Below are 56,083 nucleotides of genomic sequence, written 5' to 3'. Positions count from 1 at the left end.
AATAAATAAACAAAATAAATAAATAAACAAAATAAATAAATAAATAAACAAAACAAATAAATAAACAAAATAAATAAATAAACAAAAAAAATAAATAAATAAACAAAATAAATAAATAAACAAAATAAATAAATAAACAAAAAAAATAAATAAATAAACAAAATAAATAAATAAACAAAATAAATAAATAAATAAACAAAACAAATAAATAAATAAACAAAATAAATAAATAAACAAAAAAAATAAATAAATAAACAAAATAAATAAATAAACAAAATAAATAAATTACTCATCTTAAAGGATTCCAATAATAAAAAAAATATTCAAGTTTTTTGAAAGATTAATACAATTTTAACACAAATAAAAAAATAAAAGAAACATGAATTTTCAAATTTTCAATAAGATTAATCAAGCAAATATTGATCCCTCTTCAAAGATTGTGGGTGCAATATTTTCACCGGCATTTCCAGGGGGTGGTAATATTCTAAATAGAAATAAAAGATTTATTTTAATCAAAATCCTGAAAATAAATTGTGTACGTAAAATATAAAGCGATTATTTGATGACAAATTAAATTAATTTTTAAATTTTATGACAATTAAAATATAAAACGATTATTTTATGACAAATTAAATTAATTTTAAATTTTATGACAATTAAAATATAAAACGATTATTTTTTGACAAATTAAATTAATTTTAAATTTTATGACAATTAAAATATAAAACGATTATTTTTTGACAAATTAAATTAATTTTAAATTTTATGACAATTAAAATATAAAACGATTATTTTTTGACAAATTAAATTAATTTTAAATTTTATGACAATTAAAATATAAAACGATTATTTTATGACAAATTAAATTAATTTTAAATTTTATGACAATTAAAATATAAAACGATTATTTTTTGACAAATTAAATTAATTTTAAATTTTATGACAATTAAAATATAAAACGATTATTTTATGACAAATTAAATTAATTTTAAATTTTATGACAATTAAAATATAAAACGATTATTTTTTGACAAATTAAATTAATTTTAAATTTTATGACAATTAAAATATAAAACGATTATTTTATGACAAATTAAATTAATTTTAAATTTTATGACAATTAAAATATAAAACGATTATTTTATGACAAATTAAATTAATTTTAAATTTTATGACAATTAAAATATAAAACGATTATTTTTTGACAAATTAAATTAATTTTAAATTTTATGACAATTAAAATATAAAACGATTATTTTATGACAAATTAAATTAATTTTAAATTTTATGACAATTAAAATATAAAACGATTATTTTTTGACAAATTAAATTAATTTTAAATTTTATGACAATTAAAATATAAAACGATTATTTTATGACAAATTAAATTAATTTTAAATTTTATGACAATTAAAATATAAAACGATTATTTTATGACAAATTAAATTAATTTTAAATTTTATGACAATTAAAATATAAAACGATTATTTTTTGACAAATTAAATTAATTTTAAATTTTATGACAATTAAAATATAAAACGATTATTTTTTGACAAATTAAATTAATTTTAAATTTTATGACAATTAAAATATAAAACGATTATTTTATGACAAATTAAATTAATTTTAAATTTTATGACAATTAAAATATAAAACGATTATTTTTTGACAAATTAAATTAATTTTAAATTTTATGACAATTAAAATATAAAACGATTATTTTATGACAAATTAAATTAATTTTAAATTTTATGACAATTAAAATATAAAACGATTATTTTTTGACAAATTAAATTAATTTTAAATTTTATGACAATTAAAATATAAAACGATTATTTTATGACAAATTAAATTAATTTTAAATTTTATGACAATTAAAATATAAAACGATTATTTTATGACAAATTAAATTAATTTTAAATTTTATGACAATTAAAATATAAAACGATTATTTTATGACAAATTAAATTAATTTTAAATTTTATGACAATTAAAATATAAAACGATTATTTTATGACAAATTAAATTAATTTTAAATTTTATGACAATTAAAATATAAAACGATTATTTTTTGACAAATTAAATTAATTTTAAATTTTATGACAATTAAAATATAAAACGATTATTTTATGACAAATTAAATTAATTTTAAATTTTATGACAATTAAAATATAAAACGATTATTTTATGACAAATTAAATTAATTTTAAATTTTATGACAATTAAAATATAAAACGATTATTTTTTGACAAATTAAATTAATTTTAAATTTTATGACAATTAAAATATAAAACGATTATTTTATGACAAATTAAATTAATTTTAAATTTTATGACAATTAAAATATAAAACGATTATTTTTTGACAAATTAAATTAATTTTAAATTTTATGACAATTAAAATATAAAACGATTATTTTATGACAAATTAAATTAATTTTAAATTTTATGACAATTAAAATATAAAACGATTATTTTATGACAAATTAAATTAATTTTAAATTTTATGACAATTAAAATATAAAACGATTATTTTTTGACAAATTAAATTAATTTTAAATTTTATGACAATTAAAATATAAAACGATTATTTTATGACAAATTAAATTAATTTTAAATTTTATGACAATTAAAATATAAAACGATTATTTTTTGACAAATTAAATTAATTTTAAATTTTATGACAATTAAAATATAAAACGATTATTTTATGACAAATTAAATTAATTTTAAATTTTATGACAATTAAAATATAAAACGATTATTTTATGACAAATTAAATTAATTTTAAATTTTATGACAATTAAAATATAAAACGATTATTTTTTGACAAATTAAATTAATTTTAAATTTTATGACAATTAAAATATAAAACGATTATTTTATGACAAATTAAATTAATTTTAAATTTTATGACAATTAAAATATAAAACGATTATTTTTTGACAAATTAAATTAATTTTAAATTTTATGACAATTAAAATATAAAACGATTATTTTATGACAAATTAAATTAATTTTAAATTTTATGACAATTAAAATATAAAACGATTATTTTATGACAAATTAAATTAATTTTAAATTTTATGACAATTAAAATATAAAACGATTATTTTTTGACAAATTAAATTAATTTTAAATTTTATGACAATTAAAATATAAAACGATTATTTTTTGACAAATTAAATTAATTTTAAATTTTATGACAATTAAAATATAAAACGATTATTTTATGACAAATTAAATTAATTTTAAATTTTATGACAATTAAAATATAAAACGATTATTTTTTGACAAATTAAATTAATTTTAAATTTTATGACAATTAAAATATAAAACGATTATTTTATGACAAATTAAATTAATTTTAAATTTTATGACAATTAAAATATAAAACGATTATTTTTTGACAAATTAAATTAATTTTAAATTTTATGACAATTAAAATATAAAACGATTATTTTATGACAAATTAAATTAATTTTAAATTTTATGACAATTAAAATATAAAACGATTATTTTATGACAAATTAAATTAATTTTAAATTTTATGACAATTAAAATATAAAACGATTATTTTTTGACAAATTAAATTAATTTTAAATTTTATGACAATTAAAATATAAAACGATTATTTTATGACAAATTAAATTAATTTTAAATTTTATGACAATTAAAATATAAAACGATTATTTTTTGACAAATTAAATTAATTTTAAATTTTATGACAATTAAAATATAAAACGATTATTTTATGACAAATTAAATTAATTTTAAATTTTATGACAATTAAAATATAAAACGATTATTTTATGACAAATTAAATTAATTTTAAATTTTATGACAATTAAAATATAAAACGATTATTTTTTGACAAATTAAATTAATTTTAAATTTTATGACAATTAAAATATAAAACGATTATTTTATGACAAATTAAATTAATTTTAAATTTTATGACAATTAAAATATAAAACGATTATTTTATGACAAATTAAATTAATTTTAAATTTTATGACAATTAAAATATAAAACGATTATTTTTTGACAAATTAAATTAATTTTAAATTTTATGACAATTAAAATATAAAACGATTATTTTATGACAAATTAAATTAATTTTAAATTTTATGACAATTAAAATATAAAACGATTATTTTATGACAAATTAAATTAATTTTAAATTTTATGACAATTAAAATATAAAACGATTATTTTTTGACAAATTAAATTAATTTTAAATTTTATGACAATTAAAATATAAAACGATTATTTTTTGACAAATTAAATTAATTTTAAATTTTATGACAATTAAAATATAAAACGATTATTTTTTGACAAATTAAATTAATTTTAAATTTTATGACAATTAAAATATAAAACGATTATTTTATGACAAATTAAATTAATTTTAAATTTTATGACAATTAAAATATAAAACGATTATTTTATGACAAATTAAATTAATTTTAAATTTTATGACAATTAAAATATAAAACGATTATTTTTTGACAAATTAAATTAATTTTAAATTTTATGACAATTAAAATATAAAACGATTATTTTTTGACAAATTAAATTAATTTTAAATTTTATGACAATTAAAATATAAAACGATTATTTTATGACAAATTAAATTAATTTTAAATTTTATGACAATTAAAATATAAAACGATTATTTTTTGACAAATTAAATTAATTTTAAATTTTATGACAATTAAAATATAAAACGATTATTTTTTGACAAATTAAATTAATTTTAAATTTTATGACAATTAAAATATAAAACGATTATTTTTTGACAAATTAAATTAATTTTAAATTTTATGACAATTAAAATATAAAACGATTATTTTATGACAAATTTAATTAATTTTAAATTTTATGACAATTAAAATATAAAACGATTATTTTTTGACAAATTAAATTAATTTTAAATTTTATGACAATTAAAATATAAAACGATTATTTTATGACAAATTAAATTAATTTTAAATTTTATGACAATTAAAATATAAAACGATTATTTTCTGACAAATCACAAAAGTAAAAATTTTAAATGAAATCAAAACAGAAAAATAAAATTTTATTTTAAAACCTTGAAAATAAATCGCATACGTAAAATTTTATTGCGGACAATCATCCTCATTTTCTAGTTGTTTCACAACTATTCCTCTGGCCTTCGTCAAGTTGTAACCGCGTTGGTTCCAGGTGAGCATTGTCTGAAGATACCAGTTTCAATCCTACCCAAAGCCTGCCAGAGCATTAGTTGGACAAAACCTGGTAGGACGACGACAACTATGGAAGGCAGTAATTGCTGAGGATGCAGTCAGGAGATTCGGGGTTCACATCCCGTCGCGGTTACCACCTGACAAAGGCCAGAGGAATAATTGGCTGAAACATTGTTAAAACAACTATGAGGGGTGTGCAATAAATAATGCCCCTGACCCACTTCCCATAGCAGTAGAGCAACGAAACTTGGCACAGTTATTAGTCTTTCTCTACATAGGAACTACCCAGAGTTATGCATTTCTCCCATCATTTGATGCAACTCTGGATACCGTTTTTGTAGAACACCCCAGGTTGGTCCTCCAACCACGACGTGACTTCAGAAATCAAGGCTGCATCATCTGGGAAACGCTTTCCTTTCAAAAACAACTTCATGGCAGGGAAGAGGTGAAAATCAATGGGTGTAAGGTTAGGAGAGTAGGGAGGATGGGGAAGGATTTCATAACCACATGCCTGTGCTTCTGATCTGGCGACATGCGAGTTGTGGACCGGAGCGTTGTCCTGCAGGAGGAAGGTACCTTTGCTGATCTTGCCCCGCCTCTTGATTTTGATAGCTTCCCTTAATTTCCTCAAAAGTGAAGCATAATAGGCTCCTGTAATTGTGGTACCCTTTGCCAGGAAATCTGTCATCACTACTCCGTCCTGGTCTCAGAAGACTGTGAGCATGATCTTGCCAGTGGAGGGCTGCACCCTTCCCTTCTTTGGATGTGGTGAGTCCAAGTGCTTCCACTGCATTGACTGGACTTTGGTCTCTGCATCATAGTGATGGACCCAGGTTTCATCCTTTTGAAAAACTTTGACTCATCTTCTTGGCACATCTCCAAATTCATCCTCGAGCACTCGACGCGTTCTTGCTTCTGGAATGGGGTGAGCAACCTGGGAATCCATCTGGCAGACACCTTATGCATATGCAAATGGTCATGAATGATAGTTTCCAGAGAACCTGTACTAATCTTGACATCTTGGGCTATTTGGTGAATAGTAATGCGGCGATCTTCCAAAATGGCAGCCTCATGGCAGACAGATGCCTCATCAATGGCAGAAGTGTGTGTGTGTGGGGGGGGGGGGTGACCAGGTCTGGGGGCTGTTTCCACAGACTTCCGGCCAAGTTTGAATTCACGATGCCAGCGTTTTACAAGGTCATATGATGGGGCATTATCACCATAAGTTTCTTTCATTTTATCAAAAGTCTCCTGTGGTGTGCGTCCTTTCAAATACAAAAACCGGATCACTGCTTGACATTCAACAGGCTCAATTTCACACCTGACTCAGTTCAAACACTTGTAAAACAGAAACCACAATTAGTTCAGAGCTGTAATTTGCCACATAACCCATAGAGATATAAATCATTGCACATGCAAAATTTCAGCTAGATCAGACAACTGGAAGTGGGTCAGGGGCATTACTTATTGCACACCCCTTGTAAAAAAGATGAGTATAATAGTCCGTAATAAAATAAAATGAATAAATAAATTCATCTCAATAATGAATTCCAATTAATTAAATGATTAATTATAAAAAAAAACAAATTTAAATTGTAAAAGAAATTTTTTAAAACTTTATCACTAGCAACATTTCAAAATAATCGAGCAGCAAATAAGAAGTCAGATAATCATCCGCCCATGTACGGAGTTTTGTTGTCATATTTGGTGCATCTGCTACTAGTCTCTCACTCTTAGACAAGGTTCAAAAGAGAGTCGCCAACCTGATAGGTCCCGAACTGTCTTCTACAAGTACTTTAACGGTGAATGCTCCGACGAACTGCAAGCACTTGTACCCCCTCGACATAAATACCCCCCCCCCCCGACAAACCCAACAAGCAGCTAAATCCCACCCCTTCACAGTAAGAACCCCTAGATGTAAGAGAGCCTTCTACTCCAGTAGTTTCTTCCCCAGAAGTGCTAGACTTTGGAATTCCCTTCCAGGTCCCTGCTTCCCCAACTGTACTGACATGCAGAAGTTCAAGTGTAACGTGACCTGACATCTTGCTGTCCAACTCCCTACATAGTACCCATATAGCTTATGTCCCTGATAGTAACCCCCTACATCAAAGTGGTAATGTGCCTTGTTTGGTGAAAATGTAATAAAAAAAAAGCATAGATGAAATGCAATTTGTTTTTATGCCTGAGCAATAGTACAGAGTGGAACGATAAAATTATTGTCCTAGAAAAGACGACATGATTCCATTTCCATTTGATGAAAACTGCTTTTCTTTTTTTGTTGCAGACCATCTATTAGTTGGCCAGTTGTGTACAAATCCCAAGAGCGATAGGAGTCTTCTATCATGTCTGAAAGTGACACAATGTTCAAAACGAGCAAGATCGGAGATGCGCCGCTGTACAACTCATGCTCTCTACCAATCCAAATTATGACAACAGGACCATTGCCAGCACCCTGAAAATGCATCGGTGGATTGCCAGGAATAACAGGGGCGTGCCCAGGGTGATGAAAAAAAAATTTCTGGCCATGGTTATGGTCTTCGGTGGTGATTCAAGTGAGGGCCACATCACACCTTCTCACATCTTCAAAGTTGGCTTGAAAACCAACACCAAAGTGTACCTGGATGTGTTGAAGAGTGTAGTGATCCCCTGGTGTAATCAGGTGACAGCTGGATTTGGCGCCAGCCCACAAATTCAAAGACACCTAGGCTTGGTTTCAGAAGGAGTGCTAAGACTTTATAACCTTCTCTTACTTGACCCATCCTACTCCGACCTGAACCCACTGGACTACTTTGTTTGGTCCATGTCAAGAACATCAGCATCATGGTCCTTTGACCCTCCCTTTTGGTTATTCCCTAAGCTCAAAGAAAACCATAGAGATTGTCATTATGCCGTTTTTTTGTGAGGGTTGATCAGTATCCTTAGTATAGCAGCTGTGTCCACCAGGGCAATGCTGGGTATCCATGCTAGTCTATAATATAGAAGCGAAAATGTGTGTGTGTGTTTGTGTGTGTGTGTGTGTGTGTGTGTGCATTTTTTTGTATGTCTGCCGAAGGCTTTTGGGGAGGGGAGGGGGGGTCACTGTTTCTTACAACTTTTTATATACTCCCTAGATTATAATATCTCTGATTTATGAAATTTTCTTTTATTTCAGTGACTTTTATGTTACAAAATTCGCGCTGTGATTTCATTCCTCTATGGCGTGATGTTTGACCCAGAAGACCACACATCAACGTTCGTTTAACCACCTGCTTTTTTAAACGTTTATTTTCACCTGTTCTCACTTCTCTGCCCTCGTAGCGTCATGGTAAGTTATCAGGCTATTCACCTTAAGGCTTTGGATTCAAGCCTACCTCCCTACCAAAAAACATTTTTTTTACACCTACAAACTGGGCAATGCCGGGCACCCCTGCTAGTCTATTAAATAAATCTCAAACGTCAGCTTGTGTGTGTGTATGTTTGTGTGCTTGTATATTGTAGGAAAATAAATGTCTTTATTCCTTTTTTTCCCAAAAGGCTGCAACTACTAAAATCAACTGTTCGCGTATAGCAATGAGAAAACTTAGCGGCGACGTTGAATAGAGAGGGTGGTGGTTTGACGGCAGACAATCGAGCAGTGTCTTTTCTCTGTCAGCCTCTCACAAGCTACCCGCTTTTTTATACGAGTCTCGAGTTTGCCGATGCACCTGCGATGTCAACGACTTTAACCTGGGACCCCATCAATGAGTACATCTGGCCTCCGCTACCATTGACAATCCACACCTGCGGGTGTTTCTGCACAATGCACTGTGAGACATTTGTATCCCTTCTGCAGAAATATCTGGTGGGGGTGGGGGTCTTCATTCTTTTGTTGGGGGGGGGTATCGATCAAAGTGCTCAATATCCTTAGCAGAACAACTGTGTCTAAACCGAACTTCATGTCCACCCGGGCAAGGTCGGGTATCCATGCTAGTATGTATATATGTAAAGGTGAATATCTTTACCTCGTTAACACTGAATTCTTTTCATCAAATAAATCACATAATAAACTCTTCCTTGGATTCGCATCCTAAAAAAAAAAAATCGATTTGAAAGAAAAAAACTTGTGACAATAAGAAAAAAATTAAGAAAAATAAGAAAAAAAAAATAAGAAAAATAAGAAAAATAAGAAAAAAAATAAGAAAAATAAGAAGAAAAATAAGAAGAAAAATAAGGAAAAAAATAAGAAAAAAATAAGAAAAATAATAAGAAAAATAATAAGAAAAAAATTTGATGAAAAAACAAATTGAAGTATGTGATTTGTGATGCAAATATAAAGTAATTAAATGCAAAACTCTTGCGTGTATTAATCAATAAGTATAATAAATCAATCAATAAAATCAATCAACAAATGTAGGAATGCAAACCCCACAATATTATTGGTATAAATAAATAAATGTGTTTCTTTTTTTATAAATGTCAAGCGTTGAACACAGATCCCACAATATTATTGGTATGAATAAATTAAAAAATAAAACGTATTTCCTTTTTATAAATGTCAAGATAAAAAATTAATTTAGGAATTTTAAGGTCGATGATCTCTGGAGTAAATGTGGTATTATGGTGATTGGGGATTCTAGCTAGTAAATAACATAAACAAATCTTAGGTAAAGTGACAAGGATTATCATAATCCTCCCCTTCCCACATTTTTGAATTGTCTTGTAACTAATTAATTTTATGATTATCGTAAAATTTTCTGAAATAAAAATAATATTTCTAAGTATAATATCTGTTCACCACAAAATAAATGCCATTTCACGCTAGAAGTGTTCATACTTGTACACTTTAATCAAGACATTATAAAAAAAAAAAAAAAAGTTATATTGTACATATCCGTTTTGAACTGAAGATCTCCGAAAAAAAAATTTCACTTAATTTGATCGAGTAGTTTATATATAAAAGTGAAATAAGGATTCTAAGACACCAGGTTTAATAGCATTATATGTTGATCTTAATATTTGTAAGGAAACATAAAACTGGTGCAAAACCTGTGTTTGAGTAATTTCATCACGGACAGCTATTCTTGTATATTGTTTAAATGTACTTTAATACTTTACGGCAGTTTAATCAATCATCAGAAGTGTTTCAAATTGGCATTAATCTAAAAACTTTTTCATTAGAATCTATTAGTGATACTATGAAACTGCAGTAAAGTATGAAGTACATTTTATTAGTTATCTTCTATATAATAATTTGATTGCAGAAATTCCCATCTGAACCAAATTCCGATAAGTTTGCAATGACAGATTCCACATCCAAGTTTATTTTTTCTAAACTTTTATCCACCATCTTATGCAACTTATGAGCGCCGTTACAAACACAAAGCAGTCTTGTGTTGCCAGATCTAACCTGTGTCAACTGCGAGCAGGCGCACAAAACAGCAGGTGGTTTGAAGCGGCATTTGATTATACATAGAAGTGACCATCAAGAATGTGCTGCTAGTGGCACACATGTCTGCATAATGTGTGCCAAAGAATGCCAGAGTTTGGCAGGGCTTAAAAGCTACCTTCGTGCGGCCCACCACTGATTTGTTTTCATGTTTCTGTATATCTTTATTTCTTTTTACTTTTTTTTTTCATATATTTTTGAAAGTCATCGACTCTTTTCGATTGACTAGCCTTAATTTTGATGTTCGTCACTTTCAGTTTTGCGATGGACGTAACAGCAAAGACATCACATTTTTTTTCTCCTTCGCGGTAAGGGTTCGAGCCTGCCTGCCTATTAAATTTTTTTTTTTTTTCATTACTATCAAGTAATAGCAATGTCCGAAAATGAATTTGCTGCCATCATGTATGTATGTATGTATGTCTGTCTAAAACTTTTGTCAGACACGTCGGAACGTGATGAAACCGGTATTGTTTTAAACCTCAAACTGTCAGATGACAAATATAAAAAGATCGGCTAAAAACATTAATTCCTTCACCCTCAACTAGGCACTTTTCTACAAGGAGAGGTTACATTTTTTTCATATATTTTTGAAAGCCATCGACTCTTTTCGATTGACTAGCTTTAATTTTGATGTTCGTCACTTTCAGTTTTGCGATGGACGTAACAGCAAAGACATCACATTTTTTTTTCACATTTTTTTCTCCTTCGCGGTAAGGGTTCGAGCCTGCCTGCCTATTAAATTTTTTTTTTTGTTTTGCTCAACACACACTTCCAAACTTCATCAGCAGAAGTTTTCATGTAATTATCTCCTTTGAAAGTTATGATTAGTGAACGATAAAAAAAAAAACCAAATTATTTTCATGTAATTATCTCTCTTGAAAGTTATTATTAGTGAACAATAAAAAAACAAACATTATTTTTATGAAATTATCTCCCTTGAAACTTATTAGTGAACAATAAAAAAAAGCAAATTATTTTTATAAAATGTTATCAGCAGCTCTTGTTACTCTCGCTTCTCTTTATTTGTCCCTCAGTCCTCATTTTTTAATGAGTGATTTTTCTGACAAAGAGAGAAGAACAAGCTGTATTCTAGGTTGACAGTATTTTGCGCGAACAGTCGGCAGAGATGGCGGAAATTTTCTGTTTCTATGTCTATCCTTGTAGCCATGTCACTAGTAAGGGTGCTGGAGGTAAACGTTTTATCTGGGCTGACGTTATCCGCCTGATAGTCAGAGACCCAAACCTTGAATTAACCATTAAGGAGGCTGTCCTATCAGCAGGTGCAAAGTAATGGTATTGCAATTTGGTGAATGGATTCTGGACCATGCAGTAGCTTCTGGTGGGGCCTCTTGATGCCATATTAGTGAGTAATTGTTACGGCTTTACCTTATGTTCTACAAAAAAAAAATTTCTTTGTTTCTTTTTCTCTCTTAATTTCCCTATCTGTCCTGCTCTAAGCAAGTCTGACAACTTAGTCCACAAATTCCAAAATTCCATCATGACAAGTTTCAAGAAAAAATACACGATTAAACCCGGATCTCCAACTTCCAACGTAGACCCCCACTACCATGTCTCCTTCGCCAACATCAGGGATCTACATTCCAACCTTCCAGAGGTTGAAACCCAATTACAGACCTTTTTTATTTTTAAGCGAAACTGGCATTGGACAGACTATTTCCCTAGATGAGTTCGTAATTAAAGGATACTCTAACTTAACATCTAAATCTGACCCCCAAGATCGCCATGGGCATGGAATATGTGCCTATATAAAAGATGGGTTTCCATGTGGTAGGGACATCTCCAGAGAAGATCCTAACTTACCCTATATGTGCTTCCGGGTTGAAATAGCTCAAACTACTTCATTTATATTTGCTCTCTATCGCCGTAACAACAGTGGAGTTACTATCTTTAAAAGCATATCTGAGAAAATTGACAAAGTCCTATCTGCTTATCCTTCAGCTAACATTCACATATGTGGAGACTTCAATGTTCACAATGTGGAATGGTTGACCCACTCAAACAAGACCGATGATGAGGGGAGATTCTGTCATGATTTCTCCATTGCTTATGACCTCACTCAGATTGTTCACGAACCCACCCATGTGCCCGACAATGACAGCCAGTATGCAAGTCTCCTAGACCTTTTTCTCACAACTTACCCTGAACTATGTTCAGTTTCTGTTCTGTCTCCTCTTGGATCTTCCGACCACTCTGGTGTATCAATTAAGATAAAAATGAAATGTAATAAGTCCTCAGAAATACCTCTCCATCGTACAGTATATTGATACACTATGGCTGACTGGGATAGCTTTCATACATTTATATCGGATCTACCTCTGCGTTCCATGTTTAAAAAGGATGTGTCCTCTATAGTATCAAACCTGACGGAATAGTTAATTGTAGGTATAGACTGTTCCATACCCTCAAAAAAGTTTCAGCAAAAACCTAAAAGCCATCCATGATTTTCTCCATTGTAAGAAAGTAATAAAGAATGCAAGAGAGTTGTATGCTCAGTACATCAAGTCCAAAGTAGCTGAGCAGCGGCTTGGTTCCCACCAGTTTTGGCAAATAGCAAACAGCATCCTGAACAGAAGTGTGTGCTCTATCCCAACTATCATAAATGGACCTGAGGTAATCTCATCAGCATCAGACAAAGCCAAACTCTTTGCCAAGAACTTTGCAGCTAATTTGGCCGCCAACCCCCAATATTTCCTCCTGTATCAAAAAAAACGCTATGTGATATACAAATATCTGTATGTGATGTTGCCAAGCTCATCAAAAACCTTGATTCCAGTAAAGCAACTGGCCCTGACGGTATTCCAATTATAGTACTCAAAAAACTTCAATCAGAACTAGCACCCATACTTACAAAACTGTTTGAACGTTGTCTTAAGGAGAATTGCTTCCCATCACCCTGGAAAATCTCATTAGTATGCCCTGTATTTAAGAATTCAGGTGATCGCTCATCCTCCTCTCAGTACAGGCCAATAAGTCTTCTGTGCGTCATGAGTAAGTTGCTGGAATCTGTATTAAATACAGAAGTAATCAACCATCTCAGCAAAAATAACCTTCTTAGCGACACACAATATGGTTTCTGTTCTGCTAGATCTACAGCCGATGTGCTTACAGTTATATCTCATAAGATTAGTGAATCTCTCGACGGAGGCAACCTTTCTAGGGCAATTGTTCTTGACATATCAAAGGTCTTTAATAAGGTATGGCATAAAGGTTTACTTCACAATATCTCCAGCTATGGTATAGATATAATATAGATATATATATAGATACAGTATAAATGCTGGAGTCCCTCAGGGGTCCATCCTGGGCCCAACTCTTTTCCTGATCTACATTAATGATCTTCCAAATCACATTCTTACATCATTTGTAGACATTTTTGCTGATGACACTACCATCTATGATAGCACATCTAAGACCGTAAACAATCAAGTTCTCTCTGATTCTCTCTCTTCTGATCTGAGCATGTGGTACAATGGGGAAAGGAGTGGCTGGTTACTTTTAATGCATCTAAAATCAAGCTTCTATCTTTACATCATCAATATTGTGATCACCATCTGGCATCAGTTGAAATAAATGGCTCTTGTCTTGGGGAAGCCTCAATTTTTGACAAGCTTTTGGGCTTGACCTTTACTCCTGATCTTAAATGGAACACGTACATCAAATCTGTTGCCAAGACCACTGGAAAAGTGGTCGAATCCTTATATCGATCCAGTAGATATTTCACTGCTGATACAATTCTCTATCTATATAATATATAAGAGCCAGGTACGTCCAAGGATGGAATACTGTTGCCACATCTGGGAAAGAGCTGCTAGAAAGGACTTGTCCTGCCTTGATAGAGTTAAAAATAGACTTCGTAGCCTCGTAGATGTCCTTTTCTCTTTGCTGCAACCTCTATCTCACAGAAGAGATGTTGCGAGTTTGTCTCTGCTTTATCCTTATTTTCATGGCAAGTGCTCGACTGAGCTTCAATCTATGGTACCCCCTCGCCAAACTTTCACAAGAAACACTCATCTAGCTGAAACACTATCAATAATTCCCCCCACTCTTTACCTGTGCCTAAACCTAAACGTAGATTCTATGAACAAAGTTTCTTTCTTAGAACTGCACGCCTGTGGAATTGTCTTCCATTTTCCTGCTTTTCAGCTGACTACAATATGATTATCTTCAAGTCCAATGTAAACAATTTCTTGATGAGCTGTTCCACTTGTTAACAAATTTACCGAATTTCTATTACTAACGATTATTATATTGTCCAATTGACTACTGTACACTCTGAACCCTTATCCTCGAGTGGTGTCTGGGCCTTGATAAATGGTTATGCCTATGTAAAAAATTTTTTTACAAAATATGAAATTATCTCCCTTGAAAGTCATTATTTGTGAACGATAAAAAAAAAGCAAATTATTTTCATTAGGAATTTTACTTTTATTAAGAAGACCTCCCCTGTTTTCTAGATATTCATCCACAATGATTGCTGATCAAGAATATATCAACTTTGTGTTTGTTTTTTTTATAGTTTTTTACTTTTAGCTGGGCACACGCACACACACACACATGCACACGCACAGATGCACACATACGCACACACATACACATTGCCCCTTACATAATAGATTTAAAAGAGAAGAAATATTTTATGATGGGGAAGCAAATTTCAGGAAAGGGAGACAATTTTTGTTATGTTCTCTTTTAATTTTTATTTTTCTAGAGAAAAAGTTATTCCATTTAACGCAACAAATGGAACGACTAAAAAATAATGTTATGTATGTGTTAGGTTTTATTATCTGCATGTTTTAACTGTTGACATGTCAATTTCGATCTGACTTATATATATATATATATTTTATAAAGCCCCCCTCTTGGGTTGACCACTATCGTAAATAATCTCACTCGCTACTTAATTTAGCTGAAAGAATGCGAAGCTCGCGGTTTGTTTACAAACATACGTTTGAGCACTTTACGAGTGGCGGACGGATGTTTATTTAAATAGACATTCGGACAGATTAATTGCAGCCACCGCTTCCGTAGTCAGGGGGTAGAACTGCCGACTGTCATCACCACGGTTCTAGGTTCGATCCTCGGCTTGGGATAGGTGTTAGTCTAGCGGCACTGATGAGTTGTGAAACAACGAAACAGGACTGTATGTCGATGACTAAAATATATTTTATATATATATATATATATATATATATATATATATATATATATATATTTATTTACCAGTGGTGAAAAAAACGGACTAGAGTGCTCAATGTGTAGCCAGAGCAGTATATAGGAAATTTATTACTGTGAGTCCAGAATGAGTTTACATATTGTTTCAACTAGAGGAAGATCCTCAAAGAGAGGAAATATCCAACTAGCATCGTCAGAATTCATAGATGGATTAAGTTATAATATCAAATAAGAATGGAAAAATCGTAGATGAAGGGGAGTTAGAAAAGAAGGGGGAGTGGAAGGGAGAGGACGTATGTATATGTTTACGTATTTGTGTTTTTATATATACTTAGGCATGTGCTCTTCCCCCATTGATGTGTGTCCGTACGTTGTACAGGTGTACGCGTGTATGTGTACTTATGTGTGTGTGTGTGTGTACCATATACTTATCATAAAAATCTCCTTAATAATTTTTTAATTCATTATTTTATTAACTTACTGATATTCTTACCTATCATTATACTATCAAAATAAACCTGTAACGTATAATTCATTAATTCATTCTCCTCTTTTTCTTTCCTTTTTTATAAATAATAAACAATAAATATTTTTCAATCTCTACCCGCCCCGCTAAACCACTTTAAACCCCATTTGCAACCCGTTCTTTCCTCCTCCCACCACACCACGCCCACTGACATTAACTCTCCAACCTGTTGCCATGGTGATCCTTTAAATTAACTGTTACTTATGCCGTTATAAATAAGAATAGCGTCTTTTAATTTTAAACCATTATAAACTAAAAAACGTATATAAGAATTAACACATAATTAATATTTAATTATAAACCCCCCTCTTATTATATACTCCTATTACTTTAAATTCCAACGTCCTCTCCCTTCCACTCCCCCTTCTTTTTCATCTCCCTTTCATCTACGATTTTTCCATTCTTATTTGATATTATAACTTAGTCCATCTATGAATTCTGACGATGCTAGTCGGATATTTCCTCTTCTTTTTGAGGATCTTCCTCTAGCTGAAACAATATGTAAACTCATTCTGGACTCACAGTAATAAATTTCCTATATATATATATATATATATATATATATATAGGAAATTTAGGATAAAGGTTAAAGAGGATGAGGGTTAAAGAGCGTACAGTAGTCAATGGGGCAATATAGTAATCGTGTAAATTTAGTAAATTGGATTACTTAAGGGGAACGGCCTATCAAGAACTTGTTTACGTTAGAACATTCTTCAGAATAATGTAATACAATAGATCTACTGGTATGGGAATCCAGTGATTATCGGTCTAACAAAATATTATTGGCTGTAATATTTGTATAAGACAACCCCAGCTAAATAAAAATTGCTCAATATACCAGATAGAGCAAATATATAATAATTTAGTAATTTAAATTTTATCACATGAAATGGTTAAATTTCAAATCTAGAATTTTTATTTTTATTTATTTTTTTTTTTTTTACATAGGCATCACCACTTATCAAGGCCAAGAGGCCACTCAAGGATAAGGGTTAAAGAGTGTACAGTAGACATTGGACAATATAGTAATCATTAGTAATGAAAATTTGGTAAATTTGATAACTTATATAGAACGGCTCATCCAGAACTTATTTACGTTAGACTTGAACACAACCATATTGTAGTCAGCCGGAAAGCAGGAAAACGGAAGACAATTCCACAGGCGTGCAGTTCTAAGAAAGAACCTTTGTTCATGGAATCTACGTCTAGGTTTAGGCAAAGATAAAGAGTGGGGGGAATTATTGATAGTGTTTACAGCTAGACGAGTGTTTCTTGTGAAAGTTTGGCGAGGGGGGACCATAGATTGAAGCTCAGTTGAACACCTTCCATGAAAATAACGATACATCAGAGACAAACTCGCAACATCTCTTCTGTGAGATAGAGGTTGCAAGGAAGAGAAAAGGACATCTCCTACGAGGCTACGAAGTCTATTTTGAACTCTATCAAGGCAGGACAAGTCCTTTCTAGCAGCTCCTGCCCAGATGTGGCAACAATATTCCATCCTTGGACGTACCTGGCTCTTATATAGATAGAGAATAGCATCAGCAGTGAGATATTTACCGGATCGATAGAAAGATCCCACCATTTTTCCAGCGGCCTTGGCAACATTATATGCAAGACAAAGAATACATTTCAATAAGTACACCTCTTTAAGCTATAGGTTTTCGATATCTACCCATCTTCTTAGAGGAGAAAACATTTAGCAAATATTATAATGGTTTATACCTGATTTGCTAAATACAATAAACATAGAAAATCATCATTAAAAGTTTTTAAAACATAGAGTAAGGGAAATTAGATATTGGTTCAAAATGAAAAGGATATTAAATTTCATATCCAAATTGCATGGTAAATTCCGAAGTGAAAGTCTTGGTAGCAGTGAGATAAAGGGATCCAATGCGTCTGAGGAGATGGGTAAACATAGAAAACCTATAGGTTAAGGAGATATATTTATTGAATTGTGTTGTATTGCATATAATAAAAATTCTAGATTTTAAATTTAGCCATTTCACATCATGAAACTTAAATTACTAACTTATGATATCATAATGTTATATATATATATATATATATATATATATATATATATATATATCGTCTATAGGTTATTCATTGAACTTTTGAATAGTCAAGTCGCTGCCTGATGATATCTGTTGTTTGATTGAAACAAGTGGCTGTTTGTAGCAGCGGGATGTGAGCATGTTTATATAACAATAAACAAGTATTATCAGCTCTTTTTATTGAGCACTATCTAACAACCTCGTTGAATTCATTAGTCCATTACTTTTGAATATAAAAAAACCCCGAGTATATATATATATATATATATACTTCTTCAGAATAATTTTTTATTTAATAATCAGTTGGTATGGAAACCTGTGATTATAAGATTTACAAAATATTACTGACGGTAATATTCTATAAGTTATCCCATCTAAATAAGAATTACTCGATATGCAAGATAGAGCAAATAAATTAAATTGTGATTCAATGATTTTCAAACAACCCTTATTGAAATGATGTGGTAGAGTTTTATAGCTAAGATTTTTATTATTCTAAGCAAGACAAAGAATACTTTAGAAATTTATCTCCTTAACCTATATATATATATATATATATATTGCAACAGGACTTCTGATTAATTAATTATTTTTACTTTGACTTTTCATGTCTCACTGACTTTAGCTAATAGGGTGCATACCTTATAAATATTTGCTAATATTTTATCTTCTCTGATGAGATGGTAGACATCGAAACCCTATAGGTTAAGGAGATTAATTTTCTAAAGTATTCTTTGTCTTGCTTAGAATAATAAAAATCTTTGATATGAAACTCAACCACTTCATTTCAATAAGGGTTTTTTGAAATTCATTGAATCACAATTTAATATATATATATATATATATATATATATATATATATATATATATATATATATATATATATATATATAACTACTTAATTTATTCACATAAAATTAATACACGAAAGTATAGATTTATGCGTAAACTTAAAGTATTTACTTCAAAAGTGATCAATACGTAGGTAGAGCTAGTTAGTAAGTTATAAAATGTATATGGCGATTAAGCTACACTGAATATTCCGCGTTTCATCCACTCTAGGACTCTTCAGACAACAAACAACCACAGAATTCGCGCATAAGCCTGAAGAGTCCTAGAGTTGATGAAACGCGGAATATTCAGTGTAGCTTAATCGCCATATACATTTTATAACTTACTATATATATATATATATATATATATATATATATATATATATATATATATATACACATATATATATATATATATATATATAATATTCCAAATTTCATTATGTTTATATAACTGAGAATTTGGTAATCATTCATATAGCAATAAATTTTAAGTCAGTTTAAGGTGACTTAATTTGTAAGCTGCAAAATTACCAGTTTTTGTGATTGAGCATTCATATATTGTTTTCACAAAATCAAGACAACAAAGGTTGCATTAATAGCAGTGAGAAAACGGAAAAACCTCTGAAGGAAGAAATGTAGATAAATCTTTTATCGCATAGTTTTTCTTAAAAGGAAAGTAGATTTCATATTGTTCATTAAAAATGTGTTTTTTCATATGTTTGATGAGAGGCCGTTCTTGTGAATATTTTCAAACGATATAAGGTTTGAAATTGTCCGAATGGTCGTGAAACATTTGTAACAAACAATGAAAATACACAACTTGTTTCTATCAATCCAACCTTTGCTGTCTTGATTTTGTGAAAATAATATATATATATATATATATATATATATATTATATAAACACATAAGTAATATATATATATATATATATCATATATAAGCACATAAATAATATATATATATATATAAACACATAAGTAATATATATATATATATATATATTATATACATAAACACATAAATAATATATATATATATATATATATATATATATATATATAAACACAAATTACCTTGTTTTTTGTTTTGTCATCAATTTTACTTTCAATGTCAAAATCTCCACATGGTGTGAGACCCACAGTTGAATACAGCTTCTCATCCGAAATGAACTCATTGGACATCATCTCATCATTACTGAGGCTAGGCATGTCCAGTTCAGCATCAGAAAACTGAAAATTAAAGAATATTTTTCGTTAAACTTTTTAACTCATTCAGGAAAACAAGAGAAAATCAGAAATTCTTTACTTCAATACAACGGGATAAAACCAGGTTCCCTTAGCGTTTACCATTGACACATTTGCAATGGTTATCAATAAAGTTGTCTAATCAAGTGGCAGGCGCTGCGTGAGCAAGAAACATTTGCAAATGGGTACATGTTTGTCTTTAAAGCAACGCACACTTAACCACGTACGAACGCGGTGTAACCGAATGCGCAAGTGCTTTTGTTTTCCAATTATTTAATCATATTTTACGTAAACAATAACGAATGTGAATCTGATACAATATGAAATAAAATACAGAAATACAATTAAAAAAATACTAGGGAGGGAAGGGAGAGAGGGAAAAGAGAGGGAGGAGGGAGTGAGAGAGGGAAGGGAGAGAGAGGGAAAAGAGTGTGTGTGAAGGGAGAGAGAGAGGGAAGGAAGAGAGAGAGAGAAGAGAGAGGGAAGGGAAGAGGAAAGAGAGTGAGGGAAAGAGAGAGAGAGAGAGAGAGAGGAGATAAAGGGAGAGAGAGGGAAAAAAGAGGGAGAGAAAGTGTGAGAGAAAAGGATAGAAAGGGAAGGGATAGAGAGGGAAGGGAGAAAGAGATAGAGAGGGAGGGAAGGGAGAGAGAGACGAGAGAAAGAGAGAAGGAAGGGGGAGAGGGAAGAGAGAGAAAAGGAAGAGAGAGGGAAAAGAGAGAGAGAAGGGAGAGAAAGCGGGAGAGAGAGAGGGAATGTGAGAGATAAAGGCAAGGGAGAGAGAGAGAGAGAAGGAAGGGGGAGAGAGAGAAGAGGAAAAGAGGAGAGGGAAAAGAGAGAGAGAGAGAAGGAGGATACAAAGGGAGGAGAGAAGGAAGGGAGAGGTGTAGCAAAAAGATATAGAGAGATTTAAAAAGAAAGACGTTACACACATTTTTTTACTCTTCTATTTTGGGTTTCCATGTCGTTGGGCAACGTCAGATAACCATGTCAGTACCATGTTAAATACACCTTGCATGTTTCACATAAAGCTTTTCGATTTATCTTCAACAAACTTTTTCACTTTGCACACCGGATTTCCATAAATGTCAGAATATGCTGTGCAGATCAAGTGCAATAGCCAATGAAAAACCGATAACAAATGTGCTCAGCCAATAAAAATCAAAGCAGACGACTTTTAATAAATTGGAAGAAAACTATTTTTATATATTATTTAATTGGAATTCATTATTGAGATGAGTATTATTTATTAATTTTATTTATTGCGGGCTATTATCCTCATTTTTATGTTGTTGTTTCACGACGTTTCGGCCAATTATTTCTCTGGCCTTCGTCAGGTGGTAACCACGACGGGATAGGAACTTCGAATCTCTTGACTGCATTCTCAGCAATCGCTGCTTGTTTAATTGGCATTAATATATATATATATATATATATATATATATGCTTGTTTAATTAGCATTAATATATATATATATATATATGCTTGTTTAATTGGCATTAATATATATATATATATATATGCTTGTTTAATTGGCATTAATATATATATATGCTTGTTTAATTGGCATTAACATATATATATGCTTGTTTAATTGGCATTAATATATATATATGCTTGTTTAATTGGCATTAACATATATATATGCTTGTTTAATTGGCATTAATATATATATATGCTTGTTTAATTGGCATTAACATATATATATGCTTGTTTAATTGGCATTAATATATATATATATATATATATGCTTGTTTAATTGGCATTTATATATATATATATATATATATATATATATATATATATATATGCTTGTTTAATTGGCATTAATATATATATATATGCTTGTTTAATTGGCATTAATATATATATATATATATATATATATATGCTTGTTTAATTGGCATTAATATATATATATATATGCTTGTTTAATCGGCATTAATATATATATATATATATATATATATATATATATATATATATATATATATATATATATGCTTGTTTAATTGGCATCAATATATATATATATGCTTGTTTAATTGGCATTAATATATATATATATGCTTGTTTAATTGGCATTAATATATATATATATATATATGTTTGTTTAATTGGCATTAATATATATATATATATATGCTTGTTTAACTGGCATTTATATATATATATATATATATATATATGCTTGTTTAATTGGCATTATATATATATATATATATATATATATATATATATATATATATATATATATATATATATATATATATATATATATATATATATACACAAGGTTAATATTTTCAGAGGTAAAGTAACCAACGAAGTTTAACAAAGTTAATGCAGGAGTGCTCAATACCGAAGTAGGGCAAGGTATACTTTCTATTGGTTTGTTGTCATCTCACCACGTTTTTGGCCAAGTAAGCCTTTGGCTGGCTTTGGGTAGGATTTAAATTGCTATCTTCAGACAATTCTCACCTGGAACCGTAGAGATTCAACGACGAAAGCCAGAGGAATAGTTGGTGAAAACGTCATGAAACAACAAATTAAAAAAGATGAGGATAATAGTTTTTTTTTTTTTTTTTTTTTACACAGTGATCACCACTTATCAAGGCCCGGAAGCCACTCAGGGATAAGGGTTATATCTGTTAGTCTGCAATAGAAATTAAAACGATTTTTAGTTTTCAATTATGCACAAATTTAATCAGTCGAACCCTAAACTTAAACTCTAATCCCAAACCCTAACCATAAAAAGAAATTCAGTTTATTGTAATACGCAAATTTAATTAATTAATGCTAACCTTAACCCTAGAAAAGTATGTCAACAATAAAATATGAAAAAAAAAAGTTTTTATTTATTGAAAGCAAAAATTTTTTTAAAAAGTGGTTGTTATATCTTACATTATCGTTTTTCCATGTTTTAACTTTTTTTTCGTTGTAATTAGTATCCAATAAATGTTTTTTGTTTTGCTTTGCGTTTTTAAATTTGATCGCCGTTTGACATATTCTCGCAGTTTACATCAACTGTGAGGCAAGGCAGATTCGACATCACACAAATTCGGCGTGCAATGATCAATTCCGATTCTGATTCTTTTCAAATCTCCAAAGATTTAGCTAAAGAGTTATTTCTTTTCATTAAATTTTTTTAGGATTACCGTAACAACCCTTGTAAATATGTACATAAATTTTTGCAAGCGTAAAAACACATTTGTGGGGGTTGATCTATAGATTTTAGTTTTATTGGAAGATTAAAATCAATGAATATTTATTATTTTATCATTGGTACCGAAAATGGTAAATAAAATTTTATACAAAAACAAAAATAAGGCAAAAAAAGTGAAGCATGCATGGTCCCCCGTGAGTGCACAGTGAACGAGGCATAAAAAAATGACTAAGTTCAGCATTTGCCCCCACCCTATTTAGCCCCAAAAGTCAAAAGGGGACGTCAAATCCTAGTAAAAATGAACAAACGGTTCAATTTTAGGTCTCAACATATGTAAATTTTAGTTCTGCACCATGCAAAAAAAGAAATGATTAAGTCCATCATTTGCTTCCCCCCTCCCATTTAGCCCCAAAAGTCCCCAAAGCCTTAACATATTTAAATTTTGAGTTCTGCACCATGCAAAACTGCTAAATAGACATACACAGAAAATTTGGGACAAATATGGTAAAATAGTCCCAAAAATGGAGTGCTTTTATTAGCCCTAAAAGAGCCCCTGGGGCACACCCAAGAGTTATCACAAAGTATAGACAAACAAAATTATACAGAAATCAGTTAAAACTTTTCAGAAAGTTTTATAAAAATCTAAGACATCAATTTTTTTTTAATAAGCACCAAAGTGTCAATTTTAGCCATTTTAACCCGAAAATTTTCCCAGAAAATCCATTCTGTTACTTTTTTACACGACCGGAAGTGTAAAGCGTTCAAATGAAACATAGTCAATCCAAAAAAGTAACTTGCAGAAATGGTATTGCTTTTAAACACTTTTAAACCTCCCACGATGGTCATTTTTAATGTGGGGGAAAAACCAGCTCACCCAAAAAAGGGGACACTCTGGCGGTATCCAAATAAATAGTAATTGTCTCAGTATCAAGGATTTCCCCTATATTGACCAAGGACCAATTATAGAACATATACTACCTGGCTAGAAGGCCGGGTGTTTGCGTTAGTTTTGCTTTATTTATACGAAAAAGACAAACAAACACTCAAAACGAGGAACTTTTTTAAAACTCGATCAAAAAAAAAAGATAGAGACGATGTCCGTTTGCGAATCTGAGATATTATAATCTAGGAAGTATAAGAAAACTTCTCCCGGAATCTAACTGATGCAAGAACCCTCGACGCAAAAAGCCTTTCGTGGACATACACAAACATGCGTACCCATTTTGCTTTTTATAGAAGACTAGCAGGGGGTACCTGGCGTTGCCCGGGTATTTGGAGGTGTGTGTGGTTTTGGGTAAATCAAAACTCCGGGGGAAGGGGGGGGGGTTTAAAATAATAAAAAAATGTTTTGGTAGGTAAGTATGAGGATCGAACCCGAACCCTCGAGGCAAAGTTGGAAATTAAAGTGTGAAAAAACACGTATGACGTTAACCATTGGACCACCACTAAATACTAACGGAAACACGTTTGAATTTATTTAATTACTTAGAATTGGCAGGTGCACATTTTAATGACTTAATGAGGTCAACAACTGCGGGGTAGTATTTTATTTACTGCGGGAACGCTTTTTTTATTTTTATTTTCCCAAGATGTTGGGGCGGGGGGGGGGGGACCAGCTCCCTATAAAAAGAGGATTGTCTAAATTGAATAGCAATTGTCTGATATAAGGAAAATATTTCCACATTGATCAAAGCTGATTGCTTTCGGACATTTCTAGTGACCAGAAAAATACCGCCAGAATTAGTGCCACTTTTATTATACGAAAAAGCCTAATCCACATGCCGCGAGCAAAAAATGTTGAATATTTATCTTCCCAAAGTCGAGTAAATTAAATAGACAGGCGAGCTCCATTGTTAACTCGTAGATATTATGATTTATATGTGATATAAAAAGTTTTAAGAAGTTGTGAGCCGACCGACCGCTTCTCGGGAAAAATCTTTTCTTGGACATACACGAAAAGCGAACATGCATATACACATTTTCGCTTTTATATATATAGACTAGCGGAGGTACCCGCCGTTGCCCGGGTGTTTGTAGGTGTGTGTGTTGGATGGGGGGGGGTGTTAGATAAAAAAAAAAAAGTTTTGGTAGGAAGGTAGGCTCGAACCCGAAGCGTTGACGCGAAGGTGGAAAAGAAAGGGAAAAAAACGTGGCATCTAACCTGCTCGGCCACGAGAGGAGAGGAAGTGAAAACTGTTTTAATTTAAGGCTTATAAAGTTGACAGGTGCGCAAATTTAATGATAACAAGGTCAGACATATTCGACAGTTAAGTTTTGCTGCGAGGCAGTTTTTCTTTTCCCAACTTTGGCTGTTCGTTTACCCAAGATGAAAAATGAGGGTGTCCATTTGAAAAGTAATTGTCTCATACGACGGTTTTTGGCGCTTGCTTTGTGGATGTGCCTGCCACAAGTGCCAGGGAACTGATGGTACGGATTTTCAGTTTCATTTTTTTTATACTGAAAAGCGAAACTAAGACGCAGCGATCAAAAAAAATCTCGAAAATAGCATGTAAAAGTCGGGCAAATTAAAGATAGACGCGACCTCCGTACGTAACTCGCAGATATTATGATTTAGATAGTATATAAAAAGTTTTAAGAAGGAGTGACCCGACCGAGCGCCCCCCCACCCCAAAAAAAGTCTTTGCGGGACATACACAAAAAGTACACACACACACACATTTTGGTTTTTATATATATAGAATAGAAAATTGATTGAGAAAGACATAATAATACTCACTTCGCTGAAACCAGAAAGGGGAGAGGAACAATCGGAAACCAAATGATCAGGACTTTCACGGATGATAGATGTTAACGATGACGACACAGAGTTTTTCAGTAGTTGGATCGTGTTTTCTATCGAAGAAGAATTCTTATTAGAAGACAATACATCGGAAAGCTCCCAACCGATTGAGGTATCGATATTGTCGTCCGAATCATTCAAACTAACATCACAATCGGAAAATGGACTTGGAGAACGGGAAACATCATCCAATCTGTGAGGATTTGCTGGAGTAGTATCAAACATTTTCAAATCGCCGATGTTTGTATTTCTTTTGCCGATGTCTGAGAAAATCGTTTTCAATTCTTTCTTTTCGAGTTGCAAGTCGTCGTCGTCAGAAGACGAACCGCTCAAATGGTTGCTTTGAACCGTAGGTTTTCTCGTCGGGATAAGTTTGTTGAGATTTGCAACAGACAAAGCTTTGGTCATTTTCTTTCCACTGTTGGTGATTTTTTCTATCGATGTGTAATTGCCTTTGACAGCTTTCTTCTTAGGTGCTTCGCACATCTTTTCGATAATCATCGGACTGTTAGTCCTTTGTAATTCCGGGGTTAAGGGTTCGTCTTTGTTACATAAATCCAGATTAGGTTTTATTTCATTATTTTCCAAAGTTGCATTCTTTATAGCGTCCGCATGTGACTGTGAATGGTCGCGATTGCTTCCGCAGTTTAAGATTTGTGTTTTGCCTTCGTTTTTTAATGTTTTTATTGGTGTTTCTTGCATCTTAATTTCTTCATCCGAGGATAAACGGCAATAGTCATCGTCACAAAGTTGTTCGTGATCTTTAGAAAAATCAAACTGGACTTTCCTTTTTTTAGCTTTGTCAGAACTGCTGAAAAAAAAAAAAAAAAAAAGAGAACATAGAAAAAAAACAAATAAATCGATAAAATCATAAATAACCTGACAAGCAGCAAAATACCACCCCTTCACCGTAGAGATCCCTAAATGCTGAGAAGCCTTCTATTTTAATAGTTTATTTTCTTGAACCGCTGGACTTTGGAACCTCCCCCCCACCCCCGGTCTCCTGCTTCTTTGACTGTACTGGCATGCAGATGTTCAAGTGTAATGTGAACAGACATAAAGCTGCTCAACTCCCTACAAAGTGTTACTGTAGATATGGACCCAAATAGTAGTCCCTTACATCCAAGTGACACTGTGCCCAGTTTGAGATGAAAAACCTCAAAAAATAATAAAACAATTGAAGCATGGTGAACAAGGCATAAAAAAATGACTAAGTTCAGCATTCGCCCCCCCCCTCTATTTATCCCCAAAAAGTTCCCAGGGGACATCAAATCCTAGTGAAAATTAACAAACAGTGCAGTTTTAGGCCTTAACATATGTAAATTTGAGTTCTGCACCATGCAAAAAAAAAAGAAATGATTAACTACATTTTTTTTATCCGCTCTTTCTTAAAAAGTCAAACAAATTGAACCGTCTTTTCTCGTGTGTACATATAATTCTGTTTAGTTTATACTTTATACTGGAAAATACACACCCGGTATAGGTGTCCCGAAAGGAGATGGCAGTGTGCGAGGGGAAGGGGCATTTTCTATTTATTTAATAAATTTTCTAATTTTTATTAAATTCTTTTTTTTTTGGGGGGGGGGGTCTTACCATGGCTGTTTATATTAAGTATCGTACTTAAATAAAGTTTTTCTGTCATCTAAATAAGCTAATCTATAGGGATTTCCCCACCCCCACTACCTCGATGCGTCATGGTAAGAGGAAAAAAATTTAATCAGGAAATTGTTTTAAAATATGTAAGAATGGTTTAAATTTGTCTGAGAAATAAAAATAAAATAAAATAACAATGGAAAGCATAGTAATATCCTTTTAATCACGTTCGAGGAGTAAAATCTTTCAGTAGATGTTAACCTAAATAACCTTTTTTTTTCTTTCAGTAGATATTAACCTAATAAACCAATTAATATTAACTACCCATGCAAGGTCACAGAAATACCTGGATTAGGACCCAGGCGCAGGGCGAACCCTCTCGGTGCTGATGGACCTGTAGATCTTCCCAGGTCATCCGTCTAGAAGGAAAACTCTGAAGCCAAACCTAGGGGAGGAAGGCCTCTTCAGTCCTGGACGACAACCTTCCTAGAGCTGGTGGCTCAAACAAATCACCGGTTGGCAAACCTAAACTGCTTAAGAAGGAGATAGGCTCTATCTATCACCCGGCTTTCATACTCCTTCTTTGCCTATTAGCCAGGCATAGAGGTGCTATCACAGAGACTCGTCAGAATCACCCAGTGGTCGACCTTGTTTCCTGAATGCCATTTTTTCCCCACTCCTGCCACATCCCATCCCCCCAACCTGGACACTGTGGGGGTGCTTCAGTACCATATATGTCGGTACAGTGGACTGGGCTGACTTTCCCTGACGGATTGAGGGTACCAGATTGACAGTTTCCTGGCTGCTGTTTCCGACTGATAGTACAGGAGCCCTAACTCTTTGGTAGTGCTTAGAGCGGCTGCTCCATCAACAGTTGTATAATATCGGGATGTTTGTAGTGCCATGCCGCGCATAGAAAGGGACCCTGCACTCATCCCTGGTGGGCTTTCCTGAGGCCACAATCCAGTGGGTTGAGGACAGCTGATGGTCTACTTGTGTTACTATGTCTGATATTCTGCACAAACACTTGTCCAGCAGCCCTCACCCTAACTGAAACTTTTAAATCAAACAAAATGAAATGACACCTCAAGCAAAGGATACGTTTAAACCAGGACCAAACTCAAAGAAAACCAACCTGCCTTGAGGCTTGCATTTACGAATGTCCGCGGGCTTAGAACTAACTTAGATGATGTTGAATATCTCCTTGTAAACACCCCGGATATCTTAGCATTAAGTGAAACTAACCTTCACTCCTCGATTCCCACTAACCACTTTAATATGCCTGGTTATCTCCCACTCTGCCGTAAGGACTCAGACAGACATATGCATGGGCTTGGAGTCTATATTCGTAACACCCTCCCCCTGACTAGAGAAATAAAACTAGAAACAGGCGACCATTTATGTGCTTTATATTTTATGTTGTTGTTTTCCAATCTCCGCCAGGTACGCTTCTTGTCAAAATGATTTATACTTAACATGCAACATAACACTAACTACTTTTATTTTCTCTACTGCTCTCCCTCAACCCAGGACTGTACCTTAATAAACAAAGTCTCTGATAGCATAGATATAGCACTCTCCATCGATACTAGCGCTAAAGTACATGTATTTGGTGACTTCAATGTCCACCACAGTAACTGGCTTGGATTCTCTCATTACACAGACGTAGCTGGTAGCACATCACATAGCTTTGCTATATCCCATTCCCTATCTCAGACGGTTACATTCCCAACACGTTTCCCAGACCAGCAAGACCAACATGCCTCACTTCTAGATCTATTTCTGACAACGGTTCCTGATGATTGTACAAATGCCCACAGCCCACTTGGGAATGCTGATCACGCTGTGATAATGGTAGAAATCACCCTAAATTCTTGCCCTAAAACTGAAGACCCACTACTCAAAGCAACAAGGTATTACAAAAAGGTCGACTGGGAAGCCATCAGGGAAATCATCAGAGATGCCCCATGGCAAAATATCTTTTCTCTCCCAGCTGAACAGTGTGCAAATGAGACCACTGAATGGGTAAAAACTGCAATTGAGGCACATGTTCCCGCACGGAAATTCTATAGCAAACCCCGCTCTCCCCAATGGTTTACCGCTGCTTGTGCAGCTGCTATTGCTCAAAGGCAGCATGCATTCCACAGATTCAACCGACATAAGTCCAGTTTAAACAGACAGAATATATAGAAGCCAGAAATAATTGTAAGAGAGTAATAACGACAGCTAAGACAGATTACACTGAAACCACCAGGAAACGCATTGAAGCACAGAAATTAGGAACCCGGGATTTTTGGAAAATCTACAACAGTGTAGCAAATAATGGGCAGTCAACGATTCCCCCACTATCAAACAATCATGAGGTTGCTTGCATGGCAACCGACAAGGCAAATCTGCTTGCCAGTCGGGTTGCCTCAAACTCCACACTGGACCTGACACACCACTCCCTCCCTGACTTTCCTTTGCAGACAGACGCCACACTAGACGATTTGAAAATCACCCCTTCTTAGGTACATGGTATCATAAAAAACCTAGACACCTCAAAAGCATGTGGACCAGATCTCATCCCGGCTGTGCTAATAAAAAAAAATGCTCTGCTGAGATTACCCCAGTTTTCTCTAAACTTTACAAGAAATACCTTAGCGAATCTTGCTTTCCTGACTGCTGGAAAACCGCTTCTGTGGTACCAGTCTTCAAGAATTCTGGTGAAAGAACTGACCCACTAAATTATCACCCCATTAGCCTCCTCCCACTTTTCGCCAAAATATTTGAGTCCTTAGTTAATCAAGCCCTAGTCCAGCACCTAACAGCTACTAAACTCCTGACTGACAAACAATATGGATTTAGGCAAGCCCGTTCAACAGCAGATATTTTAACTGTAGTCTCTGACATATAACTGTGCACTGGACAAAACAGGGGAGGGTAGAGCGGTTGCCCTTGATATATCTAAGGCTTTTGACAGGGTATGGCACGATGGTCTTCTAAGGAAAATTAGATCATATGGTATCACTGGAAGAATACACATATAATTAAATCCTTCTTAAGTAATGTAATTAAATCCTTCTTAAGTGAGAAAAATCCAAGTTGTCCTCGACAGTCGTACATGCTAAATAGACATACACAGAAAATTTGGGACAAATATGGTAAAATAGTCCTAAAAATGGAGTGCTTTTATTAGCCCTAAAATAGCCCCTGGGGTACACCCAAGAGTTACAACTTTTCAAAAAGTTTTATAAAAATCCAAGGCATCAATTTGTTTTTAATAAGCACAAAAGTGTCAATTTTAGCCATTATAACCGAAAGGCATCCCTAGGGAGAGGGGGGGGGCAACTGGAGTTTTACCGGAAAATCTGTTCTGTTACTTTTTTTACTCATATCATGTTTAATGTTTGTGCAAATTTTTTAAAAATTCCAAGACTTAGTTATTAAAATTTTCATTTCATATTTAAACTTATATTTTCATGTAAATATAAAAGTTAAGTGGATTATTTTACTATATAAATTTTCAAATACATCGGTAAACAGTGTATGTTTTTCAAGCAGAATAAACATGTTACATTAAATAAAAACACTAAAAACTTATCCAGTTAGGTAGAAAAGTAACTTTTCTTGCCTTTGATAACATTTATTTGTTATATATTTGTTTTTTGACAATTTTTTCGAATCTATGTGTACAGTAATAGAAATCCAACAGATAGAAAAGTAATTTATTTTTCCTTTGCTAACATTCATTTGTTATATATTTGATTTTTTTTTTTACCACTTTTTCGTACCGATTGCCGAGTTCAACAGAACGATTCCTGGGTTCGTCAAAATACGCCTGAAGAAGATTGGAGATTACATAAACCAAAACGTGAAAAATGACACCCAAGATGAGAACAGTAGTCAGAAAAATGCAAATTATCAATCCTCATCTCAAAAATAATAGGAATAGATAAATAACATTTTGCTTGTTTTAGTTTAGATAGATTAGTTTAGAGTTTAGATAATGCTACATGTTGTGGTGGCACCCACTCATTTACATATGTGGATAATATTACACATAAATAACAAGACTCGGTTAGTCTGAGTGTGTGTTAACCAGAAGCCACCGAAGGCTGAGCCGAGAGCAGATATGTTCTCCAGCCAAGACTCTCTTACCTGACAACCATTATGTAAATATACTGTAAATATACTTTTCTTAATACACTTCTTATTGATCTACGTTTGTTTATTGAGTCTTCATTTGTATTGCCTTATACGTTATTTGGTTCAACCTTCAAACATAACAGTTAGTGAGGAGAGGGCTTGATCAATTCTTTTAACACAAGAAAGGGAGATAATCATTACTTATTATGGAGAGGGGGACACATTGCTTCAAATCTTGGTTCAACCTGCAAACATAACACTACAGTAGATAGTCAGTTAGAATTTATTATTTCTAAAAACCAAAATAAAACTTTTAAAAAATCCAAGTTACCTTTTTTTAAGAATTCCTTGTTGCCCGAACGGAGTTTCATCAATAACCATAGGAATTGGTTGCTCGATATTGTTTCTACTGCTTTTGTAGGTTTTCAGAGATTTTTTCGGAGACCTTTTAAAATCTTCATAAAACTTATCGTCTTTGTTTATATCGAATGCATCATCAGGCGAATATTTTTTCGATACGTTGACATACTTCAGTTTTAGATCGTCATCAAAAATAGTTAATTCTTCCAAATCAACGTTCTCGTCTTTTCTTGGCGTCTTTCTTTGGCTTTTAGTTTGTTTGCCAGTTTTCTTTTTTGTGCCAATGACGTTCTCCACGGAACAAAGTACGTCTTTGTAATAGGGTTCCTTCTCCCTTGGACTTAATTTCTTCCATTTTTGCCGGAGCTTCAGCTGGATTTGATCCGCCGGCAAAAACGGATACGCAGTCGTGAGTTTGCTTTTAAAATCGTTTGAAAATAAAGTAAAACTGGCAATTCGTTTAACTTTCTTCATGATTTTCTGAAAAAAATTTTTTTTTCAATTAATTATTGAGAATATCAGAAAAGCACAAATATTTGTTATATACATATAAAAATAATAAAAGTTTTAAAGTTCTGAATTCGGGACTTATCCTGCCTTGATGGAGTTCAAAATAGACTTTGTAGTCTAGTGGAGGATTCCCTTTTTTCGTCCCTGTGACTTTTTTCCCACAGAAGAGATGTTGCGAGCCTATCTCTGCTTTATCATTATTTTCATGGCAAGTACTCGTCTGAGCTCCAATCTATGGTCTCTCTTGTACTGGCTTTTATGAAAAAAACTCGTCTAACTGAAACAACTCTCAATAATTTCCCCGACTTTTATCTGTGCCCAAACCAAAATGTAGATTCTATGAACAAAGCTTCTTTCTTAGAACTGCACGCGTGTGGAACTGACTACAATATGGTTGTCTTCAAGTCCAATGTGAACAAATTCTGAATGAGTCATCCCCTTAAGTTATCCAATTTACCAAATTTCCACTACTAACGGTTACTACAACATGTCTCTTTGACCACTGTACACTCATTAACCCTTATCCTCAAATGGCCTCCGGGCCTTGATAAGTTAGACTCCTCTGTAAAAAAAAAAAATACATATATACATACATACACACATATATTATATATATATATATATATATATATATATATATATATACTAACAGTTCAGCCCAGCTTTGCTTGGGCCCTATGTACTGTTCATAATTTTATGTGCATATGTATAAATATCTTAAAAAGTTTGACTCATGTCCAGGTAACCTACATCTAAAATTTCAAGTGTTTAGACCCAAAATTGGCGGAAGAGTTTTGTACAGTCTACAAAGGTTAACTCTTTCAACTTTGATCTCTTGGCAGTCAAATTTTCTCCCAAAAACTGATTAAAAAGCTTGCCCTATGTCTGAATATCCTTTATGTATAATTTCAAATGTTTAGACCCAAAATTGGTTGAATAGTTTGCTAGAGGCCACAATGGTCAAATCCTTTGAACTTTGACCCCTTGGAAGCCGAATTTTTGGCCAAAAACTGATTAAAAAGCTTATTATATGTCTGAATACACTTATTTAAAATTTCCAAAATTTAGACCAAAAATTGGCTGAGTAATTTGGTAGAGCACAGAGGTCAAATTTTTTAAAACTTTGACCCCTTAACATTTATTGTTTTGGGTTCAAATCAAATAAAAAAAAAAGGTTGAGCTATGTCCAAGTAACCTACATCTAAAATTTCAGGTGTCTAGACCCAAAATTGGCAGAGAAGTTTAGTAGAGTTGTCAAAGGTCAAATTGTTAAACTTTGACCCCTTGACAGCCAAATTTCTGGGCGAAAACCGATTAAAAAGATTTTTCCAAATCTCAATACCCCTTATGTCAAATCTTAAGTCTGTAGACTCAAAATTGACAGAGTAGTTTTGTAGGGAAATATACACCCACAAGCACACACATACAATTTCACTTTTATATATACTGATAAGCTGTGAACAGCAAAACAGTACTGTATTTGGATGACAATAATGCTCCCTATCTTGGGTTGAGCATTTCAGGAAGTGATATACAAACTGCCATTAGCGTATTAAGCGACGCTCTTTGTGTAAACAAATCGAGCGGAGGCATTTGGACGATGTCAAAAACATCGTGTATTCATTACCCACACAGCAGCAGCCGTATAGCATAATGGTGAGAAGCCTTGACTGTCATTTGGCCAGTCGGGTTTCGATCCTGGCTTAAGGCAGTTGCTTGTCTAGCTGCACCGATGAGCTGTGAAACAGCGAAACAGTACTGTATGTGGATGACTATATATATATATATATATATATATATATATATATGATGAAAATAATGGAAATAATATTCCGACAAAATAGAGAAAATAAAAAGGAGCAAACCGTATTATGTGTTCATCAACGTTTCGTCTTTATTTCGAGACTTCCTCTGGATGAATATATATATATATATATATACTAGCATGGGTGCCCGGCATTGCCCGGGTGTTTGGAGGTGTGTGTTGAGCAAAAAAAGAAAAAAAAAAGTTGGTAGTAGGAAGGCAGGCTCGAACCTGGACAGCAAAGGAGGAAAAGAATGTGACGTCTTCGCTGTTACGACCACCACCAAACCGAAAGTGACGTAGGTTTAAATTAAGGCTAGACAATTAAAAAGAGGGGATGACTTTCGAAAATATCGGCGAAAAAAGTGACCCCTTCATGTAGAAAAGTGCCCAGTTGAGGGTGAAGAAATTAATGTTTTTAGCCAATTTTTCGGTATTTGTCGTCTGAAGGGTCAAGCTTCAAAACCATACTGATCTTGTGAAAATCCGTCTCCTCTGTCGAAAGTTTTAGGCAGACATGCAAACATACATACATAGATTTATATATTTATAGCTCAAATTTTCGACCTAAACCGATTACAAACTTGCCCTATTTCTGAATATCCTTTATGTAAAATTTCAAATGTTTAGATCAGAAATTGTCTGAGTAATTTGGTGGAGACTGCAGAGGTCAAATTTTTTTAAACTTTGACCCCTATTATGACCCGTTAAGATTCATTGTTTTGGGCTCAAATTATTAAGTTAGATCCATGTCCAAGGAACCTATACCTAAAATTTCAAGTGTTTCAACCCAAAATTGGTGGAGGAGTTTGGGAGAGTTCTCAAAGGTTAAATCGTTGAACTTTGACCCCTTAACAGCCAAATTTCTGGCCGAAAACTTATTACAAAGATTTTCCCAAATCTCACTACCCTGTATATGAAATTTCGAGTCTGTAGACTGAAAATTAGCAGAGTTATTGTGTAGGGAAATGTACACAGACAGACAGACAGACAGACACTTTCACTTACATATATATAAACGTTTAATATATCCTAATTGTTTTATTGGTACTTATTTAGTTTAATCAAGTTACGTACTCATTATGGGAATAAAATTTTCATACAAAAAAATCACAATTTTATCAAGCAGTTTTTTTTAACAGAGGAAAATCAAACTTTAATGAGATCGATGGTGTTGCGGCCATCTTGTTTATTTCGCGGACGAGGAGGGGGCTCCAGGGGAGATAACTCCAATCACCGTTTTTTTTTTAATCCCTTTTTTTTTTTTTTTTGTCCTTTGTTAATCACTTTTTCGTTTAAAGCCAACCCCTCGTCGGCGAAATAAGCACGATGTCCGCGACACAATCGATCTCATTAAAATTTGATTTTCCTCTGTAAAAAAAAAAAAAAGAAAAACTACTTGTACAGTTTTGAACTGAAAATTTTTGAACACGCCACGGGGAGACAACTCCGTTTAAAGTGCCGACACTCCCTCCCTATTTTTAATACTAGCTTTTTTTTTTCTTAAAAATCGAACCTTTTGCTCGGTATCATAAATTGTTTTTCCGCTTTAAAAAAACAAAAAACAAAAAACTACTTGATGAAATTCAGTGAAATTATTTTTCGGAGAACTTCATTTCATAACGGATACGTACAATATAACCTTTTTTCGATATTTTCATTTTTTAATGTCTTGATTAAAACTATACAAGGATTTTATTTTTTAATGAAAACTTCATTTCATAACGAGTACATACAATATAATATTTTCATTATTTTCATTTTTTAATGTCTTCGTTAAACTGTACAAATACCGTTTTGTTCGTGCAATAAAATAAATATTTTAATTCAATTTTCAATGTTGTTTTTTTGTTCAAAATTCAACAAATAAAATAATTATTTATGAGACTTTATTAAACAATGAAAATAAATTTCAAAAACTGAAAAAAAAAAACAAGCATTTTTTTTTTTACTTCATCAAAAACGATTTTTGTAATTAATTATATTTGATGAAAAAAAAAATCAATAAATTATACAAAACATTAAATTGAATAAAAAAAAATATTTACCTTTTTATTCCAGATTTTTGTTCCAAACTTTTTGGTGGAGAATGGAAAAACTCATTTCTTGGAGAAGAAATTGATTTTTTCCTTTTTTTTTTCAAAATTTTAGCTCCGGAAAACCACGGAAAATCACGACAACCTACGGAAAACTACGAAAAATCACGAAAAAGTACAGAAAATAAATCCATTTATTTTTTAAGATACAAAAATATTTTTTAATTTCTTTATATATATATAATTGAAAAAAAAATGAATTTAGGAAAACTCGTTTTCTCGGAGAACTCGTCCACGGAAAACTCGTCCGTTTTTGCTAGGTAGGAAAACTCGTCCATTATTGAATTAATATCGATTGAAAACATTTTATTGCCATTCTGTAAGGAAATATTGTTTTTAAAAGAGAAAACACATATCATAATATTTTTTTAAAACATTTTTACTTGTATACTGTTGCTTTAGAAAAATAAAATTGATTTTTCTAGATATTCGTTTTCTATCTAGCTTTTGTAATTTTCAGTAGTTCAATTTATTTTAAAGAGTTTATTTAGCTAAAAAAAATAAAAAAAAAAATAAAGAAAGAAAACAAGAAATCTCGAATGTTACTTTTGAACAAAAAATGTCCGACATGAGAGGATTATGACTTAGGAGTCTCAATAATCGCTCAAAAAATAGAAAATACTGAGGTAGATATAGTTATAAAACGAGCTCCCCTCTCCTGCAAAAGAAAATAAATTTGTATATTTTTTTAGGTAATGTCCAAGATCACTGCTCGGAAAAAAAATCAAGCTACGGGAAGTGGATACTGGTTATCTAACGAAACTGAACGGAGACACGAAAAACGAAACCATATTATATTTATTTTAAAACATTACTTTAGTTTTTAACATTTCTCATTTTATTACGAAACCAAAAAAAAAAAAAATGACCGTTCAAAGTTGCTTTAATTTAAAAAAAAAATGTTTCATTTAAATTATTTATTTGTTCGAAAAAAAAAAGCTATTTTATTTTACAAAAATCCAATGTTATTTCATTACAAAATTGTTTTATTAAAACTATGTTTTCTTACACAGACTTTTATATAAATGTTTTTACAATTATGTGTTGATGCATTTTTATACAATAAATGGTACTTGTGCATACTTTGAACCAGACGTAACTCAGCGTCCGGTCGGCTTTGCTCGGAACATGACGTCATGCGGCGCATGACTCATGCGCTCGGGTTTGATTGTAATGTGACGTAAGACGTTGATCAGCCAATCAATGCGCTGCAAAGTAGCGGACGAACTTTTCGAAACAAAGCTTGGAAAGAAATGAAAATCGTTAAATTCAGTAAGCAGCACACACTTGTAAAATCCCTTTTCTGAAAACTGTAAAAAAAATGAATATCTCCAATAAACACCTCCCCCCAACCTCCTTATGTTAAGAATAGCTTTCGGAATAAACACCCCCCAACCTCCCCATGTTAAGAACGGCTTTCGGAATAAACACCTTCCCCCCAACCTCCCCCATGTTAAGAACGGCTTTCGGAATAGACATCTCTCCCCATGTTAAGAACAGCTTTCTGAATAGACACCCCTCCCTATGTTAAGAACCACCATTTCGAAAAAACAAAAAAATTAATCTTTTACTTGAAAAAAAAAAGTTTCTTTAATTACACAAAAACTTTTAAAAAATCTTGTTTGTTACTTATTTGCCTCGTTGTTTAACCAAGAAGAAATTGGAGTTATCGACCCCTAACAATAACAATAGCCGCCGTCTGCATACTGCAGAAGTTCCTCCCAAATGACTTTTAAACAAAAAAATTCTTATATTATCAAAAAAATAAAACCTGTAACGGGTTAGTATATAATAATACACCAAACCGCTGCAAAAATATACAATGAAACAAACAGAAAATGAAGGAATGAAAACGCTGAATAAATTTGAACACGTTTATTTTTCGTAGAAAAATAAAAAGCTAATGTTCATTTCAAAAGATGAAAAATCCAAACGTGAGGAGGAAATGAAAAGGCACACATAAAGCGACTGCTGCTTTATGAAAACGGGGGAGAAAGAAAGGGCGAACGTATGCAGGTCGCTAACCGTCCGCGCACATGTTTTGACGAGGAGTGACCACTGGTAGTCGGGAGGCGAAATCTGGTGCGACTGGTCAGCTCAAAAGCCACCCGATGAAAGAGGAAGAAAAAGGGGCTGCGCGTGGGACCTTGGTTTTCTGCGCATGCGTTTGGAGAAAAAAAGGAAGTGACCTCACGCTCGTATGTGTGTACGTATATGTGGTTAATGCGTATGTGTGCTTGCGTGCGTGCCTGGGGTGTATATACGTAGTTGTGTATATACGTGCGTGCGTGTGGAAAACAAGTTTGGACAATACTCTCCCTCCTGGGGAAAGAAAAAAAATATATATATGTGTATAGAAATGTATTTTTTTTTTTATATTTATTTTTTTATGTGTGTTTTTAATAAGTAATATATTGTTTGAAATGTTTGGGCCAATGAACTTTTCGCCCAGTTTTTGTTGTTGTTTCTGGTGTATTGTTTCTCGTAGTCTCTTCGTCCGTTTGTGAGTGTGTACTTTCTTGTATTGGACTAGGGGACAAGCGCAATTGTTCGTCTATAAATGCCGGTTTGATTCTGTCAATTGCTATAGTGTCTCTTTTGTCTCTTTTTAAAATAGTGAAATATTTTTCACTTCTGTCGAGAACTAGATAGGGTCCAGAATAATTTGGACAGAGTGGTTTTTTGACCGCGTCGTTCCTGATAAACACGTATTTACAGGTGTGAACATCCCTTGGAACGAAAATGTTCGTGTCTGTCTTTTTGGTGGGAGTGAATTTTAATTGTGACATTTTACGTTTTAATTCGGTCACGAAGGTTGTCGTTGGGGCAATATTCGCATTGTTTTCGCAGAATTGTCCGGGTAAAATTAAAGCTGATCCGAAAACTAATTCTGCGGGCGTGCTCTGCAAATCTTCCTTCACAGTGTTGCGAATTGCTAAAAGTATGAGCGGCAAATTGTCTGCCCAGTCCGCGCTGTTTTCATTCATCGCTAAAGACGCTTTCAATTGTCTGTGGAAGCGCTCGACCATGCCATTTGCGCACGGATGGTACGCAGTAGTCTTTATGTGTCTGGTTCCCAACAAATTATTAAATTCCGCGAAAAGAGTTGATTGGAACTGTGCGCCCCTGTCTGTTGTGACTACGGAGGGTACTCCGAAAATAGCTATCCAATCCTGTAGGAATACTCTGGCTATCGTTGAGGCTGATGTGTCTCTGACTGCTATTGCTGTCGGCCATCTACTAAATCTATCGACTATAGTAAGGATATGGGTGTGCCCTTTTGAAGTGGGCAAGGGTCCAACTAAGTCAATATGCACATGGGTGAACCTGGCATCAGGTACACTGAAAGTTCCTGCAGGGGATTTGGTGTGCCTGTGTATTTTGTTTTTTTGGCACGGAACGCAAGTTTTGGTCCAACTACGGATGTCCGTATTCATATTTGGCCAAACAAAACGTTCCGCTATTAATTTCACAGTGGCGCGTTTTCCTGGGTGGGACAAATTGTGAAAGTGATTAAAAACTTGTCGTCTGAGGCTCGGTGAAATATACGGGCGAGGTTGTTTTTGCGATACATCGCAGTAGAAGTTTGTTGTTCCGAATGGTGTCGGCATTTCTTCCAGCTTCAGTGAAGTCTTTTCCATTATAGCTGGAAGCGTGGTATCGGCTGATTGCTCTTGTGCTATTAATTCCATACTTAGTGGAGCGGAATTTAAAGAAGCAATCGTTGCGCGAGATAAAGCGTCAGCTACAATGTTCTCGTGTCCTTTTATGTACCGTATATCGGTAGAATATTGGGCAATAAAATCGAGATGTCGAATTTCTCGAGGGCCGTATTTGTCGACCTGTGTGTGTAGAGCAAATGTTAAGGGTTTGTGATCCGTACAGATGGAAAAATTTCTACCCTCGAGCAGATGTTTAAAATGTTTTATTGCAAGGTAAATCGCGAGTAGCTCTCTCGAAAAAGTGCTGTATTTACTCTGCGCCTTGTTTAGCTTTGCCGAGAAGAATGAAATAGGGGTCATTTTGTTGTCGGAAATCTGGTGAATGACTGCACCTACTGCTATTTCAGATGCATCCGTTGTTAGTGTGAGTTTCGTTGTATCGCTCTCTTGGACGTAAGTTAGTTTGGTGAAGTTTTCCAAAGCAGTTTTCGATTTTTCAAAGGCCTGGAGTGCAGGTCCCTCCAAAACTAACTGTTGGTTTTTTGTCCGATTTTTTAACATGTCCGTTAAAGGCGCGAGTAACGTAGAGCAGTTAGGCAAAAAACGTCGGTAATAATTGATTATGCCTACAAAACGGCGTACCTGTCTGACAGATGTCGGTACAGGAAAATCAGAAATAGCGCTTACTTTTTCGGGTAGAGGTGAAATTCCATCCTTGTCAATCAAGTGTCCGAGAAATTTAACTTCTTGTTGGCCGAAAACACATTTATCGGTGTTTATTTTCAGTCCGAAATGTGATAGTCTTTTAAAGGTTTGCTCAAGGTGTTGTCTGTGTTCGTCGAGGTTTCTGCTGGCAATCAAAACATCGTCCACATAAGCGAATATGAAAGGCAGACCTCTGAAAACTTCGTCAATCAAACGTTGAAAAGTTTGGCAGGCGTTTCTAAGCCCGAAAGGCATCCTAAGGAACTCGTAAAGGCCGAATGGTGTTGTTAGTGCAGTTTTATGTATATCTTCTTCTGCGACTGGAATTTGAAAATAGGCTTTTACGAGGTCCAGCTTTGAAAAAATTGTGGCGCCTTGAAGTCCGTTGGCGAAGTCATGGATGTGGGGGATAGGGTATCTATCTGGGATTGTTTTTGCGTTTAAACGCCTGAAATCTCCGCACGGGCGCCATGTGGTGTTATCAGCTTTCTGTACCATGTGGAGTGGTGACGACCAAGCACTTTTCGAGGGCCGTATTATTCCCATCTGGAGTAGGTCTTGAAACTCGGATTTTGCCAATTTGTATCTATCCGGTTTCAAGCGTCTGGGGGTTGAATAGACGGGCGGTCCTGTGGTTTTGATGTAGTGCTTAGCGCTATGCTTGATAGGGTCCGTATTTTTAAATGGCTGGGAGAGTTGAGGATATTTTTGGAGTAGCTGGCGGACGTGTGCATCTTCGGGTAAGGCAGCGCTGATTCCGGTGGTTAAAAATTTTGAAGTGGTTCCTCTCACCGAAATCTTCGTTTCGTTGTCTGTTAACGAATGGTTTGTCATGTCGACAGACAGGTTAAAATGGGCTAAAAAGTCTGCCCCCAATATTGGAGTGGTCACGCTGGCTATGGTGAAATTCCAAACAAAATTCCTTCGCATTCCCAGGTTTAAGTTTAACATTTTCTCTCCAAAAGTGGGTATTTTAGTCCCGTTAGCAGCTTGCAGAGTGAGAAAATGTGTCCCCGTTGGATGGCCATGCGGTGTCGGTATGACGCTGATTTCAGCTCCGGTGTCTATTAAGAAGTTATATCCGTGAATTTTGTCACGGATATAAAACAGGCGACCTTTTTTGTGTATTCCAGCTACAGTTGTCGTCGTTACTGGCTGGAAAATTCGTTTCCCTGTGCTGTTTTTTTGAACGCACAGGGTGTAGTGCATCGTCGAGCGTCCGCGCCGAATTTTCTGTGATAGAAGCATATGTTTTGTCTATCACGTGAACCGTGTCGCCTGCTGCTGGAGCTTCTTCGCCTGGTCCTTTGTCGCGTGTTGTTGTAGTTACTGGGGTAACGTCGACATACTTGGAGAACGTCGGCTAATTGTTGTGACAGCTTTTCCACTGTGGACTTTAATTCCGCTAGCTCCTCGTCTCGGGTTTGCACTGGTTGCTGTTGTTGTGCGTACACTTGTCGGCTTCGGGAACTTTCGAGTATCCGGTCAGCTATGTCGGCGAGTTTTTCTAACGTCGTCTCTTCAGACATTGGCGCGAGGATTTGTTTTGCTGTCGCGGGTAGCTTATTCATCCACAAGCTACGCATAATGCTGTCAGACATTTTATTTTCTCCTAACAAGGATTTCATGTGTCGTAGTAACTGCGACGGTGTGCGGTCTCCCAATTCAACTTGTGTGAACAGGTTTCGCAGCATGGCTTCATTAGAAACGCCGGTTCGCTGTAGAATGGCTTGCTTGAGTGTGTCGTATGGGTTTTCTTCAGGCACATTGTTAAGTACATCTATAACCTCTTCCACTATCTCCAAAGGCAGTTTCTCGACGAGATAGCAATAACGCGCTCGTTGTGAGGTAATTCGTTTGGCGTCAAATAAAGCTTGTATTTGGACGAACCATATTTTTGTGTTCGCCGGGTTGAAGGGTGGAATGTTCAATGTCATTGTTTCATGCTGGGTTTCCGTGGGTTGTAGTGACATTATTATTATTTTACTCGTCTTTTGTTCGCGGTTTGACGTTATTCTTCCACGTGGCTGTCCGGTTATTTTCCGTGTGTTTTGTAAATATTTGTGTTAGAGTTCAACACGTGGTTCCTTCAAAAACGTTCATTTCATTTTAAAGTTCGGATGTCACCAAATTTGTAACGGGTTAGTATATAATAATACACCAAACCGCTGCAAAAATATACAATGAAACAAACAGAAAATGAAGGAATGAAAACGCTGAATAAATTTGAACACGTTTATTTTTCGTAGAAAAATAAAAAGCTAATGTTCATTTCAAAAGATGAAAAATCCAAACGTGAGGAGGAAATGAAAAGGCACACATAAAGCGACTGCTGCTTTATGAAAACGGGGGAGAAAGAAAGGGCGAACGTATGCAGGTCGCTAACCGTCCGCGCACATGTTTTGACGAGGAGTGACCACTGGTAGTCGGGAGGCGAAATCTGGTGCGACTGGTCAGCTCAAAAGCCACCCGATGAAAGAGGAAGAAAAAGGGGCTGCGCGTGGGACCTTGGTTTTCTGCGCATGCGTTTGGAGAAAAAAAGGAAGTGACCTCACGCTCGTATGTGTGTACGTATATGTGGTTAATGCGTATGTGTGCTTGCGTGCGTGCCTGGGGTGTATATACGTAGTTGTGTATATACGTGCGTGCGTGTGGAAAACAAGTTTGGACAAACCAATATAAAAATACAGAATAAGTGTTTTATTTCTTTTTTTTTTTTTTTTTTTTTTTGTTTCATAATAACACAGAAAGTTTTTTTTAATATGGTTTCGTTTGTCATGTCTTGATTCCGTGACTCCGTGATCAAGTTTATTTTTTAAAACAGAAGTAAACAAGTAAAAATAATTTTTTAAAATATTATAGGGGTGCATAGTCGCCTTTAAAAACAATAGGGTTTGTATGACTTATACACACAGATTCGAAAAAGTTGTCAAATAACAAAACTATAACAAATAAATGTTATCAAAAGCAAGATAAGTTACTTTTCTACCTTACTGGCTCTAATTTTTTAGTGTTTTTATTTAATGTAACATGTTTATTCAGCTCGAAAAACACACAGTGTTTACCGATGTAATTGAAAATTACTATCTCCTTCAAGAACGGTCATAAAATGCGTTTTCAATCGATATTTTATTTAATAATGGACCAGTTTTCCTACCTAGCAAAAAATGGACGAATTTTCCAGGTACAAGTTTTCCAGGCACCCGTTTGATATTTACCTCCGGACTTAATAATAAAATTTAATTCTGGTTTCCTTTGACTTTGGTTCTGTGCTTAGCCAGGGAGAAAGGAAAGAAGAATATTTGTACTTTTTCAGTTTGAATAAAAGGGTTCTTTTACCCTTAGATGAGAAAAAGAAAATTTATTGTGTTCTCAATAAGAAGACAAAATTTTTCTGTAGATTTCTAGTATTTTTTCTGATAGAAGAAAAAATTATTCTATCCTTTCAGAAGAAAAATTATAAAAAAAAAAAATAATTCTTCTGCACTTTTTAGTTAAAATAGAAAAAAACTCCTTCTGTCCTCAGTCAGAGACGGATAAATTATTGATGGTTTTTCTGTGAGAAAAAAAATTACAAATAATTCTTCTGCACTTTGTAGCAGCCAATACTTGCTACAACCACAGGCAGGAGCTACTTCTCACGACTTCGTGATTTGAAATCCATTTTCTCCCTGGCTTGTCCAATTGGAAGCCAACTCTCTATCACATGACAGAATACATAAAAGGCGAAATCTGAAACCCTCTTCCTCTTTTTTGCTGCTCTGCCCAGCAGCATACATCGCCAGGAGGATTCGGCTCCCGGCCAAACGTGAGTACAACAAACTAACAATGGCTCTCTTCTAACTACCATTTATTTCCATGTGCGGTGCCTAAACGAACATTCTTTATCATGCTCCATCATATCATGTTCAAAAGAGAGTCGCCAACCTGATAGGTCCTGAACTGTCATCTAGGCTTCAGCCTCTGTCCCATCGACGAGGTGTTGCATCCCTCTGCCTGTTCTACAAATACTTTAATGGTGAATGTTCTGACGAACTGCAAACACTTGTACCTCTCCGACGTAACTACCCCCGACAAACCGACAAGCTAGTAAGTCTCATCCCTTTACAGTAGAGATCCCTAGGTGCAAGAAAGCCTTTTACTCCAATAGTTTCTTCCCCAGAACTGCAGGTCTTTGGAACTCCCTTCCGGGATTCTGCTTTCCCAACGGTACTGATATGCAGAAGTTCAAGTGTAATGTGAACAAACATCTTTCTACTCATCTCCCTTCATAATGGCCCTGCTAATTAAGGCCCTGATAGTAGCCCCCTGCTTCAAAGTGGCACTGTGCCTTGTTTGGGGTGAAAATTGAATAAAAAAAAGAAAAAAATGCTAAAGAACATACACCCACACACACGTGAACACACGCTTGCGCACACACACACATGGATACACTAAAGACTTTGCCCTTTCTTTCTCCTTTAATCAGCTTCCTTTGCCCCAGGGACTGCTAGCTATAAACACGTGTAGACTGACCTGTTCTCTCCTCAACAAGCCAGCAATATATTAAATCTATCTTTACGCAAGAACACCTCAACCTACTAACCAATTTCTCTCTTCTACTAACGAAGATAACAAATAAAGTTGTTTGTTAACATAGAATGAAACTCCATTGCGTTTTCTCATCTCTATAACTTTTACAGTTAATGTAAGAAATTTATTTCTGCCCTCAGTCTTGAAGGATAAAATTCCTTCGGAGGTTATTTAATTTGGTCCCAATCAAAAGTGCATGATGGTTTTTTAAGGAAAATTAGATCATATGGTATCACTGGAAGAATACATAATGTAATTAAATCCTTCTTAAGTAAGAGAAAAATCCCGGTTGTCCTCGACAGTCGTACATCTAAACAATATGATATAAATGTGGGAGTACCTCAGGAGTCTATTCTTGGACCTTTATTATTCCTGATATTCATAAATAACCTCCCTGGTGAAATTGTTTCTGAGATGGGTATATGGGTATATTTGACATCACATTCTATAGCAGGCACGGGGGAAAAACAAATGAACACATATCTAAAGAAATTGCAAAAACACTAGAGGATGACCTTCGATCTGTAGTGGAATGGGGACATAAATGGATGGTCACATTCAATGCTACCAAAACTAAGCTTGTTTCCTTCAATAATTACAAGAAACCTTCTCTACCACCAATAGCAATGGCCAAGAACACATTACCTGAAAGTACTTCCTTTAAACTCCTCGGCCTAACGTTTACAGGGAACATGAACTGGAATAGATATATTGAGAGCATTGCCAAGGCTGCTGCGAAGAAGGTGGGCTCTCTCTACCATGCTAGAAAATTACTTACGCCTGAAAGTATCCTGTACCTCTATAAGGCCACCATTCGCCTATGTATGGAGTACTATTGTCACATTTGGGCTGGTGCATCTGCTACTTGTCTCTCACTCCTGGACAGGGTTCAAAAGAGTTGCCAACCTGATAGGTCCTGAACTGTCATCTAGGCTTCATCCTCTGTCCAATCGACGAAATGTTGCATCCCTCTACCTGTGCTACAAGTACTTTAAAAGTGAATGCCTTGACAAACTACAAGCACTTGTATCCCCTCGATGTGACTACCCCCAACAAACCCGACAAGCTACTAAATCCCACCCCTTCACAGTAGCTATCCCTAGGTGTAAGAAAGCCTTCTACTCCAACAGTTTATTCGCCAGAACTGCTAGATTTTGGAACTCCCTTCCGGGATTCTGCTTTCCCGACTGTACTGACATGCAGAAGTTCAAGTGTAATGTGAACAGACATCTTGCTATTCATCTCCCTTCATAATACCCCTGCAACTTATGCCGCCGATAGTAGCCCCTGCTTCAAAGTGGCACTGTGCCTTGTTTGGGGTGAAAATTGGATTAAAAAACGAAAAAGGTGGTTCTGTTAGCATCCCTGTACTCTTTGACACACCGATGATAATGCCAGTCAAGATTTCCAATTCTGAACCAGAATGTCTGGTTGCTGTGGCTGCTCTCTAAGTACTGGCACGTTCAGCTTACTGAGGGTCAGACCGCAGTTACAAAATTGTGCGTCAATTAAATTTAATCTGCTTAGTTTTAGCTTGCCATCAATATTGCTAGGAAGAATTTGATATAAAATTGTTAGGAATCTTTAAGCCCTCCAGTTTGGTTCGTAACCTGTTGAGTATGGACCGCTGGAATTTTATGGAATTCATGGAAGGATTTAAGTGGGAATTGGATAGAGGTATTTTGCCTATTATTTAGGGGAGACAGTTAGAGTGTTTGGAGCAGTCCATTGATAGTCCGGGGGATATTTTTGAATTTTGGCAGTTGCCAAGATAGCAAGGCTGTGCTTCCTGCATGCATTGATGCTCATACCAATTCCAACGGGCACATTACCACTGACCAGCTAGCGTACCTTTATCATGATGATAATAATTTTGGGCCAGATATGAGCCCATTGTACGAGGAAATAGCTCGGATAGAGGTCAGTGGAAGAAGGACAGGAGTTTAACTAAGGCTATGGCTATCGTTGCTTTGATTCTAGAGTATATATTCGACACTGCTAGACACAGTTCATCAACCGAGAACCACATCACTCTATATAAAAGCATATAACATATCAACGGATACACACTTGAAAGTCAAAACAATGTAAAGAATATGCTGTTGTCCTAGCCCTAATAATAACCATCTACAAATGTGTTAACCGTATGTTGGTCATGACTTTTTGTGTGATACAACGCTATCACGCGCTCCATGCGCTCCACGCTGACAATACGTTGCAACTCCGCCGTTGTGCGTTCCGTGTATATTCGCTTCCAATTCTCTTGGTCGTGACCATCGTGGTTTTCACATTGGCGAGTGTTAGGGGAGGCACATACAGGTTCACAAGCGTAAAACAAAATATAGCAAAATGAGAGGAAGAGTATTTGTTTTACGATTTTTTTTTTTTACACGGTGGTCACCACTTATCAAGGCCCGGAAGCCACTCAAGGATAAGAGTTATTGCAAGTACAGTACGTTAGTGTGAAGATTTATTGAAGTGTTTACTTAAGGGGGTGGTTCATTAGGAATTTGTTTACGTTGGACTTGAAGACATCCAGGTTGTAGTCAGGTGGGAAGCAGGCAGACTGAACAGAGTTCCATAGGCATGCAGTTCTAAGAAAGAAGCTTTGTTCATGGAATCCACGTTTTTATTTAGGCACAGATAGTCATAGTGATAAATCCTTCCGAGAAAAGGTACTGGGTTAACTCTGTAACTTTGGTACCTTTGGAGTACTTACGATAAGTATTTCATTCGGTGCTAGTTTGCACCTTAGGAGAGAAAGTCTCTCCAAAGTTTTCAGGATCTTGGCTCGTATATCTCCTTGTCTCCACGTTGGGGTCATGGGGAGGAGAGTATTTAAGCAAGAGTTTAGAAAACTCAAGCTTGTACTTTACAGTAGAGTGTTACAGTAGAGCGTTACAGTAGAGTGTTACGTGGCTGTAAAACTCAAGCTTGTACTGGATATTTACAGTAGAGTGTTACAGTAGAGCGTTACAGTAGAGTGTTACGTGGCTGTAAAACTCAAGCTTGTACTGGATATTTACAGTAGAGTGTTACAGTGGAGTGTTACAGTAGAGTGGAGTGTTACAGTAGAGTGTTACAGTAGAGCGTTACAGTATAGTGTTACAATAGAGCATTACAGTAGAGCATTACAGTAGAGTGTTACAGTAGAGTGTTACAGTAGAGCGTTACAGTAGAGCGTTACGTGGCTGTAAAATCTAAAGTGTTTGTTGGCTACATGGTTTGTAGTGCAGCCCCTCAGCAAATCTGTGAGGGTGCAGATTATGTTCTGCACAAGTCTTCTGCTGAATCATGCCTGCATGAGGTGGAAACTTTTCCTGGATAAAGCAAAGAAAAGTAGGGAGAGTGTCATAAATTTCCGGGTTTCTACTTCCTCGAATGTACTGACATGCAGAAGTTCAAGTGTAATGTAAACAAACATCTTGCTGCTCAACTCCCATATGGTGGCAGCAGACGCAAGGACAATAAGGAATGAGTCATAGATCAACCACATCGTGTGGCATGTCTATGTTCATGTCCACCGACGCATACATTGACTTAGGATTCTCGATGTGCAGCAGTGGCTGAGGCGGCGACGAAGATGACGGAAGATGAGAGTAAGCGGGCAAGACAGATAACGGCAGTATTCCTAGGCAGCAGTACTGTTAGGGTTAGGGTTGCCTATGAAAACCATATGACAAGCCCAAGGTAACACGTCGCTGTTTATAATGCCCGACACATCGAAATGTGCTTCTAACTGAACATCGTTTTTAAAACTTTCAAGTTGTCTCAGCCATGAAGTAGTATGTATTCAGACACCACTCAGACATGGGAACAAGGTAAAAAAAAAAAAAAAAAAAAAAAAAAAAAAAAATTAAAAAGTAAACGTGATTATACAAAGCAACATTTCTAGTTGTCGATTTTCAGACTTTGCTCCTACTGCCACGTGCGTGATGCACCATGCCTAGGCATGCCAGAACTTTCTCCTTTCGTTTTATGCTGCTGGCAGTAGGCACGGCGGAAACCACTTCTAAAATCTGTCTGTTCAAAGAAAGAAACTATTAGAGTAGAAAGTTCCCTGGCTTTTAGGGACCTCAACAGTTAAGGTGTGTGATTTTGTTGCTAAGTGACTTTGTCGGGGATATGTACACTGAGGGGGGGGGGCACAAGTGCAACGAGTTCATCAGAACACATTCCATTAAAATATTTGTAAAACAGACACAGCGGCGATGGGACAAGAGTTGGAGCTTAGTTGACAAAGTGGGATGTATTAGATTGAAAATTGGGGGGGGGGGACTATCCAATAGGGAGAGACTAGTGATAGATGCATGGTAGTGGCATATGTGGCAACAATACTCCATGCATGGGCGAATGATGACCTTGTAGAGGTACAGGATACTCTCAGGTGTGAGTAGTCGTCTAGCTCCATAGAGGGAACCCACCTTCTTTACAGCAGCCTTTGCAATGTCCTCTTTGTATTTGTTCCAGATCATATTGCCTGTGAATGTTAGGCCGAGAAGTTTGAAGGAAGAATTCTTCATAATGAATATTGGTGGTTGGAGAGGCGTCTTGTAATTGTTAAACGAAAGCAGCTTAGTCTTAGAAGCATTAAATGTTACCATTTACGGCGCCGTTCCATTATGCACTGACGGTAGTTTTCTAAGGTTTCAGACATTGTCTTAGAAATCTGTACATTCGTTTTTCCCTCGTATCTGTCATCAACAAATATACCCATCTGGGACACGATTTTATCAGAGAGGTCATTTATGAACATTAAATAAAGGTCCAAGGATTGACCCCTGAGGCACACCGGCATTAATATTATGTTGTTTAGATGTACAACAGTCGAGGACAACTTGGATTTTTCTCTTGCTTAGTAAGGATCTGTATTTGTCCAGAAATACCTTAGGATTTAATTTTCATGACAAGCCCTTTTTGCTAGACCATGTTAAAGGGTTTTGGATATATCAAGGGCTACAGCTATAGCTTCCTCTGCTTTATACAGTGCATGGTATATGTGTTCAGAGATGATTTTTTTTTTTTTTGTTAGCCTTTAAAGGAAAGCAGCTTAATCTTAGCAGCATTAAAAGTTAGCATCCATTTATGGCCCCATTCCACTATGGACGGGGAGGGGGGGGCATATTCTTGGATACGTGTTGGGGGTAGGACGGTCTGCCGTGTTTTAGACAATCCCGTCCCCATGTATATAATGGTGACTGTATTCAATGGTAGAGGAATTGAAAAGACTAAAGGTCGCATAATGAAGACGAAAATATACCGCTATATATCAACGAAACAAATGCAATTTATTTGCATAAATATATACAGGAAAGAGTAATAGAAAGAATCAGAGTTCATGAAAGATGAGTAACGTTACTTGCGGTCGACTGGCTAGTCAGGACGCGGTGGTGGCTCATGGCTCCACCGGAGCGGTGTTTGTCACATGTTGACTGTTTGAGCGTTCAGCAGAAAAGAGTGAAATATGAGAAACAGGAAGTGATGTAGCTAGGTCGCTCTTCTGAGTTAAAGGGCGGCAATCGAGTTAGGCTGAGAGTGTTCAACTCCCACAATGTGTACACTCGTTTTTCCCCGATATCTTCGAATATCATCCAGATCTTAAAGAATTGGAAAGTCTATTTTTTAATACTTATGATTACACTGTAGATGTACAGTGTTTTTTTTTATGGAAATCCCTCCAGACAGTGCATGAAGCCACTTTATGTAAAGGGAAGTCTTCTTGTAATTGCTAAAGGAAAGAAGCTTAGTCTTAGTAGCATTAGATGTCACCATTCATTGACAGATCCATTCCACTACGGTCTGGAGGTCATTTTCTAATGATTCTTCCATTGTCTTAGATTTATTCTTTATCGAAACTTTTATTTCTTTTTTCACATAAATAGATATTAAAAAAGCGTCAGTTATTGTCCAGAATGCCCCCCCTCCATATATTAACAAGCAAAGATAAATAAAAATCTGTATGATGTACGTACTCGTGGCAAAACAAATATATATATATATATTTTTTTTTTTTTTTAAATCATGCAAATTAATCAAGAAAATGTAAAAAAAATAAACTCAAAAGTCAAGCTGTGTTTAATATAAAACTGATTTTATTTTTAATTTACACAAAAATTAAGCTACAGATAAAGAAAAATAATTATTGAAAAAAAAGGCGGGAAATCCAAGCAAGTGAAAGACTTCAGAAAAGAATCGAAAGAACATGGTGGTTTGCGTAAATATTTTTGGCATAAACTATCATGGCCGATCATTTGGAATCTTCTATTTACAATGTATGAGGTTTCATATTTTGGGATTCAAGAAACAATCGAGGGACAAATCCATGTGTCAGTCTTCCGGATGTGAGCAGATGCTCATACAAAAAGCTCAATACTCAGCATTCATCGAATGTCACAAGGAGTGCCCTTCAATAATAACTACTCCCCCAAATTAAGCTCAATCTTGTGTCACATCCTGCCCTCAGGGAGTGGGGGGTTGGTGGAGGGAGGGGAGGTAAATAAGGACTCATGCCCCTTTCTTTTTTGTTTTTTACTTTGGAGGTCAGGTCACCACTTATGAAGGCCTGCAGGCCACTTTAAAATAAGGGTTTAAGTGTTAGGCAGATAGTGTGACAACATGATCGGTTATGGTGGAACTTGGGTTCAACACAAATCTTGCTTTCATGAATTATAGTCTTGAAGAAATTGGCTTTGGTTGTTTTTAAAACATTTTCAGATTATTTTATGTCAAATTCAGTTTAAGAATTTTCCATGTTTCAATTTTTTAATATCTTTAAATTTGGGTTTGCCTAATTTTAAGATATAAATTTAGTGAATTTGACTGGAACTAATTATTCAGCGTGTAAATTTATGTAACTCATGGCACATATTCATGAGATTTAGGCATAAGTAGTTGTAGGATGTAAAATTCATGAGATTTGAGTTTAATTAGTTGAATTTATGGGATTTGGGTGTAACTATGTAGTTAGGATGTAGATTTATACGATTTGGGTGTAAAATTATGGAGTTTGGGTGTAATTAGTTATTCAGGGTGTAAATTTATGTAACTAATTCATGGCACATATTCATGAAATTTGGGCATAAGTAGTTGTAGGATGTAAATTCATGAGATTTGAGCTCAATTAGTTGAATTTATGGAATTTGGGTGTAAATAGTTATTCAGAATATAAATTTATGGAGTATGGATGTAACTAGTAATCTGAGGCACACATTCATGAAATTTGGGCTTAAATAGTCATATGATGTAAATTTATGGAATTTGAGTTTAATTAGTAGCATTTTGGGGATTTTGGTGTAACTAGTTATTCAGGATGTAAATTTATGGGATTTGAGTATAACTAGTTATTCAGGGTGTAAATTTATGGGATTTGAGTATAACTAGTTATTCAGGGTGTAAATTTATGGGATTTGAGTATAACTAGTTATTCAGGGTGTAAATTTATGGGATTTTAGTATAACTAGTTATTCAGGGTGTAAATTTATGGGATTTGAGTATAACTAGTTATTCAGGGTGTAAATTTATGGGATTTTAGTATAACTAGTTATTCAGGGTGTAAATTTATGGGATTTGAGTATAACTAGTTATTCAGGGTGTAAATTTATGGGATTTGAGTATAACTAGTTATTCAGGGTGTAAATTTATGGGATTTGAGTATAACTAGTTATTCAGGGTGTAAATTTATGGGATTTGGGTGTAACTAGTTATTCAGGATGTAAATTTATGAAAAGTGGGTTGTACTGTATGAGATTTGGGGTTTGACTAGTTTTTCATGGGATAAATTTACGTGTATATATCAGTGGATATCATTTCATGTCACATACTAGGCATATTAACTCATGGGACATTGACAAGCACCCCTACTGAGAATGAACTTGGGAATAATAACTCCGAAGCTCCCAAATTGGGACCTTCCCAGTGCATATAGTTTTGATAAGACTTGATTTCAGTAAAAAAAAAAAAATCAGAATTATTCAGTCTTGATATTTTCAGCATTCATTCCAGAAATTGTTTATTATATAAAGCAAAGTTAGTGTTTTTTTTTTGTTTCTTTGTCATCAATAAGTTTCTTCCTACAAAATCAATATTTGATTCTTTTTTGTCAGATTTTTTTTTTCTTGTGTATCGTTGCAGCATGTTGTTAAGAAAAAAATGTGATTCGATTTAATTTCTTCCAAAAAATATTTTGGCCAATTACTTTCAAATGGCTACTATTTATATAATATTTACGATAGCTTTTTAATTTAGAGAGTCCTCTGGATTGATGAATTTGATTTTAACGAGTCCATGGGAAATGAAAAGGAATGACCAGAAGTCGAGGAACAAAAATGACTGCGGATTTTCTGATGATGGGCTGTTTAGGTGCAAGGCAAGAATGAGGATCTCAAAGGTCAGCTGTCTGTACAGCTAAGAAATGTATTTTGCGATTCCTCATCACAAAATTAAACTGTTTAGTTAAAAAGAAAATGGTGGGTAGGTTAACTATTTTCATAGTGTGTAGGGGGGGTGATAAAAAAGATAAAGAAAGTAAAAGGAAAGATGGAAGAAAAAAGAAAGGAAGAAAAGAAAGAAAAGGGGAAGAAAGGAAAAGAAAAGAAAAAGAAAGGAAAAGGAAAGAAAGGAATAAAAAAGAAAAGAAAGAAAAAGAGAGGAAAGGAAAAGAAAGGAAACAAAAAGGAAAGGAAAATAAAGAAAAAGGAAAAGAAAAAGAAAAAGGAAAAGAAAAAGGAAAAGAAAAAGGAAAAGAAAAAGGAAAAGAAAAAGGAAAAGAAAAAGGAAAAGAAAAAGAAAAAGGAAAAGGAAAAGAAAAAGAAAAAGGAAAAGGAAAAAGGGAAAGGAAAAAGAGAAAGGAAAAAGAGAAAGGAAAAAGAGAAAGGAAAAAGAGAAAGGAAAAGAGAAAGGAAAAGAAAAAGAGAAAGAAAAAGAAAAAGAGAAAGAAAAAGAGAAAGGAAAAGAATGTGTGTGTATGTACATACTTTTGAATTGAAAGTGGAAGAAATTGGAATCAAATATTTCATGATTTTTTTGATTGAACAAAAATTCAAACAATACCCAGTGGACACAAACTCTAAGCAATAAATTACTGATTTTAGTTTTATGGATTGACCAATCAAATTGAGCCACGTTCTGCTAGCAACCAATTAGAAACCAGAATTGCTCCATAAAAATATTCAATCTTTTATGAAGAATTTCCAGATTCTGATTGGTTGCTAGCAGACGTGACTCCATTTGATTGGTCAGTTCCTATAACCAGTGTCTATATAAGTAGAACCTTCCAATTTTCTTTAATCATACCCTCTATTTATATAAAAAAAATATTGCAACACACACGTGTGGTGTGTTGCAATATTTTTTTTATCAGTTCAAATATTAATTAAATCAGTTCAAATATATTGAACTAAAATTCAACATTTTTTTTAAAAGTGCTCAATACATATGTAGAGATTTTACAATTAAAATTATATAATCAAAAAGCCTCTATGTTTATTATCTCGTTTTGTTGAACATGTGATAAAACGATTAACAATGTTGAAATGTAGATTAATCTGCATTGGGTTTATATATATATATATATATATATATATAGGTATTTAAGTAAAAAAAATAATTATATATATATATATATATATATATATATATATATATATATATATATATATATTCAAGCAATAAGAATAGAAAGTTTACTCAATAAAAGCAAGTGTATACTTAAAACTAACATAAATATTAATATTTATATAGTAATCCCAACCGAATAAAAAAGCTCAATACAAACACATAAGAAAAAGAAATCGAAAATGTAAATTAAAGAATAAGAAATCCTTATTCTGCAGAATAGCATTCTTTGAAACTCCACGGAATAAGGATTTGTGAAAATTGTTTTTGACGTATTTTGTCGAACAATAAATTTCCTTGTAAATTTTAATTTACAGTCCTGATTTCTTTTCCATATATATGTATATATATATATATACTTTGTTTTTCAAAATAAATATTTTTTTAATATATCTTTTTTTTTTTCTAAAATAACAAATATTATTTTTTTAATATCTGTCCACTTTATATTTAGGGACTGCTACGAATGAAATATATGTGAACACTATGATTGGAATCGTCTTTTTCTAAAAATTTCTATGATTTTACTGTAATTCCTTTTCCTGTGAGACTGATAATTTTATTCAGTCGCTACCTTGTTC

General features: G+C 34.1%; 3 protein-coding genes across 4 annotated transcripts in view; all 3 read right to left on the bottom strand.

Annotated features, from left to right (window-relative positions):
* Window positions 1-223: 223 nt before the first annotated feature.
* Window positions 224-37,285, bottom strand: LOC145259034 (uncharacterized). Its single transcript, XM_080116662.1, has 6 exons — window positions 36,904-37,285; window positions 32,513-33,021; window positions 26,398-27,271; window positions 20,326-20,481; window positions 9,211-9,275; window positions 224-484 (listed from the first exon to the last, which is right to left on the bottom strand). The coding sequence occupies exons 2-6, from the start codon at window positions 33,013-33,015 to the stop codon at window positions 409-411; spliced, it is 1,674 nt and encodes a 557-aa protein (XP_079972788.1). The 5' UTR covers window positions 33,016-33,021; window positions 36,904-37,285; the 3' UTR covers window positions 224-408.
* Window positions 37,286-42,466: 5,181 nt separating this feature from the next.
* On the bottom strand, window positions 42,467-43,255 carry LOC145259042 (uncharacterized). The gene has a single exon (XM_080116669.1). The coding sequence runs from the start codon at window positions 43,253-43,255 to the stop codon at window positions 42,467-42,469; it is 789 nt and encodes a 262-aa protein (XP_079972795.1).
* A 12,626-nt stretch (window positions 43,256-55,881) lies between these two features.
* LOC145259094 (fatty acid hydroxylase domain-containing protein 2-like) overlaps window positions 55,882-56,083 on the bottom strand; it is a 59,234-nt gene continuing 59,032 nt past the window's right edge. For both annotated transcript variants that reach the window (XM_080116744.1, XM_080116743.1), the window contains one exon: window positions 55,882-56,083. This exon is cut by the window's right edge and continues 162 nt beyond it. In XM_080116744.1, the coding sequence (XP_079972870.1) occupies window positions 56,062-56,083 (22 nt within the window). In that variant the 3' untranslated portion in view covers window positions 55,882-56,061.

The sequence above is a fragment of the Euprymna scolopes genome, chromosome 34 (genome assembly GCF_053919585.1).
Source record: "Euprymna scolopes isolate OS-2025 chromosome 34, ASM5391958v1, whole genome shotgun sequence".
NCBI classification, from domain to species: Eukaryota; Metazoa; Mollusca; class Cephalopoda; order Sepiida; family Sepiolidae; genus Euprymna; species Euprymna scolopes.
The sequence above is the reverse complement of the archived record's forward strand: the minus strand, read 5'-3'. Positions and strand labels throughout refer to the sequence as shown.

What these genes read in the sequence shown, in the direction of transcription:
- LOC145259034 (XM_080116662.1), bottom strand. Translation starts at nt 33,015, where the DNA reads ATGAAGAAAGTTAAACGAATTGCCAGTTTTACTTTATTTTCAAACGAT. An exon ending in ATGACAAAACAAAAAACAAG is followed by an intron (nt 9,276 to 20,325) that starts GTAATTTGTGTT and finishes TTTTTTTTTTAG; the next exon opens with GATGCGAATCCAAGGAAGAG. An exon ending in AAGAATTCAGTGTTAACGAG is followed by an intron (nt 485 to 9,210) that starts GTAAAGATATTC and finishes ATTTCTATTTAG; the next exon opens with AATATTACCACCCCCTGGAA.
- LOC145259042 (XM_080116669.1), bottom strand. Translation starts at nt 43,255, where the DNA reads ATGACATTGAACATTCCACCCTTCAACCCGGCGAACACAAAAATATGG.